Raw genomic sequence first — 72089 nt, 5'->3', positions numbered from 1 at the left:
CGGGACACTTTTATCTTAAATCAAAATCGAATTCCGGATTTTTACGACGAAATCGGAAATTTGTTTAAGGAGTATCCAAAATCAAAAGTTTGCGGTAAATAACTGGCAGATTAATTTTGATTATAGACTCATGGTTTATTGAACCAAACTTCTTAAAATTTTTGGTAGATTTTGAGTTTAATAACCGCTTGGTGAGCATTTTACAAATTTAACCTCCTTAATGGGTACGAAGGAGAATTGTTCCTTAGGTATAAAGGGAGGATATAGGCTACCTATGAATCACGAGCTGTATGACGATCCTAGCATTGTTACACGTATCAAAATATTGGGTTGCCCAAAAAGTAATTGCGGATTTTTTAAAAGAAAGTAAATGCATTTTTAATAAAACTTTAATCAAATATACTTTTTTTGCACTTTTTTTCTAAAGCAAGCTAAAAGTAACAGATGATAACTGACAGAAGAAAGAATGCAACTACAGAGTCACAAGCTGTGAAAAATTTAGTCAACGCCGAGTATATGAAAAATCCGCAATTAGAGGCTCAAGAAATCAAGACCCAAGATCGGTTTATATGACAGCTATATAAGGTTATGAACCGATTTGAACCATAATTGGCACAGTTTTTGGATATCGTAACAAAACAAGTCGTGCAAAATTTCATTCCAATCGGATAAGAATTGCGCACTCTAGAGGCTCAAGAATTCAAGACCCCAGATCGGTTTATATGGCAGCTATATCAGGTTATAAACCGATTTGAACAATACTTGGCACAGTTGTTGGATATAATAACAAAACACATCGTGCAAAATTTCATTCCAATCGGATAAGAATTGCGCACTCTAGAGGCTCAAGAAGTCAAAACCCAAGATCGGTTTATATGGCAGCTATATCAAAACATGGACCGATATGGCCCATTTACAATACCAACTGACCTACACTAAGAAGAAGTATTTGTGCAAAATTTCAAGCGGCTAGATTTAGCGTGCTTTCGACAGACAGACGGACGGACAGACGGGCGGACATGGCTAGATCGATATGAAATTTCACGACGATCAAGAATATATATACTTTATGGGGTCTCAGACGAATATTTCGAGTAGTTACAAACAGAATGACGAAATTAGTATACCCCCCATCTTATGATGGAGGGTATAAAAATGCACAATCGTATTTTTTTTAATTCGATTCAAAAAGAAATTATTCGTTAACTTTTTCATCAAAATGCAATATTGGACTTCGAAATTAGTTACAGTTTACCTCAAGTTTCACTTTCGCTTTTTTTATACCCTCCACCATAAGATGGGGGGTATACTAATTTCGTTATTCTGATTGTAACTACTCGAAATATTCGTCTAAGACCCCATAAAGTATATATATTCTTGATCATCGTGTAATTTTATGTCGATCTAGCCATGTCCATCCGTCTGTCCGTCCGTCTGTCTGTCGAAAGCACGCTAACTTCCGAAGGAGTAAAGCTAGCCGCTTGAAATTTTGCACAAATACTTCTTATTAGTGTAGGTCGGTTGGTATTGTAAATGGGCCATATCGGTTCATATTTTGATATAGCTGCCATATAAACCGATCTTGGGTCTTGACTTCTTGAGCCTCTAGAGTGCGCAATTCTTATCCTATTGGGATGAAATTTTGCACGACGTGTTTTGTTATGACATCCAACAACTGTGACAAGTATGGTTCAAATCGGTATATAACCTGATATAGCTGACATATAAACCGATCTGGGGTCTTGACTTCTTGAGCCTCTAGAGTGCGCAATTCTTATCCGATTGGAATGAAATTTTGCACGACGTGTTTTGTTATTATATCCAACAACTGTGCCAAGTATGGTTTAAATCGGTTCATAACCTGATATAGCTGCCATATACACCGATCTGGGGTTTTGACTTCTTGAGCCTCTAGAGTGCACAATTCTTATCCGATTGGAATGAAATTTTGCACGACGTGTTTTGTTACGATATCCAACAACTGTGCTAAGTATGGTTCAAATCGGTCCATAACCTTATATAGCTGTCATATAAACCGATCTTGGGACTTCACTTCTTGAGCCTCTAGATGTCGCAATTATTATCCGATTTGCCTGAAATTTTGTACGACGGATTCTCTCATGACCATTAACGTATATGTTTATTATGGTCTGAATCGGTATATAGGCCGATACAGCTCCCATATAAATCGATCTCTCTATTTTACTTCTTGAGCCCACAAAGGGCGCAATTCTTATTCGAATTGGCTGACATTTTACACAGGTCTCCAACATATAATTTAATTGTGGTCCAAACCGGACCATATCTTGGTATCGCTCTAATAGCAGAGCAAATCTTTTCTTATATCCTCTTTTTGCCTAAGAAGAGATGCCGGGAAGAGAACTCGACAAATGCGATCCATGGTGGAGGGTATATAAGATTCAGCCCGGCCGAACTTAGCACGCTTTTACTTGTTTAAGATTTGTTCTTACCAAGGCTATGAGATGATAGCAATAACATTGGACAACATTTTATGTTGTGACTTGACCTCACTTGTAGCAGCATGTACAGTATTTTAATCTCCCAACAAATTGTAGCCAAAGTCCATGGCTACATTACGGGTTAACATGATATACATAAGTTGTGATCCAAAAATTGGTATGAAACAATTTCCAAAAAGAAAATTTCGCCACTGTGCATCATTTAGGGTCTGCATGGAAGCCAACATCAAACGAAAAGTTAGCAACGCCCGAAACGAATGTGTAAAAGAATAACTTCATGTACATATTTTTTTGTTTGACTTGTGTCTGTTCCTTACATTCTATTGTAAGCAATTTATTTAACTTCAGCGGTGCGTGTATTACGACACTCTACAAAATTTGCCATCCCCCAAATTATCCGTCACTTGTTGTGTTGTTCATTTGGTCCAAGATCTTTGATATCTCATTTGGTCTGGGCGGATCTAGTTGGTGCGGTCTGGTGGAAAGCTTCCCATTTCTTGGCCGGCGATTGGTGTTGGTTGTAACGAGACGAACTGCTTTCCCATGACACTTTGTATGTTGTCATGGGGGCCGCTTCATGTGATTATAGCAAGATTAAGAATATGGCGTATGGCCGAATTCCCTGCGTTGTGACAAGGGCTGTATAAAATTTCGTCTAGAATGTTTTATTCAACCATAACATGTATTTTTTTTCCTTTTGGCTTTTTGTTATTTATAGCCTTCGTCATACTATTGTTGCTGGGGGAAGAAAGAGGCTGCGAACTGATGGAAGGTGGAAAACCTTATTTAATCAAAGACGCTTCTTGTTTACACTAAATCCTGGGCATTCTGGCCAACAAGAGAGATTAAGTTTTATGTAATTTATGAGGACATGTCAACCAATAAGTCAGCCCGGAGAAGTTTTGATTTTCAGTTTATAAATGTCAGCGATATTTTTCGGCTGATATTAAGTTTCGTTTAAGGGCATCTATCACCATTTGACCTTACTCAATAATGTCAACATTCTGAGTATTAAATTGTTGACCCCAGTTGCAAACATCACAATTTGATTGGATTATGAAAATCAAATAAAGTGTGACAACCGCAAAAAGCAGGACGGTAATTCCATTGACCACATAATTTAATAGTCTTGGTTTTTAAAGTTAGTGCGAGTGGAAAAAAATCATTTAAAAAAGTGTCATTGGCGAAACAGAGTTACTAAAGAGGCTATTTTTTATCGGGGGATAATATTGGGTTGCCTAAAAAGTAATTGCGGATTTTTTAAAAGAAAGAAAATGCATTTTTATTAAAACTTAGAACGAACTTGTATCAAATATATAATTGCCATTTTGTTCGATAACCTTTTGCCATCTTCCTGGCAAATTTAGTATTCCACGCTCATAGAACTTCTGGCCTTTATCTGCAAAAAACTGAACCAAGTGCGATTTTATAGCTTCATCATTGCCGAAAGTTTTACCATTTAAGGAGTTCTGCAAAGATCGAAATAAATGGTAGTCTGATGGTGCAAGGTCAGGGCTATATGGTGGATGCATCGAAAGTTCCCAGCCAAGCTCACTCAGTTTTTGGCGAGTGACCAAAGATGTGTGCGGTCTAGCGTTGTCCTGGTGGAATATGACACTTTTACGATTGACCAATTCTGGTCGCTTCTCCTTGATGGCTGTATTCAATTTGTCCAATTGTTGACAGTAATCATCCGAATTAATCGTTTGGTTCCTTGGAAGCAGCTCAAAATATACCACACCCTTCCAATCCCACCAAACAGACAGCATAGCCTTCTTTTGGTGGATATCAGCCTTTGAAGTGGTTTGAGCTGGTTCACCATGCTTGGACCATGATCGTTTTCGACTAACGTTGTTGTAAACAATCCATTTTTCATCTCCAGTTATGATTCGTTTTAAAAACGGATGGAATTCATTGCGTTTAAGGTGCATATCACAAGCGTTGATTCGGTTTGTTAAATGAATTTCTTTCAATACATGTGGTACCCATACTAAAATTGACGCCAAACAAACATATGTAAACAAAATTTCGCGCACTTTTTTTCTAAAGCAAGCTAAAAGTAACAGCTGATAACTGACAGAAGAAAGAATGCAATTACAGAGTCACAAGCCGTTGAAAAATTTGTCAACCCCGACTATATTACTACTATATTACCGACAATTACATTTTGGGCAACCCAATAATTCCGATTGCTGAAGTCTAGAAAAGAAGTTTATTCACATTGGAAGAAATCAGTGCACATTACTTTAAAGCTCCCATATATTCAGTTGCTTATGGTTAGGTTAGGTAAGGTTAAAGTGGTAGTTTGGTATCTAAACAGACTCACTTAGACTATCTTAGGCCATTGTGATACCACAGTAGCAACAGAACCGGCCTATTGTGGAAAGCGGACCCACGACACCTGCTCTAGTAATCCGACCACGCTATCAACTCGGCTACAGAGGCGACCCTCCGTTCGTCTGTCGAAATCAAGATAGCGGTCGAACGCGTAAAGCAAGCAGCTTTAAATTTTGCACAGGTACTTAATATTGATGTAGGTCGCGGTGGTCTGCAAATGGGTCATATCGGTTCAGATTTAAATATAGCTCCCATATAAAAAAATCTTTTGATTTGGCTAAAATTTTGCATGCGGTGTTCTGTTACAATTTCCAATAACTGTTCTATGTACGGTCCAAATCAGTCTATAACCTGATATAGCTGCCATATAAACCGGTCTCTCGATTATCCTTGTTCGGTTCCTAGAAGTTTTAATTTTTGGTTGTTTGACAGAAGTTTGGTATGTACAATAAAATTATGCCCTTCACCTAGATTTAGTTCGTATACATTTTTAACTGAATCCATGGTGGTGGGTTTCCACCACCTCTTTACTTGTTTTTACTTGTTTTGTTTTGCCATTCATATTGAGCTGAAAATTGCACTGATTTTATTTGATCACAGGCAGGATAATTTCGAAGATGGGCTATATCGGAATATATCTTGATATCTATGACCCATTTAAGCAACATTTATCTTCCGATTTCGCTGAAACTTAAGACAGAGTGTGGTAAGACTCTCAATATCCTTATTCTATGCTGCCTGGATCGGTCTAGATTTCAATATAGCTGCCATATACACCGATTTCCCGATTTAAGGTTTTAAGCCCATGAAAGGTGAATTTTTAAACTGATTTAGCTGAAATTAAGCACAATGAGTAGCGTTAAGTCCCTTGCCTTTCTTACCGAGTATGGCCAAAATCGGTCTTTATTTGGACTTAACTGCTATATAGGCCGATCTTTTAATTTAAATTCTTGAACCCAAAATGGTCGAATTTATTATCCGATTTCGCTGAAATTTGGTACAGTAAGTTGTGTTGGGTCCCTAGACATTCTAGTTCAATATGGCTAAGATCGGTCTAGAGTTGGATGTAGCTGCATTGTATACCGATCTCCCGATTTATGGTTTTAGGCCCATAAATGTTGAATTAATTAACCACATTCGCTGAAACTCAGCACATTGAGTTGTGTTAGGTCCCCCGACATTCGTATCGAGTATGATCTAGATCGGCGCATGTTGAGAATAGCTCCCATATGGGAGCGATTAGGCTGAAATGTATGATCCGAATTGGTATTTAACCCGATAAAGCCCACATATAAACCGATTTGCTGATTTGACTCCTTGAGCCTCTAAAAGGTGCAATTCTTATCCAATTTGGTTGACATTTCACATGACGAACTTTTGTTATGACCTCTAAAATCTGTATCAGGTATGATCCGGATCGAAATATAACCCGATATAGTTCCCACTGAAACTGATCTCTCGATTTAAGATATTGAGCAACAACAGAAAATAATTAGTTTATAAATAAAAAAATCTCCATGAGGATTTTTTAATATGACTTCCCATATCTCTCTTTAGCTTCTGCCTAAAAGAGAATGTTGTAAGGTATATAATATTCGACTCAGCCAAAATTAAAGCGCACTCACATGTTTAATCTTGTTGGTTATCAATATGGCTTCTATTTGTGGATTGTTTTGAGGTAAAACAAGTTAAAGTGTGCTATGTTTGGACGGGCCGAATCTTATATACTCTCCACCATTGATCGCATATGTCGAGTTCTTTTCCTGGTGTCTCTTTTTAGAGAAACAAACTAAAAAAACCATAATTGAGTTGTATGTTGAAGGTCATGGGGGAAGCCGTTGTGCAAAATTTCAGCCAAATGGGATAAAATCTAGACGCTTAAGAAAAATAATCGGGAGGTCGGTTTATATGGGAGCTACATCGCGTTATGAACCGATTTAGATTATACATGACAAAAACGAGGCAAAACGAATCGCCTTACGCAAAATTTCAGCCAAATCGGAAAATAATTGCGCTTTCTATAGGCTCAAGAAATCAAGATCCCAGATCGGTTTATAAGGCAGCTATATCAAGTTATGGACCGATTTGAACCATACTAAGCACAGTTGATGAAAGTCATGACAAGACTCTCATGCAAAATTTCAGCCAAATCGGATAAGAATTGTGCCGTCTACAGGCTCAGGAAGTCAAGATCCAAGATCGGTTTGTATGGCAACTATATGGAAACATGAAACAATATGGCCCACTAACAATCCCAACCGACCTACACTAATGAAAAGTATTTATGCAAAATTTCAAGTTCCTAACTTTACTCCTTCGAGAGGTAGCGTGTTTTCGACAGACAGACGGTCTGAGGGACGGATGGACGGACAGGCGGACGGACATTACCATGTCAACATAAAATGTCATGACGATGAAGAATATATATACTTAATGGGGTCTTAGACGAATATCTAGAAATGCTACAAACGGAATGACGATATAGGAATACCCCATCTTATGGTAGAGGGTATTAAAATAGGCGAATGAATAGTTTAAGGTATTCAGGTAGCAATCTGTTTATATGGAGGAAAGTAAGTAATTATAGACCCATTGAAGCGGTATTTGGCATGAACGTTGGTTAAAGTAAGCGGTGCCCTCTAGTAATCCAAAATGTTAAATTGGGGTATTGGTTTACCTCAAGTCTAAATTTATTTTTATACCCTCCACAATAGGATGGAGGGCATACTAGTTTCATCGTTATGCCTATAACTCAGAGAAATCATTGGATGGAACTCGATTGTAATAACAAAGAGATGATAATGTCAAATCAATTGTTTGAGCTACGAATTGAACATTTTCATAGTCAAAAAACCTTCGTAACTTCAATACAATAAAAAGGATTATAAGATGCTGATTCTAACCAATGTATCACTTCAATCAATCATTTCCATAAAAAAAATGTATTTTGCTTTTGCCTTTTGTATCAACAACCTTAATTTTAAATCATCGTAGTACCAACAAAGAGTTAGCACAACTATCCTGCCGGAAGAAAATTCATTTTAAGTTAGTAATGCATACCGAAATCATATGCTACTTAAGGATTTGCAAACATACGCTCGAATCCGCTGGCCGGCAAAAATTTTTTTGTTACTATACCCACCATAAGATGGGCGGCACACTAATGCAGTCATTCCTTTTGCACCACCTCGAAATATTGATCTGCGACCCCATAAAGAATATATATTCTTGATCGTCTTGACATTCAAAGTCGATCTTGCAATGTCCGTTCGTACGTTTGTGGAAATCACTAAATTTTGCACAGATAATTGTTATTGATGCGGGCAGTTGGGGATTGCAAATACGCCATATAATATAATAATCCAATAACTTGCGAATGTGCACATCCGCTAAATCAGACAGGTTCTCAAAGAAATGAGAACCTAAAGTGGACCTCATTCTAACTGCTAGTGCCGGACTCACACATAGAATATGTTCTATAGTCTCTTCTTCCTCGATGTCCCTACAGCTTCTGCAAAAGTCGTTGCAGATAACCTTCAGTCTGTCAGCATGTTTACCGATTGGACAGTGACCTGTCATGACGGACACAATGACTGAGACGTCCGTTCTAGCCAATGAGAGCATAGCAGTAAACCTCTTCAAGTCTAGATGAGGCCACATAGTTTTGGAATGCTCACAGCCCCCTCTTTGTGACCATCTATCATTCGTTTCCCTTCGGGCCTGGTGCTGACAACTTAGCATACATGTTGCTAGAGGCATACCCACAGATTCCAGTGTCACTGGAAAATGTAAGGTAGTTCCTAGTCTCGCAAGCTCGTCTGCTTTAGAATTCCCTGGGATAGTTCTATGGGCCGGCACCCAGAACAGGTGAATTTTGAATGGTTCAGCCATCTCGTTAAGAGACCTGCGACAGTCGAGGGCGGTTTTTGTGTTCAGAAACACGTTCTCCAGGGATTATATGGCTGTCTGGCTGTCTGAGAAGATATTTATGCCAATCGTCGTAATGACATTATATCTTTGCCATTCCACCAATCCCCAATTGCAAGGATCTCTGCTTGATACACACTGCAATGGTCGGGTACCCTCTTCGATATTATCAGTTCTAGATCTTTAGAGTACACCCCAAAGGTGGGCTGGTTATTTAGTTTGAAACCATCCGTATAGAAGTATATGTAACTTCTGTTACCAGGGATATCGTAGTTTCAATCGGTTCTATCAGGATTAGTGGTACAGTAATTTTTATCAAAAAGCGGCTCAGGTAGGGTGTAATCCACACTGTCTGAAATATCGCATGTTGTATCAAGTACAATACAGTGTCCGTAGCCGCCTCATGACCAAAGAGAAAACTCCCTTAACCTCATGGCAGTGGTCGCTGCCGTTAGGGTAAGGTGTATAGGGCAAGAGTGGCCTTTTTTGCGCTTTCCAAAATGTCAAATTTGAAGTTCAATTTCCTGTCCAGCAAAATATTACTGCCGTGAGGTTTAGGTGTATAGGGCAAGAGTGGCTTTGCTTGCCCTTTCCAAAATGTTGGATTTCAAGTTCAATTTCCTGTCCAGCAAAACACCACTGCCGTGAGGTTAAGGGGTATAGGGCGAGAGTAGCCTTTCTTGCCCTTGCCAAAATGTTGGATTTGAAGTACAATTTCCTGTCCAGCAAAACACCCAGGTATTTTGCGCTTTCTGTAAATGGAACATTCTCTCCACCCAAGGAAACAAGTTCCACTGTAGGCAGCTTGTATCTCCTGCTGAAAAGAAATACTTCTGGCTTGCACGGATTTATAAAGGGTGATTTTTTTGAGGTTAGGATTTTCATGCATTAGTATTTGACAGATCACGTGGGATTTCAGACATGGTGTCAAAGAGAAAGATGCTCAGTATGCTTTGACATTTCATCATGAATAGACTTACTAACGAGCAACGCTTGCAAATCATTGAATTTTATTACCAAAATCAGTGTTCGGTTCGAAATGTGTTCATTCACCGTAACGTTGCGTCCAACAGCATCTTTGAAAAAATACGGTCCAATGATTCCACCAGCGTACAAACCACACCAAACAGTGCATTTTTCGGGATGCATGGGCAGTTCTTGAACGGCTTCTGGTTGCTCTTCACTCCAAATGCGGCAATTTTGCTTATTTACGTAGCCATTCAACCAGAAATGAGCCTCATCGCTGAACAAAATTTGTCAAAATTTGAACACATTTCGAACCGAACACTGATTTTGGTAATAAAATTCAATGATTTGCAAGCGTTGCTCGTTAGTAAGTCTATTCATGATGAAATGTCAAAGCATACTGAGCATCTTTCTCTTTGACACCATGTCTGAAATCTCACGTGGTCTGTCAAATGCATGAAAATCCTAACCTCAAAAAAATCACCCTTTACCAAGATCACTTTCGGTAGTCCACATTGCTGTTGCACGTAGAGCTTCCTGAAGTGTATCTCTTAGAGTGCTGGGAAACTTTCCCCTATCCGCAATTGCCACGTCATCAGCATACGCGACCACTTGTACGCCTTTTTCTTCCAGAGACAATAATATATTGCTAATGGCTATATTCCAAAGTAGAGGAGACAGTACAACTCCTTTCCTCTGCTGACCCATCTTTTTAGATCCACAGATCCCAAGCACGCCGTAAAGCATCTTTTAGTAAGTAAGTCATTAATAAACTTTCTTTCGGTAGAGTTGATGTCTAGAAACTCCAACTCCTTCATGATTGACTTCGGTTTTACATTATAGAAAGCGCCTTCAATGTCAAGAAATGCTACCATTGTATATTCCATGATAGCGAGAGAACCCTCTATGTAACCAACTAGGTCGTGAAGGGCTGTTTCAGTGGTTTTGCCTTTACTGTATGCATGCTGCTGCCGCGACAGGCGATCTCCAGGGATATTTGCCCTTAGATATGTTTCTATCAACCTCTCAAGAGTCTTCAGCATAAAAGATGACAGACTAATAGGATGAAAATCTTTCGCCTTCGAGTGGTAGGGTTTTGCTTCTTTCGGAATGATAATGGCCTTCGTCTCCCTCCATGCTACAGGTATATATGACATTCTGATACAAGCAGAGTATATCTCCTTAAGCCAGGGAACCAGTCTATCAGACACAGCTTGTAATTCAACCGATGATACATCATCAGGGCCTGGGGTCTTAAAAAGTCGAAACTTCTTATCGCCTAAAGAATTTTCGGCTCAGACACAATTCCCTAATGGCCTCCGACGAATGCGTCAGAAGAGGTTGTCACTGATATGACAACCTCTTCTGGGCCACGTTGTCCGTTGGAAATTTCCCGCGAAATGTGTATCAACGAGTATTTCTAGTGTTTCCCAACTAGACATTGTCCATACATTCTCTGACTTCTGGATGTACCCCACCGTAATAGGTCTCGAGGACAGAATCTTCCTTAGCCTAGAGGCCTCAGATGTATCCTCCACGGGACTGCAGAATTCCACCCAGGATTTATTCTGAACCTTTCTAAGCTCGTTTTTATATTTTCTTAGCTCAGCCTCATAGATTTCCCAATCGTGTTGTGCTCTTGTGGCTTTTGCTCTGTTTATGAGTTTTCTGCAGTCCTTCCTTAGACCAACCAGCTCTGGGGTCCACCATGGCGGTCGCTGTTTTGGCTTTGCACTAGGGTATGCTGACACAAGCGAGTCATTCAGGTCCTTCGTGATCCGCTTGACCACTATGTCTATATACTTCGTAGTTTCCACTTCCTATTCTAGTCCAGAAGTGATAGTGGTGCAGAATTTGTGCCGAAATTTATCCTTATCTGCCTTTCTTCTGTTTAGCCGAGGTACCACTACTTCAGTATTTTCTCCAAAGTTAAAACTAGTATAACGATGATCAGAGAAGCTGTGGTCATCCAACACTTCCCAGTCGCATATTCTTCCACTTATTCTTCCGATACAAAGGTAATATCTAGTACCTCCAGTACCAGATTGCAACTTATAATATATTCAATAAGCAGCTCACCCCTTTCGTTGACTTCCGAACTCCCCCGTATCAGGTGATGTGTTAGCATCACTTCTTACAACAAGGCTTTTCTTCCCTACAGAAGCAGCTTCAACCAGCCTCTTAAGGTTTGAAGGCGGCATCTCTGAATTTTGTGCCATATATAGGGAAGCCGGCCAGTAATGAGCCTTGTTTATTTCAAGCCTGGCTACTACTAAATCTTCAGTGCTTAGCGACGGAAGAAGAAAAATATTTAGATTACCCTTTGCAAGAATACAGACTCAGTGTCTCCCATTCCCCGTACCCTTGAGTAGTTTAAATCCCGGAATTCTCAGTCCACGAACCATTTCTCTACACACCCATGGATCCTGGATAAGAACCATGTCAAACCCCCCCCGCCATCAGGAGGACCTTTAGTGGAAGATTTATCTGTAGAAACCCGACCATAGTCAGGATTCAGAACTTCCACCACTATTGTATTAGCCTCGTTTTCTGACTCCACCAGGAGTTCATACTCACTAGATTCGTTAGAACTTGTCATGATGAGCTTCCGTACGCATCTAGGGGCAGGTGAGAAAACTGTGGAACCACTCTTCCTCAGGATACTGGGCACTTGCGGACGATTTCTCCTTAGTTGCTTCACTTACTGCTGGTGTCGAAGTACTTTCTGAGTTCCGTGCTTCCCCGCCCAGTCCAACTTTGTGACCCACCCACGTCGGTCCCGTTTGGATGCCATTCCTCTTGTCTCGATTGTGGCTGGGGGATTTTCAGTCTCCTGCAATCCGCCAGACTTTAGCGATGTGGTCGACAGTTCCCCAGGCAAGTGTTCTGCAACAACTGCTGAGTCGTCTCCTGATTCCCCAACCCCACCGCTTTTATAGACCTACAGTTTCATCTTGTTGAATCCGTAGGATACAACCCCTTGAGACTTGTTGAGGTCTGCGAGACAGATGGAGGTTAGTACGAATACTACATGTCTCCGTTCACCATCAGCCTCATCCAATCTATCAATCTTCTAGTCGGTGGTTGAAAGATTGGGTTTAGTCCTCCCTTAGTCCTCCAAGTATCGCTTCAGGAACTGAGGGAATCCTTGGTATCCAAGCATGCGCCATTGCTCAAGAAAAAGTATCTTCCTTTTTGACTAAATGTAATGCTGCACCTGGCCAGATCTCACCAATCTTTTTTAGCGCACAACGATACATTTCAATTGAGCGTTGATCGCCGAAGGCAATTAGTTTGTATCGGCCTCGATACCAGCCTGCATCGTCACAAACTGTAGAAGACCCAGGAATTTCCGCAAGGACATCGGAACTGATGACAGTCCATTGACTATACTACTCCAATTATTTCTATGTATGCAGCCCTGTTCTTCTCCTATGTCGACAACTGCCATCACCAAACTGGCCCCAGCGATATTAGCAAAGGTTCTTGGACCCATCTTACTGTTGTTCACCCTAGATCTTTTAGTCATGGGATGCCCTCCAAGTAACCGGAGCCTTTTGGCTGACTGCGGTGCAGTTTCCGAATCTAGGCGTGAAGTCTTTGGGGTAGCCTGTGCAGCGAATTCCCGAGCCCAATTTAGGGAATCTCTGTCCCTTTAAGTGAGAGTCTTAGAATCTTTTGCACCAAGCCTCTCAATAAACCTGAGAGCGATGCGTCTTCTATTATTCCAACCTCTTAAAGAGCGTGTTTGTTTGCCGGGAAAGCCCGATGGCCTAGGCAAATTATAGGCATGTGAAGAAGGAATAGGTTCGGCCTTGTCCTTAAGACTGGAACCAGGTGTCTTCGTCAAAAGCCGCTGCTGACCAGTCGTCTGTCTGTGGAGCCTGGAGCAGCCGCTCCACCAGTCGAGGTTTCAGTAGCAGACAACATGCTACGGCCTAATACCACCACCGCAGCTGTTGGGTCTTTGGCGTCCATTCTATGCCTACTCCCGGGCTCTAGAACTGCCGCTCCACTGCAAACAGACGCAGATCACCAACCGCCTAATGGATACCTCTATCGCAGCTATCCTTGAAAGACTTAAATTCTTCTTCCAAAAATAATGACCTATAACAAAACGTCCGCTCAACTCAACTGTTCAAACAAGAGTCCGTAACTTTATATAGCTTCCAAACAAACCATAGGGCGCAATTCTTACCCGCTTTTCCTGAAATTTTGCACGTAGTGTTCTGTTATGTCTCCCAACTGTCTTAGTATAGTCCGAATCGGTTCCTAAACTGATATAGCTCCCATATAAACCTATCTCCCGATTTTACATCTTGAACCCCTAGAAGTCGCAATTTTTGTCCGATTGTGCTGAAGTTTTGCACATAGTGTTCTGATACGACTTCCAAGCAACCTTCCCAGGTATGATCTATAACCTTATATAGGTCCTATATAAACGGATCTTCCGATCTTGAGCTCCAAGACGCATTTGTTGTCCGTTTGCGTGCAATATTTCCATATTTTGGTAAGAATTTGGTGTGTACACATAGAAAAAATTAAAAACATGGTTCAATTAAGAAAATTGTACATTCAATTAAAAAATTCGCTGAAATCGGACCAATAAACGAATTCATTGATTAACAATTTTGTAATTTGGATTTTATGACAAGTTCATAATTCAATTAAAGCAGTTATAAACTCAAGAAACAATTTTTTTTGAAAGTTGTCCCTTCTCTCAAATAACATTTTAAACAATTAAATAAAAGAAAATAATGATTGTTTTTTGTTTTAGCATTAATAAATTTTTTTTATTTGTTTCTTTTTCGAGACGAGCTCAATGATCGAAGATTTTCTTTGCAAATGGAAAATGAAAGCCAGAGATAGCAGCATACACCAATCACTGTGGGACGCGTTTCGTCTTTGGTTTGAAGACTTTTCAAGTATATTAGGTGTGATGGCTGCAAGGGCCGTGCGTTGGTATATTGTATTTGAATCATATTTACTGCGAAGATGCATCTTTGATTCCAATACCACATTAACCACGCTCGACAACCCTTCTATTAGCTGTACTTTTCCCAATGCATGTGTTTTCGTACAATGAAAATTTTTTTACAACTTCCATTGCCCACATGATTCTGTGCATTTGTTGGAAGTAAAGGGTGATTTTTTTGAGGTTAGGATTTTCATGCATTAGTATTTGACAGATCACGTGGGATTTCAGACATGGTGTCAAAGAGAAAGATACTCAGTATGCTTTGACATTTCATCATGAATAACGAGCAACGCTTGCAAATCATTGAATTTTATTACCAAAATCAGTGTTCGGTTCGAAATGTGTTCAAATTTTGACAAATTTTGTTCAGCGATGAGGCTCATTTCTGGTTGAATGGCTACGTAAATAAGCAAAATTGCCGCATTTGGAGTGAAGAGCAACCAGAAGCCGTTCAAGAACTGCCCATGCATCCCGAAAAATGCACTGTTTGGTGTGGTTTGTACGCTGGTGGAATCATTGGACCGTATTTTTTCAAAGATGCTGTTGGACGCAACGTTACGGTGAATGAACACATTTCGAACCGAACACTGATTTTGGTAATAAAATTCAATGATTTGCAAGCGTTGCTCGTTAGTAAGTCTATTCATGATGAAATGTCAAAGCATACTGAGCATCTTTCTCTTTGACAGCATGTCTGAAATCCCACGTGATCTGTCAAATACTAATGCATGAAAATCCTAACCTCAAAAAAATCACCCTTTAGTATTGAAGGCTAAGAACGCTAGACAACGCCAATGGCTCTCGCTTATATTAAAAGTCTTAAAAAATGTTTCTGCGCATTTTTATACCCTCCACCATAAGATGGGGGGTATACTAATTTCGTCATTCTGATTGTAACTACTCGAAATATTCGTCTGAGACCCCATAAAGTATATATATTCTTGATCGTCGTTACATTTTATGTCGATCTAGCCATGTCCGTCCGTCTGTCCGTCCGTCCGTCTGTCTGTCGAAAGCACGCTAACTTCCGAAGGTAGTGTAGGTCCGTTGGTATTGTAAATGGGCCATATCGGTCCATGTTTTGATATAGCTGCCATATAAACCGATCTTGGGTCTTGACTTCTTGAGCCTCTAGAGTGTGCAATTCTTATCCGTAAGAATGAAATTTTGCACGACGTGTTTTGTTCTGATATCCAACAACTGTGCCAAGTATGGTTCAAATCGGTCCATAACCTGATATAGCTGCCATATAAACCGATCTTGGATCTTGACTTCTTGAGCCTCTAGAGTGCGCAATTCTTTTCCGATGGGAATGAAATTTTGCACGACGTGTTTTGTTCTGATATCCAACAACTGTGCTAAGTATGGTTCAAATCGGTCCATAACCTGATATAGCTGCCATATAAACCAATCTTGGGTCTTGACTTCTTGAGCCTCTAGAGTGGGCAATTCTTTTCCGATTGGAATGAAATTTTGCACGACGTGTTTTGTTACGATATCCAACAACTGTGCCAAGTATGGTTTAAATCGGTTCATAACCTTATATAGCTGTCATATAAACCGATCTTGGCTCTTGACTTCTTGAGCCTCTAGAGGGCACAATTCTTATCCAATTTGAATGAATTTTGGCACGTAGTATTTTGTTATGATATCTAACAACTGTGCCAAATATGGTTCAAATCGGTTCATAACCTGATATAGCTGTCATATAAACAGATCTGGGGACTTGACTTCTTGAGCTTCTAGAGGGCTCAATTTCTATCCCATTTGGCTGAAATTTCGCAAGATGTTTTTTATTGTTACTTTCAACAACTATGTCAAATAAAGTACAAGTCGGTTCATAACCTGATATAGCTGCCATATAAACCCATCTGGGATCTTGACTACTTGAGCCTCTAGATGTCGCAATTATTATCCGATTTGCCTGAAATTTTGTACGACGGATTCTCTCATGACCATTAACATATGTGTTTATTATGGTCTGAATTGGTCTATAGGCCGATACAGCTCCCATATAAATCGATTTCTCTCTTTTACTTCTTGAGCCCACAAAGGGCGCAATTCTTATTCGAATTGGCTGACATTTTACACAGGTCTCCAACATATAAATTAGTTGTGGTCCAAACCGGACCATATCTTGATATCGCTCTAATAGCAGAGCAAATCTTTTCTTATATCCTTTTTTTTTGCCTAAGAAGAGATGCCGGGAAAAGAACTCGACAAATGCGATCCATGGTGGAGGGTATATAAGATTCGGCCCGGCCGAACTTAGCACGCTTTTACATGTTAAATTTAATTTGATTGACAATCTTATTACTGTAAAGTAATTTTAATTTCGCCATTTCATCACTAAATAAGTAAATAAGTAAGTTTAGATACCCACCACCTTGGGTATATATGTAAACCCCCTTTCGTCATAATCCGGAGAAAAATTCGTTATTTATACATCCATAGCAGATATATTGTCAATTTGGAACTAATTCAGCACGGACATTGAGTCTGATTATTATAAGCCACTGTTTAATTTTGTTTCAATTTTGGATTTTATGGCAGCTATATCCAAAAATAGACCGATCTAAACCATATAGGACACGGATGTCGAAAAACGAAATCGGATAATAAATGCGCGTTTTATGGAGAGTTCGGACTATATGGCAGCTATATCCAAATCTGGACCGATGTGGACCACATTAAACAAGTAAAAGCGTGCTAGGTTCGGACGGGCCGAATCTTGGGAACCAACCACCATGGATTCTGTTAAAAATTTATACAAAATAAATTTAGTTGAAAGGGATTATTTTATTCTACATACCAAACTTCTGTCAAACCAGCAAAAATTAAATCTTCCACTAACCAAACTACGATGAACGAGAGACTGGTTTACATGGGAGTTTTATCAGGTTATATACTTGGCACAGTTGTTGGAAATCATAACGGAACACCACATGCAAAATTTCAGCCAAATCGGACAAAAACTGCGGCTTCCAGGGGCTCAAGAAGTCAAATCGAGAGATCGGTTTATATTGGAAATATATCAATTTATAAAACATACTTGGCACAAATTATGAAAGTCACAACAATTTTCAAGGGTGGTATTTACACCCAAGTCCGACAAGGCAAGATATGCGATACCAAAGGCCTACAGACCTATAAGCCTTACGTCCATTCTACCCAAAACCATGGAACGTATTGTGGACACCATGATAAAGAGTAGGACATCCGGCGAACTGCTCAAATACAAACTGCATGCCTAAGTCAAGGAAGGTCGGTGGAGGCTGCCCTGCACGAGGTTGTGCATAAAATAGAAGAATTCTTTGATGCCAAGACGTACACTTTTGCGGTTTGCATTGACATCGAGGGGGTTTTTAACAATGTGCGGACCGACACATTGATTCAATCCTTGGACTAGTTCCGGGTGGACCGGGCCTTAGAGACTGGATAAACCATATGCTAAGGATAAATTGCGGGTCCCAAGACATAAATATAAGGTAGAAAATGGCACAGGGAACGCCGCAGGGGGAAATTTTATCGTCATTAATTTGAGTGACCATCATAAATAACCTAACGGATGCCGACTGAGGAGGGATTTGAACCCGTGCGATATGCAGACGATGTTATTATACTTCTTAATGGTAGGGATCCGAACCAGCTATGCAGAAGGGCCGAAAGGGTTGCATTTGGCTTATGATTGGCTAGATTCAGGCGTCTCAATGTTAACCCAGAGAGGACTGAAATATGCCTGTTCACGGCTTCGATATCTGACAAGGTCAGACTTAGGAGTGATCTTGTATAAGAATCTTAATTGGAAGATTCATATTCAGGAGCGGACTGAGAAAGCTCACAGGTGTTCGGGGCCTGAATTCAAGGAAAGTCCACTGGCTCTACAGGAGCGTAATAATACCAATTTTTACTTACGCCTCAGTAGTTTGGTGGACTGCTATGGAGAAAAAGTGCAATATTTGGATCTAACAACAGGTTCAGAGAACATGTTGTCTTGAGATAGACGGAGCGATGAGAACCACGCCCACTAGGGCACTGGAGACTATTTTAGATATCCGACCCATTGACATACAGATTAAGTGTGAGGCAGCCACTGCGGTTATGAGACTTAAGAGATGGGAGAATAGATTGAGAATGGGAGCAGCTCAAACCATCGCGGTATAATCGAGGCGACGAAAGGAAACCTGGAAGGAAGGGAAGAGGTTTCCGAGGTTTTCTGGTATTGCCATCTGAAAGATCATGTTACACGGCTGGATCAAAACTATAGGGCGGAGTGGGCCTAGGGGTCTATATTGAGAACCCAAGGACTAAGATCTGCTTTAGACACCCTGACCATAATACGGTCATGCAGGCGGAGTTCCGAGCGATCACGGAATGCATGAGGTGGTGTGGCGCTAACGCGTGGACGTTGAGTGTGAACATTTTTGTAAATGCAAATTTACCTCATGAACATTCCACTAAGGAACAGGGGCAAACTTCTCACATATCAATGAGTGCAGCCCGATTCTAGTTTTAAGCTCAATGATAAGAGGCCCCCTTTTTTAGCCGAGACTGAACGGCGCTCCGCCCGCTCTGCCCTACGTTGGCCTCCTGTGAACATCTTTACGCACAGTACGATGGCCATAAGCACAGAGTGGACCTGAGAAACCAAGGACTGAGATCGGTTTTAGGCTGCCTGACCATAATACGATACTGCAGGCGGGGATCCGGGTGATCACGGAATGCATGGGGTGGTGTAGTGCTAACGCGAGGACGTCTAGTGTGAACTTCTTTACGGACAGAAAAATGGCTATAAAGGGCAATAGTCACGAACAATGCTGGAATGTAGAAAGGAGATTAACGCCTTTTCGGATAATGCCACAATACGCATTGTTTGGGTCTCGGGCCTTAACGGAGTAAGGGAGAATAAAAGGGCGGACGATTTGGCAGAGACGTTGGAGCATTTTCTATGCCAGGTGGGGGCACAATACCAGACATGAACCAATTTAGGGGAGTGGCACGGAAAAAAATTTAGGATTTTGTATGTAGCACCGAATTCCTTACTTAGATTTTCTTTTTCATGGTTACTTTTTATACCCTCCACCATAAGATGGGGGGTATACTAATTTCGTCATTCTGTTTGAAACTACTCGAAATATTCGTCTGAGACCCCATAAAGTATATATATTCTTGATCGTCGCGACATTTTATGTCGATCTAGCCATGTCCGTCCGTCTGTCCGTCCGTCCGTCTGTCCGTCCGTCCGTCTGTCTGTCGAAACCACGCTAACTTCCGAAGGAGTAAAGCTAGCCGCTTGAAATTTTGCACAAATACTTCTTATTAGTGTAGGTCGGTTGGTATTTTAAATGGGCCATATCGGTCCATGTTTTGATATAGCTGCCATATAAACCGATCTTGGGTCTTGACTTCTTGAGCCTCTAGAGTGCGCAATTCTTATCCGATTGGAATGAAATTTTGCACGACGTGTTTTGCTATGATATCCAACAAATGTGCCAAGTTTAGTTTAAATCGGTCCATAACCTGATATAGCTGCCATATAAACCGATCTTGGGTCTTGACTTCTTGAGCCTCTAAGTGCGCAATTCTTATCCGATCAGAATGAAATTTTGCACGACGTGTTTTGTTATGATATCCAACAACTGTGCTATGTATTGTTCAAATCGGTCCATAACCTGATATAGCTGCCATATAAACCGATCTTTGGTCTTGACTTCTTGAGCCTCTAGAGTGCGCATTTCTTATCCGATTGGGGTGAAATTTTGCACGACTTATTTTGTTATGATATCCAAAAACTGTGCCAAGTATGGTTCAAATCGGTCCATAACCTGATATAGCTGCCATATAAACCAATCTTTGGTCTTGACTTCTTGAGCCACTAGAGGGCGCAATTCTTATCCGATTTGAATGAATTTTGGCACGACGTGTTTTGTTATGATATCCAACAACTGTGCCAAATGGGGTTCAAATCGGTTCATAACCTGATATAGCTGTCATATAAACCGATCTGGGATCTTGACTTCTTGATCCTCTATAGGTCGCAATTATTATCCGATTTGCCTGAAATTTTGTACGACGTATTCTCTCATGACCATCAACATACGCGTTTATTATGGTCTGAATCGGTCTATAGCCCGATACAGCTCCCATATAAATCGATCTCTCTATTTTACTTCTTGAGCCCCCAAAGGGCGCAATTCTTATTCAAGGTCTCCAACATATAATTTAATTGTGGTCCAAACCGGACCATATCTTGATATCGTTCTAATAGACGTCTAGTGTGAACATCTTTACGGATAGAAAAATGGCTATAAAGGGCAATAGTCACGAACAATGCTGGAATGTAGAAAGGAGATTAACGCCTTTTCTGATAATGTCACAATACGCATTGTTTGGGTCTCGGGCCTTAACGGAGTAAGGGAGAATAAAAGGGCGGACGATTTGGCAGAGACGTTGGAGCATTTTCTATGCCAGGTGGGGGCACAATACCAGACATGAACCAATTTAGGGGAGTGGCACGGAAAAAAATTTAGGATTTTGTATGTAGCACCGAATTCCTTACTTAGATTTTCTTTTTCATGGTTACTTTTTATACCCTCCACCATAAGATGGGGGGTATACTAATTTCGTCATTCTGTTTGAAACTACTCGAAATATTCGTCTGAGACCCCATAAAGTATATATATTCTTGATCGTCGCGACATTTTATGTCGATCTAGCCATGTCCGTCCGTCTGTCCGTCCGTCCGTCTGTCTGTCGAAACCACGCTAACTTCCGAAGGAGTAAAGCTAGCCGCTTGAAATTTTGCACAAATACTTCTTATTAGTGTAGGTCGGTTGGTATTTTAAATGGGCCATATCGGTCCATGTTTTGATATAGCTGCCATATAAACCGATCTTGGGTCTTGACTTCTTGAGCCTCTAAAGTGCGCAATTCTTATCCGATTGGAATGAAATTATGCACGACGAGTTTTGCTATGATATCCAACAAATGTGCCAAGTATAGTTTAAATCGGTCCATAACCTGATATAGCTGCCATATAAACCGATCTTGGGTCTTGACTTCTTGAGCCTCTAGCGTGCGCAATTCTTATCCGATCAGAATGAAATTTTGCACGACGTGTTTTGTTATGATATCCAACAACTGTGCTATGTATTGTTCAAATCGGTCCATAACCTGATATAGCTGCCATATAAACCGATCTTTGGTCTTGACTTCTTGAGCCTCTAGAGTGCGCATTTCTTATCCGATTGGGGTGAAATTTTGCACGACTTATTTTGTTATGATATCCAACAACTGTGCCAAGTATGGTTCAAATCGGTCCATAACCTGATATAGCTGCCATATAAACCGATCTTTGGTCTTGACTTCTTGAGCCACTAGAGGGCGCAATTCTTATCCGATTTGAATGAATTTTGGCACGACGTGTTTTGTTATGATATCCAACAACTGTTCCAAATGGGGTTCAAATCGGTTCGTAACCTGATATAGCTGTCATATAAACCGATCTGGGATCTTGACTTCTTGAGCCTCTATAGGTCGCAATTATTACCCGATTTGCCTGAAATTTTGTACGACGTATTCTCTCATGACCATCAACATACGTGTTTATTATGGTCTGAATCGGTCTATAGCCCGATACAGCTCCCATATAAATCGATCTCTCTATTTTACTTCTTGAGCCCCCAAAGGGCGCAATTCTTATTCAAGGTCTCCAACATATAATTTAATTGTGGTCCAAACCGGACCATATCTTGATATCGTTCTAATAGCAGAGCAAATCTTTTCTTATATCCTTTTTTGCCTAAGAAGAGATGCCGGAAAAAGAACTCGACAAATGCGATCCATGGTGGAGGGTATATAAGATTCGGCCCGGCCGAACTTAGCACGCTTTTACTTGTTTTTAGTATTTAGAGCCCACGACAATCTGATTACTGGCTTAGATGTATGTCCATAGTGGCATGGGGAGGATTAATATCCACACTCTCTTTTCAACCTTACATAACCTAAGGGCTTAAGAAGTAAAATCGGGAAATTGGTTTATATAGGAGCTATATCAGGTTATAGACCGACTTGGACCGTACTTAGCGTAGTTGTTGTAAATCTTAATACATTACGTGCTAAATTTCAGCAAAATTGGACAAAATTGCGGCTTGTAAGAGCTGAAGAGTTCAAATCGGGAGATCGGTTTACATGTAAGCTTTATGTAAATCTGAACCAATATCTCCCATTAGCAATCATCAACGAACTACATCAATAAGAAGTATCTGTGCAAAATTTCAAGCGTCTAGCTTTAGGCGTTCGACCCTTACCACGATTTTGACAGACGGACGGGCGGACGGACGGACATGGCTGAATCGACTCAGAATGGAATAACTAGATTAGTATGCCCCCATCCTATAGTGGTGGGTATAAAAAGTTAGGGGTTTAGGCGTTCATTTACTTGTTTGTCTAAAATATTATTATGCGCTTCATTCTATGAAAGCATAGCTTGCAATTTAAACTTCTTAAATAACGTTAGGCTTTTATAAAAATTTTCTGAAATTATACAATATAATATTTGGATAGGAAATTGAGCAAATTTACCACATTGCGGGGCATTAAAATTTCAATTGGTCCCAAAAGGCTCAATTTTTTAATAATTTATTAAACGTTGATTCAATGTTTTCCGTAAACTTAGGAAATTACCTAATTAATCGACGTTTAGTGTGCCCTTAATAATTAAATATCCTAACAAATGCTTGTATTTTAATATAATCACCTGGAGGAAGGTTTTAATTTACATATTTAAACACATAATTTAACTCTGGCCCAGTGCATTTAGGCACCAATTTACTTTAGGCACCAATTTATGACACAAGAACTAATCATTAATTTTTTATTTCCGTTACAGGTAAGTTGAATATGTATTTTAATAAAACAAAATGGAAAGAATGAACTTCAATGGATTTGGTGAGTCAATCGTCTTATATGAAAAATTAGGTAAAATAAAGTTATATAAATAATATAATGTAAATATGCCAGAAATAATTAAAGTAAACTGGGCATTTGGCAGTGAATTTATTCATAAAAGCGAAATTTAAGACCTCTCCATAGGGGCATTGTACTAACTTAGCCATTATATTTGTAACACCTCAAAATAACAGTAAATAAACCGAACCGAACACTGATTTTGGTAATAAAATTCAATGATTTACAAGCGTTGCTCGTTAGTAAGTCTATTCATGATGAAATGTCAAAGCATACTGAGCATCTTTCTCTTTGACACCATGTCTGAAATCCCACGTGATCTGTCAAATACTAATGCATGAAAATCCTAACCTCAAAAAAATCACCCTTTACAAGTTATTGTTCAATTGTGTATAACAAATATTGGTCTTTCTAGTAGCTATATCTAAAAATAAACCGATCTGAACCATATACGACACGGATGTCGAAAAGGCTAATATAAGTCACTATGTCAAATTTCAGTGAAATCGGATTTTAAATGCGCCTTTTATGGGGGCAAGACTTTAAATCGAGATATCGGTCTACATGGTAGCTCCAAATCTCCAAATCTGGACCGATTTTCTTCAAGTTGCAGAAAAATGTCGAAGAGCCTAACACAACGCACTGTCCCAAATTTCGGCGAAATCGGACAATAAATACGCCTTTTATGGGCGCAAAACCTTAAATCGAGAGAACGGTCTATATGGCAGCTATATCCAAATCAGGACCGATCTACGCCAAATTGAAGAAGGATGTTGAAGGGCCTAACATAACCCACTGTCTCAAATTTCAGCAAAATCGGATAATAAATGTGGCTTTTATGGGCCCAAGACCCTAAATCGGAAGATCGGTCTATATTGCAGCTATATCCAAATTTGAATCAATCTGGGCCAAATTGGCGAATGATGTCGAAGGGCCTAACACATCTCACTGTCCCAAATTTCAGAAAAAACGCATAATAATTGTGGCTTTTATGGGCCTAAGATTCTAAATCGCCGGATCGGTCTATATGGGGGCTATATCAAGATATAGTCCGATATAGCCCATCTTCGAACTTAACCTGCTTATGGACAAAAAAAGAACCTGTGGAAAATTTCAGGTCAATATCTCTATTTTTTGGCTCATATCGGTTCAGATTTGGATATAGCTGCCATATAGACCCATCTTCCGATTTAGGGTCTTAGGCCCATAACAGTCACGTTTATCATCCAATTTTGCTGAAATTTGGGACAGTGAGTTGTGTTATGCCCCTTGACATCCTTCGTTAGTTTGGCCCAGATCGGTCTAGATTTGGATATAGCTGCCATATAGACCGATCTCTCGGTTTTAGGTTTTGGGGCCATAAAAGGCGCATTTACTGTCCAATTTTGCCGAAATTTGAGACAGTGAGTTGCGTTAGGCTCTTCGACGTCCTTCTTCAATTTGGCCCAGATCGGTGCAGATTTGAATATAGCTGCCATATAGACCGATCTCTCGATTTAAGGTTTTGGGCCCATAAAAGTCGAATTTATTGTCCGATTTCACCGAGATTTGGGACAGTGCGTTGTGTGAGGCTTTTCGACATTCATGTCGCATGTGGTTCAGATCAGTTTATTTTTAGTTATAGCTTCTTAAAGGAGCAATATTTTGTTATACACAATTGAACAATGACTTGTACCGACTAGTATTGGGTCCAAATCGGAACACATTTCGATAAAGCTGCTATGGGACATAAGGAATGCAATTTATACTGGATTTTAATGGATCCAAAGGGATCCAAGATTCGGCCCGGCCGAACTGATACCACAGGGACAGGAGAAGGTAAATGCCTTCTAGTTCCTATCGTTGAACCATCCAAATCGCTTTAAAAAGCCCAACAACTTTCGAATGTTCGCATCAGCTAAATCTGATAAGCTCTCAAAGATAACCTAAAGTGGAACTCCTTCTGACGGGACCTGTCATGACTCATGACGGACACAATGACTGAGACATCTGTTCTAGCCAGCGACAGCAAAGCGGTAGACCTCTTCAAGTCCAGATTAGGCCACATAATTTTGGAGTGTTAACCCTTCCTTCGTGAGCATTTTAAGTTGACCTACGGGCCTTAAAACAGTTAGCATTTCTGCTGTTTTCTTTTGATAAAAAATTAATATAGCTTAAAATGTAATAAGTACTTCACAGGATTGTATATTGTATCTTACAAATAGCGTACATTGTTTACCAACTTCCTACAACATTTTAACGATTTCAAATGTACAAAAATAAATATTAACTTTAAGTATCTTTTACCAAAATTCATAGACTGATCTCATAGCGATATACGCTTTAATGGTAAAGATGCATAATTTTAACGAACGCCATACTCATTCGAATCTTAAACTCTCATATTGCCTGTTTGGGGTAACGACTCGGAATGTAACAAAACAAAAAGAAAGTCATAAAAACACACCGTATGTCGCATGATTGATGTGTAATAGGTAATGTGTATTTCCACTGGTTGCAAGGATTAAAAGTGACATTTCCAAAACACCAGGGAATATCTAATGTACCGTCGCATAAATTGTTTTCCCCCTTCTCACAATCCTTTTACTGGAAAATGATGAATATTTATGAGCAAGAATTGCCGGCAGCTCCGACACTGTGTCTGCTGCTATTTGAGGCTTATTTTATGCAGCTGCTTGGTAATGTCATCTTGGCTACGCTTAAAGAGCTAAAAGAGATACAGGATTTATTAAAAACGGTTAAATAATCGATGGATGATAATGTCGCCTACGATTCAATTGGCAATTATCCGACATTCGCATGTCGCACTTCAATTTAAAATCACATCACATTTATTGACAAAGACAAACAGACAGATATTTTAAGCAGATGTCATTCTACGGCGGAGCATCCATTCGTAAATTGCTACACTGGCTTTCCTTTTCTGAGAGAAATCATTAAATGTTAAAACGTTTCCTTTCCGGCCAACACAGATGTCAATAATTACACCGGGATGTTATTATCCTCGTTGTCATCATCATCATCAGCGTCATGCCCATGCTTATGCTTTGTTGTGTTTATTCGTTATTCCCATCATACAATCATCATTTGTACTTCTTTATGTTTGGGACTGTGAATACATGGCCCGGCTTGTAATTAAATCCCATATGCCAATGCGGAGAAAAAAAATATGCAAAAACAAAGCGACAACAATGTCTTATATGTCTAGGAGCCAAAACCACCTCTCATTCTCCCCTTATAAAGGGGCGTAAGCTCAGGGCTCCAAGGTATCGTCGTCGCCTCACTTGGGGAGCATACAGTCAACATGTCTTCATTAAATTGAATTGCATCATTGCGGATGACAACTTTTTATCGTTGCCAGTCATCTTTATTCAACGCACCATCAAATCATTTTTGTGATTTAAAGTCAATGGTAGAAGCGATGTAAGACTAGCATTATAGTCGCTACTAAGATCATGCTCCCGGTGGTGCCTGCATTATTGTTAGGGCATGTAATGTACTGTGGTTCATATCATCATACAATTCGGCAAATTGTATCTCGAATCAGATATTTAAGGATCATTGTATTGTTATCTTGGTTTATATATTTTATTAACCACTATCATAGGCTCTGGGTGTATTCATTATGACATTGCTTGTGTAACTCATAGAAATATTGTTTACCGATCCTATAAATATATACATTCTATGATTGGTAGTCCCAACATTTCAAGGAGATAAAGCCATGATCGCTTGGTTCAGATCAGTTTTTGTTAATACGCAGTTTAAGTTCGAAAACAAGCTTTATAGAACTTTTTATATATAGTCGTTTTTGTACTGATCTAAAACCATTTACTAAATTTGCGCCACGTTGTCTTTATCAGTCCTTATATTGACTGATATCTGAAGTTATGGTCTTAAGCGTATTGATCTTCGAAAGTGCATTGTTTATTGAAAAACGATACTGTCAACCAATATATCACTTGTAGTTAAGGTTTTAGTGGCAGTCTGCAATGAGACTCACTTAGATACTATAGTCAATTGTAATAGCACAGGAACATGAGAAGATGCCTTCTAGTTCCTAACGTTGAAAACAACCAATCGCTTTAAAAAGCCTAAAGTGGATTCTTACCAGTGCAGGACAGGCGCAGAGCAACTGTTCTATAGTTTTCGTATCTTTGACATCAACACAGCTTGTGCAGAAGTCGTTACTTGCAACCCTGGGGATAACAGCATGATTTTCAATCAGACTGCGAATAGTGAGATTGCTTTATAGATTTGGTTGGAAAATCACAACCGGCTTTTTTTGGCAAACTTAATCACTTCAAAGTGAGCAAAATGAGCAAATCATTATAATGATACTGGTGGCGTTGACAAACTCCATCCCAGCGGCAGCAAATAGTTGCCCTTCTCTTGAATATGATGAAACTACTGAAAGATGCCGTAACAAGAGAGCACATACCCATGCACACTTAACTTCTTACATCTCACATTATAGAAGGCCTAAAACATCGCGTTTTGTCAGCCAATGAAAATGCCACTACTCACTCTATGACAACTTCTGAGAATATGGTTAAATGAATACATATGTCTCTTTAGTCTCGTTTGTTTACAGCGCTAACCAATCGGTTTAAAATCACTTCCTCATTCGTTTTAGCTATGTCCGTCAGTCGAACAAATGAGGACATCTCTTGAAATTTTGAAATAATTCTCATAGATGTAGGTCATTTTAGATTGGAATACAGCCCCCATATAAACTGATGCCAAGTTTGAATTCTTGAGGTGCTAGCGACCTCAATTTTCTCCCGATTTGGCTGAAATTTGGCACAAGGACTTCTGTTCCGACTTCCAACATCTATGTATTTGTATTTGTATTTGTATTTTTATTATGATAAAACCCATACAAAAGACAGTGTCTTATATAAAGCATGGGTTAGTAAATTGATAAATACAATGAGTCCAACAAGTTTTCATTTAAATAGAACAATAATTGGTACAAAATATTTAACAATTTAAGCAAAGTTACTGATACAATATTTAAGTTAAAAAAAGGTTTAAACAAAACAAAAAAAAAGAAAAATAAACTTTAAAGAAAATTTAACAATTTAATCAAAGTTACTAATAAAACAAATTAAAAAAATAGTTATAAAAAAAACAAAACAAATAATTAATTAAAATGATTATAAATCAAAGATTTGAACTGTCGTTCATTACTTATAATTTGAATACTATTGGGAAGATTATTCCAGAGACGTATAGCATTAACAAAGAACTGTTGTTCAGATACACGATATTGATGACGTATTTGTATTACTTGTTTACCTCTTGTAGAGTTAGCAAAACAGAAGCCAGATATGACGGTTCATTGGTATAAATTATCTTGTGGATCATTTGCAACAAGCGTATCTTAAGGAACGAGTTAAAAGAGACACCATATACTTGTCTGGCAAAGTCAGATACCCGGTCTCTTCTACGCAAACCAAAAATGTATCTAACGACATCGTTAAAGGCCACGTGCAATTTATTCCTATGAGTTACATCACTACCGTAAAAAACCTCGCAAGAGTATCTATGTCAATAATGAATCGAATCGGTCTTTAAACTGGTATACCAATCTACTGAAAAATTCTGATTTCTTCTTTCTTTATTTTTTAAGATCTTTTTATTTTAATCTGCAAAAGAAAAGAAATAAGACAAGTAAAAGTTCTTTGAATGACTTTTTCAAATATATATGAGCGATATCAAGTTATTGACCGATATGAACCGAACTTGTCATAGTTGTTGGAAGTCATAGAAAAGTACCACCACCAAAATTTGTACCACCACCAAATCGAGTAATAATTGCACCCTCCATACTGGGCTCAGTTGTTGGAAGTCGTACCAAAACGACACAAGCTAAATTTCACCTCAAGAAGTCAAATCGGGAGATCGGCTTACATGGCTGCTATATTAGGCTATGAACTGACTTAGACTATACTTGATACATTTGGTAGTAGTCGTACCAAAACGATATGTGCAAAATTTCAGCCAAATCGGATAAGAATTTCGCCTAGAAGCTCAAAAAGTCAAGACCCAAGACCGGGTTTTATGGCAACTATATCATGGACCGATTTTTCCCATTTTCAATCCCAACTGACCTACACTAATAGAAAGTATTTGTGCAAAATTTCAAGCGCCAGGCTTTATTCCTCGAAAGTTAGAGTTCTTTCGACAGATAGACTGACGATCGGGCATGGTCAACTTATAAGATCATGGCGATCAAGAATATGTATATTTTATGGGATCTTAGACGAATATTTCGGAGGCCATCGTAGCGCAGAGTCTAGCATGTCCGTCTATAATGCCGAACACCTGGGTTCAAAAATCCCGGCGTGAACATCAGAAAAACTTTCAGCGGTGGTTATCCCCTTACTTAGTTATCTCGCCTTGTTAAACATCTCCACCAAGTGGTGTCGCTATGCAGTACGCCGTTCCCACTCGCCATACAAAAAGAAGGCCCCTTATCATTGAGCTTAAACTTTAGTCGGACTGCACTCATTGATATGAGAAAGTATCCCCTGTTCTTAGTGGAATGTTCATATGAATGTAGGTGTGCGCATGTGAATGGAGGGGTGTGTATAAGTATACATGGGAAATTAAGTAGACGAATATTTCGAGGCATAACAGACGAAATGACGAAATTAGTATACCCCTATCTCATGGCGCAGGGTATACAAATATAAAAGAATCGAAAGAAAATGTTGAAAATATCTCTATTTGTTTTTAAACCCTCCACCATTAGATAAGGTATACAAATTTCGTCATTTTATTTGTAATACATAGAATTATTGACCAGTGACCCAAAAAAGTGTATATTCTTATTCGTCTTGACATTCTAGGTCGATTTAGCCATGTCCGCTACGCTACCTTTTAAAGGTATAGAGCTAGGCGCTTGAAATTTTGCACGAATAATTCCTATTAGTGTGAGATGGTTGGAATTGGATATGGGCCATATCGGTCCATGTTTTGATATAACTGCAATATAAACCGATCCTGGATCTTGACTTCTTCTCTCTCTTATCTTATCCGATTTGGCTAACATTTTGTACCTGCTATTTTTTTTATAACAACTGTGCCAAGTATGGTTAAAATCGGTTCACAACATGATATAGCTCCCTCTCCCTCTAACAGAACACTATGCGCAAAATTTCAGCCAAATCGGACAATAATTGCGGCTTCCAGGGGCTCAAGAAGTCAAATCGTGAGATCGGTTTATGTGGGAGCTATTTCTAAATCTGAACCAATATCGCCCATTTCCAATTTTTAACGACCTACATTCATGTTTGTGCAAAATTTCAAGCGGCTAGCTTTACGCGTTCGTTCGTTATTGTATACTGGATTGAAACAACAAGCATTTGTTATTGAAAAAACAAGTAAAAAGGCATTAAGTTCGGCCAGACCGAACTTTGGATATCCATCACCTCGGGTATATATGTAAACCCCCATTCGTCACAATCAGGTGAATATTGAATAATTTATGCAACCAAATTCGGCACAGACATTGAGTGTTCCAAAAAATAAAAGTCACTGTTCAATTTTGTAGAACAAAATATTGGTCTTTTTGGCAGCTATAAAAGACACGGATGTTGAAAAGCCTAACATAAGTCACTGCGTCAAATTTTAACGAAATCGGATAATAAATGCACTTTTTATAGGGCGAAGGGTTTAAATCGAGAGTTCTTTCAATATGGCACCCTTAACCAAATCTAAATCGATCTGGACCAAATTAGACAAAGATAGAATAATCACCCTATTTTATTATGACTCCACTACTATATACGTAGTTATATCTTAATATGGACTGGTCTCGATCATATTTTTCAGACAATAAATCTGCTTTTAATGGGATTAAGACCCTTAGCGAATTGGGTAATAAATAAAGCTTTTATGGGCTTGAGACCCCTTATATAAGTCTATATGACAGCTATATCTAAATATAGTCCGATCTGAACCATAATTGGGTCCGATGTTGAGTGGCCAAAAACTACTGACTGTTTCAAATTTCAGCGATATTGGATAAAACATAAAGCTTTATGTTTTATCCCTTTTACCGGGAGATCGGTCTATAGGGCAGATATATCTAAATATAGTCCGATCTGAACCATATTTGGGTCAGATGTTGAGGGGCCTAAATCTATTCAGTTTTTCACATTTTAGTGAAATCGGATGAAAAATAAACATTTATGGGTGTTAGACCCTTTATTGGGAGATCGGCCTATATGGCAGCTATTTCTAAATATAGTCCGCTCTGAACTATATTTCTGTCAGATGTCGGGAGGCTTAAAATAACCCACTATTTCAATTTTCAGCAAAATCGGAAAAAAATAAAGCATTTATGGACATTAAACCCTTTATCGGCATATCGTTCTATATAGCAGCTATATCCAAATATATGATGTGTTGCAAACGGAACGACTAAATGAATATACTTCCCTATCCTACGGTGGTGTGTATAAAAAACAAAAGTTATGCGAAAAAATCAGAAATTTTCTTTTGCTTTTTCCTTTGTTGAATCACCTGTAAAACGGCATGCTCTCCTTACTGCCTCAATAATCCTTCGCTTTCGACCCATTTCACTGTTTTATTAAACAGTTCGACAGTTTCCTTGAATTTTATAGTTCTTTTTGGTTCCTCCACATAATCTAAATCTATAGAAGGGAATAAATTTTACCTTAGGAACATATAAACGATGAAACAAAACTTTAAAGATGGCACCGGTCATCCATGCTGACTTAGAATGTGTATAATGAACTGGACAAATAAAATTTTAAAAACAGCGGGGTTTCTTAGCCTTCCCAACTACAAAAAGTAAAACTTGACTTCTTGAGCGTCAAACGGATACAATTCCTATCCGATTTGGCTGAAATTTTGCACGACCTGTTTTATGGTGACTTCTAATAACTGTGCCAAATATGGTTCAATTCAATCCATAACCTGATATAACTGCCACATAAACCGATCTGGAATCTTGATTTGTTGAGCATCTAGAAGGCGTAATTATTATCCTATTTTGTACAACGGCTTCTCCCATGACCTTCAAAATGCGAATCGGTCTATAGCTTGATACAGCTCCCATCTAAACCGATCTCTCTATTTTACTTCTTGAACCCCTAAAGGGCGCAATTCTTACTCGAATTGTCTGAAATTTTACACAATGACTATTACTATGGTCTCCAACATTCAATTTGATATAGCTCCAACATTATGGCATTTTTTTTCTTTTTTCCTTTGTTTGCCTAAAAAGAGATATCGGAAAAAGAACTCGGCAAATGTGATCTGAGGTGGAGGGTGTATAAAATTCGACTCGGCCGAACTTAGCACGCTTTTACTTGTTTTTCTATTTATTCCTCACACATATTGTAAATTTTTATACCCACCACCGAAGAATGGATGTATTTTCATTTTGTCATTCCGTTTGAAACACATCGAAATACCTATTTCCGACCCTATAAAGTATATATATTCTTGATCAGCGTAAAAATCTAAGACGATCTAGACATGTCCGTCCATCTGTCTGTTGAAATCACGCTACAGTCTTCAAAAATAGAGATATTGAGCTGAAACTTTGCACAGATTCTTTTTTTTGTCCATAAACAGGTTAAGTTCGAAGATGGGCTATATCGGACTATATCTTGATATAGCCCCCATATAGACCGATCCTTCGATTTAGGGTCTTAGGCCCATAAAAGCCACATTTATTGTCCGATTTTGCTCAAATTTGGGACAGTGAGTTGCGATAAGCCCTTCGACATCCTTCTTCAATTTGGCCCAGATCAGTTCAGATTTGGATATAGCTGCCATATAGACCGATACCCTGATTTAAGGTTTGAGGCACATAAAAGCCACATTTATAACCCAATTTTGTTGAAATTTGGGACAGTGAGTAGAGTTAGGCCCTTCGACATCCCTTGTCAATTTGATCCAGATCGGTCCAGATTTGGATATAGCTGCCATATAGACCGATCTCTCGATTAAAGGTTTTGGGCCCATAAAAGGCGCATTTATTGTCCGATGTGGCCGAAATTGGGGACAGTGGGTTAAATTAAGCCCCACGACATACTTCTGCAATATGGCACAGATCGGTTCAGATTTGGATAAAGCTGCCATATAGCCCGATCTCTCGATCTAATGTTTTGGGTTCATAAAAGGCGCGTTTATTGTCCGATGACGCCGAAATTTGGGACGGTGAGTTGTGTTAGGCCCTTCGATATCCTTTTTAAATTTGACGCAGATCCGTCCAGATCTGCCATATAGACCGATATCTCGATTTATAGTCTTTCGCATAGTCGCATTTATAATCCGATTGCACTTAAATATTACACAGTGACTTATGCTAAGCATTTCGACATCCGTTTAGTACATGGTTCAAATCGGTTTAATTTTAGATATAGCTACTTAAAAGATCAATATTTTGTTATACGCAATTGAAAAATGACTTGTACTTATAAGTATTTGGTCTAAATCGGAACATATTTCGATATGGCTGCTATGGGGCATAAGGTATGCATTTTTCACCGGATTTTGGCGAAAGGTGTTTTACATATATACTCGAGGTGGTGGGAATCCAAAGTTCGGCCCGGCCGAACTTAACGCCTTTTTACTTGTTATATATAAGATTTACTTTCGGGAAATTGATACTCCCTGGGGCCATCCCATCCTCAAACAGAATTTTTTTACCGATCATGCCGTTATGGGGCTCATATAAAATGTATTTGAAAGTAGAACCCGAAGCGTATATTTACATTAAGGGTCAAGTGTCTCTCTAAACCGGAAATATTTACCAATACGATAATATAGAACCCAAAGAAATGTATTTGGGAGTGGAGTAAAAATAAACCCAGGAACCGAAAAAGGGCACACTTCTCACACATCAATGAAAGCTTTTCGATTGAAGTTTAAACTCAATGATAAGGGCTTTTTTTATAGCTGAGTCCGAATGCGGCGCCTCAGTGCGACATCTCTTTTGGGAGTATTTTTTACATGACCATGCATGGCAAATGTCGATAGCATTAAGAGGGGATCACCACCGCTTTAAATTTTGTCCGATGTTATCGCCAGGGTACAGTGGCTACAGGCTACAGTGGCACAAATTCGATATGCACATTCAGGGCAATTTAGCCCAACCCTAAATGATATAAGAGAGTTAAAGAAGGCGCTCCTTTATATACTAATCTAGCCATTCCGTTTGTAATACCTCGAAATATTGATCTGCGACCCCATAAAGAATATATATTCTGGATCGTCTCGACATTCTGAGTCGATCTAGCCATGTCCGTTCGTCCATCTGTCAAAATGATGAAAGCGGTCGAACGCGTAAAGCCATCCGCTTAAAATTTTTCACAGATACTTAATATTGATGCAAGTCTTTGGGGATTGCAAACGGTCCATGTCGGTTCAGATTTGGATAAAGCGCCCATATAAACCGATCCCAAGATTTAAATTCTTGAGCCCTAAGAAGCCTCACTTTTCGTCCGATTGGCTGAAATTTTGAGCCAAGGTTTGAGTTATGACTTCCAACGCTCATACTTAGTATGATGCTAATCGGTCTATAAACAGATATAAACCCTCTATAAACCGATCCTCGTGTTTTACTTCTTCAGCCCTTAGAAGCCTTATTTGTCTGAAATTTGGCCCAAAAACCTTTCTCTTGACTTAGAACATCAGTGCCAAGTCATATCGAATTGGTCAATATGGTGATATAGGCCCCTCTATGTACTAATATCCCGATATGACTGCTTGAGTCTAAAACAAGTAAAAGCGTGCTAAGTTCGGCCGGGCCGAATCTTATATACCCTCCACCATGGATCGCATTTGTCGAGTCCTTTTTCCGGCATCTCTTCTTAGGCAAAAAAGGATATAAGATAAGAGTTGCTCTGCTATTAAAACGATATCAAGATATGGTCTGGTATGGACCACAATTAAATTATATGTTGGAGACCGGTGTAAAATTTCAGCCAATTCGTATAAGAATTGCGCCCATTGGGGCTCACGAAGTAAAATAGAGAGAACGATTTATATGGGATCTGTATCGGGCTATAGACCGATTCAGACCATAATAAACACGTTTGTTGAAGGTCATGAGAGGATCAGTCGTACAAAATTTCAGGCATATCGGATAATAATTGCGACCTCTAGGGGTCAAGAAGTCAAGATCCCAGATCGGTTTATATGGCAGCTATATCAGGTTATGAACCGATTTGAACCTTATTTGACACAGTTGTTGAAAGTAAAAATAAAATACGTCATGCAAAATTTCAGCCAAATCGGATAGGAATTGCGCCCTCTAGAAGCTCAAGAAGTCAAATCCCCAGATCTGTTTATATGGCAGCTATATCAGGTTATGGACCGATTTCAACCATACTTGGCACAGTTGTTGGATATCATAACGAAATACTTCGTTATGATATCAAACTTTCATTCTGATCGGGTAAGAATTGCGCACTCTACAGGCTCAAAAAGTCAAGACCCAAGATCGGTTTATATGGCAGCTATATCAAAACATGGACCGATATGGCCCATTTACAATACCAAAATTTCAAGCGGCTAGCTTTACTCCTTTGGAAGTTAGCGTGCTTTCGACAGACAGACGGACGGACGGACATGGCTAGATCGACATAAAATGTCGCGACGATCAAGAATATATATACTTTATGGGGTCTCAGACGAATATTTCGAGTAGTTACAAACAGAATGACGAAATTAGTATACCCCCCATCTTATGGTGGAGGGTATAAAAAATTCAAATTCAAACTCAGTTGATGAAGGTATATTTTTAGTGGAGTCCTGGTGGTGGGTACCCACGATTCATCCCGGCCGAACTTAGCACGATTTTACTTTTTTGTATTGATATATAACAAAGGTCTCAACTGTTGTTACGAACTTTAAAAAGTTTTGTGTCGATTCATTTGAAAGTTGGACATTTTTATATTAATATTCACAGTCGGTATTTGGTTATATCAGCAGATTCATTTCTCTGGGTGTTTTCTCCGATTTTTTCAAGTATATTAAGTGTTACCGGCAAATATAAGCTAAGGGTATGTACATAAAACAGTCTTACTCATTCGAAGGTTAGTGCATTTTCCATTTATGACTCGATTCTCAACAAAAGAGTATGAAAATAGAACCAATGTTCCCGGTTGCCTCTAAAAACTGAACTGAAATGGATCACTGTTTATTAACAATATTAAACTGAGAAAAACAAGCACCACTGTGCTAATGCAGTCAGTCGCACGTGAATTGAAATCAGAATTCATGAATGACTCTTCTAAAGGATGTTTATTTACATTTTTCCTTTTTCCCCCATTTTTCTGCTTCCTTCTTTTCATGCAGGCAAGGCCGTTGTTATTAATGTTACCATTGTAACTGCTTAAGTTGTGGTTGGTGATCTGTACCATGAGCCAATAGAATTTCCCAAGCCTCAAGGAACTCTTATTGTTTGGTAAAAGACATTACTAGCGAAACAAACGAACCAAATGTGATGAAATGTGTTTTTATCCTAACATCATGCGGGTTAGGTTACCAACGAAATAGGGTGACAAAAATTTCAACTTCCCAACTATGACTGCGGATTCAATGTTGAAGCCTAATGCATACAGATCTATTGTTTATTATTATTATTATACCCACCACCGAAGGATGGGGGTATATTCATTTTGTCATTCCGTTTGCAACACATCGAAATATCCATTTCCGACCCTATAAAGTATATATATTCTTGATCAGCGTAAAAATCTAAGACGATCTAGACATGTCCGTCCGTCTGTCTGTTGAAATCACGCTACATTCTTTAAAAATAGAGATATTGAGCTGAAATTTTGCACAGATTCTTTTTTGTCCATAAGCAGGTTAAGTTCGAAGATGGGCTATATCGGACTATATCTTGATATAGCCCCCATATAGACCGATCCGCCGATTTAGGGTCTTAGGCCCATAAAAGCCACATTTATTATCCGATTTCGCTGAAATTTGGGACAAGGATTTGTGTTAAGCCCATCAACTTTCTTCGTTAATTTGGACCAGATCGGTACAGATTTGGATATAGCTGCCATATAGACCGATCCTCCGATTTAGGGTCTTAGGCCCACAAAAGCTAAATTTATTATCCGATTTTGATGAAATTCGGGACAGTGAATTGTGTTAGGACCATTGACATCCTTCGTCAATTTAGCTCAGATCGGTCCAGATTTGGATATAGCTGCCATATAGACCGATCCTCCGATTTAGGGTCTTAAGCCCATAAAAGCCACATATATTATCCGATTTTGCTGAAATTTGGGACAGGGAGTTACGTTAGGCTCTTCGACTTCCCTCGTTAATTTTGCCTAGATCGGTCCAGATTTAGATATAGCTGCCATATAGACCGATCCTCCGATTTCGGGTCTTAGGCCCACAAAAGCCATATTTGTTATCCGATTTTGATGAAATTCACAGTGAATTGTGTTAGGCCCATCGACATCCTTCGTCAATTTGGCTCAGATCGGTCCAGATTTGGATATAGCTGCCATATAGACCGATCCTCCGATTTAGGGTCTTAAGCCCATAAAAGCCACATTTATTATCCAATTTTGCTGAAGTTTGGGACAGTGAGTTATCTTAGCCCCTTCGACATCTGTCTTCAATTTGGTTCAGATCGGTTCAGATTTGGATATAGACCGATTTCCTGATTTAAGGTTTTTGGCCCATAAAATGCTCATTTATTGTCCGATGTCGCTGAAATTCGGGACAGTGAGTTAAATTAAGCCCCTAAACTTACTTTTGCAATATCGCATAGATCGGTCCAGATTTGGATATAGCTGCCATATAGACCGATATCTAGGTTTTAGGTTTTGGGGCCATAAAAGACGCATTTATTGTCTGATGTCGCTAAAATTTGAGACAGTGAGTTTAGTTAGGCACTTCGACGTCCTTCTTCAATTTTGCCCAAATCGGTCTAGATTTGAATATAGCTGCCATATAGACCGATCTCTCGATTTAAGGTTTTGGGCCCATAAAAGGGGCATTTATTGTCCGATTTGGCTCAAATTTGGGACAGTGCTTTAAGTTAGGCTCTTCGACATTTTTATGCAACTTGGCCCAAATCGGTCCAGATTTGGATATAGCTGCCATGTAAACCGATATCTCCATTTAAAGTCTTGGCCACATAAAATTCGCATTTATAATCCGATATCACTGAAATTTGACAAAGTCTTATGTTAGGCTTTTCGACATCCGTGTCGTATATGGTTCAGATCGGTTTATTTTTAGATATATCTACTGTACTTATTAGTATTTGGTCCAAATCGGAACATATTTTAATATAACTGATATGGGACATAAGTTATGAATTTTTCACCGAATTTTGATGAAAGGCGGTTTACATATATACCCGAGGTGGTGGGTATCCAAAGTTCGGCCCGGCCGAACTTAATGCCTTTTTACTTGTTTTTTTTTTTTTTTTCTTTTAGATTTCGGCATGGTTTCTAAGGTGCACTCAAAAAATAAGTTTGCTATTTCCAGCAAACACCGTAGGCAGATGTTTAATTAAAATTGTAATATTTCAAGGAATTCGCTTCTATTTTCGAACGACTTAAAGGTAGTTCAAGCATTTGCTAAAAATGTGTATAGAGTGTTTGTAACTTGTAAATTATGACAAGTAATGTATTTAGTATTTGGTAAAGTATTTCTGTGGGAAGTTTGCCTTCTGCTCATTGATGGAATGCTTGTGTGCAAATTTGCATTTGCAAAGTATTTATTACATTCAAACCCCATAATTAATAATTTTCTATCTGAAAACAACAGAACATTTTTATTTCTTTTTAAGAAAATTACAGCTTTCCCCTTTGCATCACATTTACTGTAGTACTAACAAGCATTCTTGAGTTTTTTCCTAACAAATTTCTTACTCCCAATTTAAGAGGGAAAAAGAAGCCTTAAGTTCATATGAAGCCTTAATTCAGTTTCGAATCTATATGAGTTGAATTTGTTGAATATTTGAAAATGTTAAAATCTCAAGATGTCAAATTATAGTCCATGTTTTAGTCACTTGAAAGCAAAGATCACGGGATTCCAAAAGAAATGTATATTTTTTATACCCACCACCATAGGATGAGGGCATACTAATCTAGTCATTCCGTTTGTATCACCTCGAAATATTGACCTAGGACCCCATAAAGTATATAAATTCCTGATTGTCTTGACATTTTGAGGCGAACTAGCCATGTCCGTCCGTCTGTCGAAATCACGATAGCGGTCGAAAGCGTAAAGCTAGCCGCTTCAAATTTTGCACAGTATTAAATATGGATATAGCTCCCATATAAACCGATCTCCCGATTTAACTTCTTGGGCACCTGGAAGCTGCAATTTTTATCCGATTTTGCATACAGTGTTCTGCTATGACTTCCAACAACTGCAACTGCGCCAAGAACGGTCCAAATCGGTCTATAACCTGATATAGGTTCCATATAAACCGATCGCCCGATTTGAATAATTGAGCCCTACATGCCGCGGTTTTTATCCGATTTGGCTGCAATTTTATGTTATGATTCTGATGTTATGATTAAAATCTGTCTATAACCAAATATACCTCCCATATGTGAGCAGAATCCATGGAAGTGGATTTCCACGATTCGGCCTGGCCGAACTTAGCACTCTTTTACTTGTTTTTTTTTTTTTTTTTGATTCTTTTTATACCCCCCAACAAAAGTAGGGGGTACATTCAATTTGTCACTTCATGTGCATAATTTCCATATATCAATTTTCTATACTATTTAACGTATTTATTCTTATCCTAGTAAAGATTGAAGACGATCTAGCCAAGTCCGTCTGTTGAAACCCCGCTACAGTTTTTAAAAACAAAGATATTGACCTTCAACATTTCTATAAACATTTTTTACCACAGACAGGTTATGTTCGTTTTATTCCCACCACCATAGTCAATACTAATCAAGCCATTCCGTTTGCAACACCTCGAAATATTGATCTAAGACCACATACAGTGTATATATACTTGATCGTCTCGACATTCTGAGTCGATCTAGCCATGTCCGTCCCTCTGTCGAAATCACGATAGCGGTCGAACGGTAAAGATAGCCGCTTGAAATTTTGCACAGACACTTAATATTGACTTAGGTCATTGACGATTGCAAATGGGTCAAATCGGTTCAGATTTAGATATAACTCCCATATAAACCAATCTCCAGATTTGACTTCTTAAGTTATTAAAGCCGCAATTTTTGTCCGATTTGGCTGAAATTTTGCATACAGTGTTGTGTTATGACTTTCAGTAACTGTCCCAAGTACGTTCCAAATCAGTCTATTACCTGATAAAGCTCCCATGTAAGCCGGTCTCTCGATCATCCTTGTTCAGTTCCTAGAAGCTTTAATTTTTATTTAATTGATAGATTTTTGGTATGTGGAATAAAATTTCGCCCTTCAACTACCTTTATTTTGTATAAATTTTTAGCAAAATTCATGGTGGTGGGTTCCCACGATTTGGCCCGTCCGAACTTATCACGCTATTATTTTTTTATACCCACCACCACAGGATAGGGGGCATATTCCTATAGTCATTCCGTTTCAAGACATCGAAATATCAATTTCCGACCATACAATGTATATATATTTCGGATCGTCGTAAAATTCTAGGACGATTTAACGATGTCCATGTTTCTGTCCGCCCGTCCGCCCGTCTGTTGCAATCACTATACAGCCTTCAAAAATTGAGATATTTAGAAGAAGATTGGCACATTTACGTCTTGATGCACTCTGCTTAAGTTCTTGATCGGGCCAAATCGGACCATATTTGGATGTAGCTTCTCAATAGATCGATCTGCCGATAAAAGGTCTAATGCCCCTAATGCTTTATTGTTTATCCGATTTCGCTGAAATTTTAAGCAGTGAGTTATTCGAAGCCTCCCATTATTGAATCAAAATATCGTTCATATCGGACTAAATGCGCCTTTTATTGGGCCAAGACTTTAAATCGAGATAGGCAGCTATATCCAAATCTGGACTGATTTTGCCAAAATTGGGACAGTGAGTTGTGTTAGGCCCCTCGACATATTTCTTCAATTTGGCTTAGATCGATCCAGATTTGGATATAGCTGCCATATAAACCGATCTCACGATTTATGGTTTTGGGCTCATAAAAGGCGCATTTATTGTCTGATTTCGCGGAAATTTGGGACAGCGAGTTATGTTAGGCTCTCCAACATTTTTCTGAAAATGTGCCCATCAGTCCAGATTTGGATATAGCTGCCATATAGACCGATATATCGATTTAAAGTCTTGAACCAATAAATGGCGCATTTTTAATCCGATTTCACTGAAATTTTACGCAATGACTTATGTTAAGATTTTCGACATCCGTGTCGTTTATGGTTCAGATCGGTTTATTTTTAGATAAAGTTGCTTAAAAGAGCAATATTTTGTTATACACGATTGAGCAACAACTTGTACTCATAAGTATTTGGTCCAAATCGGAACATTTTTCAATATATCGGCTATGGTGATTAAGGTATGCATTTTTCACCGGACTTTGACGAAAGGTAGTTTACATGTATACCCGAGGTGGTGTATATCCAAAGTTTTTATTGGTTTTTTATACCCTCCACCATAAGATGGGGGGTATACTAATTTCGTTTTTCTGTATATATATTCTTGATCGTCGTGAAATTTTATGTCGATCTAGTTATGTCCGTCCGTCTGTCCGTCCGTCAGTCCGTCTGTCTATCGAAAGCACGCTAACTTCCGAAGGAGTAAAGCTAGCCGCTTGAAATTTTGCACAAATACTTCCTATTAGTGTAGGTCGGTTGGTATTGTAAATGGGCCATATCGGTCCATGTTTTGATATAGCTGCCATATAAACCGATCTTGGGTCATGACTTTTTGAGCCTCTAGAGTGCGCAATTCTTATCCGATTGGGATGAAATTTTGCACGACGTGTTTTGTAATGACATCCAACAACTGTGCTATGTATGGTTCAAATAGGTTTATAACCTGATATAGCTGCCATATAAACCGATCTTGGGTCTTGACTTCTTGAGCCTCTAGAGTGCGCAATTCTTATTCGATTGGAATGAAATTTTGCACGACGTGTTTTGTTATTATATCCAACAACTGTGCCTAGTATGGTTCAAATCGGTCCATGTTTTGATATAGCTGCCATATACACCGATCTGGGGTTTTGACTTCTAGAGCTTCTAGAGGGCGCAATTCTTATCCGATTTGAATGAATTTTTGCACGTAGTATTTTGTTATGATATCCATCAAATGTGTTAAGTATGGTTCAAATCGGTTCATAACCCGATATATTGGGTTGCCCAAAAAGTAATTGCGGATTTTTTAAAAGAAAGTAAATCAAATATACTTTTTTTACACTTTTTTTCTAAAGCAAGCTAAAAGAAACAGCTGATAACTGACAGAAGAAAGAATGCAGTTACAGAGTCACAAGCTGTGAATAAATTTGTCAACGCCGACTATATGAAAAATCCGCAATTACTTTTTGGGCAACCCAATAGCTGTCATATAAAAAAGTCTTGGGACTTGACTTCTTGAGCTTCTAGAGGGCGAAATTCCTATCCGATTTGGCTGAAATTTCGCATGACGTATTTTATTCTTACTTTCAACAACTGTGTCAAATAAGGTTCATAACCCGGTATAGCTGCCATATAAACCGATCTGGGATCTAGACTTCTTGAGCCTCTAGAGGTCTCAATTATTATCCGATTTGCCTGAAATTGTGTACAACAGATCCTCTGATGACCATGAACATACGTGTTTATTATTGTCTGAATCGGTCAATAGCCCGATACAGCTCCCATATAAATTAATCGCTCTATTTTACTTTTTGAGCCCCCAAAGGGCGCAATTTTTATTCAAATTGGCCTCCAACATATAATTTAATTGTGGTCCAAACCGGACCATATCTTGATATCGCTCTCATAGCAGAGCAAATCTTTTTTTATATCCTTTTTTTGCCTAAGAAGAGATGCCGTTAAAAGAACTCGACAAATGCGATCTATGGTGGAGTGTATATAAGATTCAGCCCGGCCGAACTTAGCACGCTTTTACTTGTTTATTTTGTGCCTGTCTGCGTTAATGATCAATATTGAATGAGATTCGTTTTGTACCACCTTTTTAGTTTTGTGCGAACTTCAATAAAAAAACTTTGCCAAAAAAATCGTTACGGAGGGATTAGTTTATATGAGAATTTGAACTTCTACATTAAAAATAATTTTTTACAGAGAAATATTTATTTTACTAATTTTTTAGAGCACACAACAAGCTGATTACTGGCTTAGGTGGCATGGGGCAGAATAATATCTACATCCTCTTTTCAACTTACCTAACCTAAAGAGAAAAATTCTTTATAGAGAAGTTCGTTATAGAGAGATTAAAACAGGTGAAATGACTCAAAAAGAGATGTATTATCAATTTTTATTCGAAATAGAGAACAAGTCGCTATAGGGAAGTTCGTTATAGAGGAGTACGGCTGTATTTTCTTTTTAAAGTTTATTGAACATGGGTGTGTATGAAAATTTCGTAATTTATGCCTGGAGTGACGGTCATCATTCGCCAAAAATGGTTTTATTGTTTTTCATAGTATTCTCCAGGTTTATTCAATTTTGCATGCGCTCAAAAGTGAAGTGGAAAAATGTCAAAGCCTTCCAATTTAAGCTCAATAATAACGGGCCTCATTTTTATTGCCGAGTCCGAATGGCGTGCCGCATTGCGACACCTCCAGGCGTTTAGCATCATAAGCGGACATGCCAAACTCTGCGCTTCGATAGGCTTCACTCGAAGTTTTTGCACAATTACAAATGGACCATATCAGTTCCAATTTGGATAAAACTCCCATATGAAGTAGTGCTTCAAATTAACTTCTTAAGCTTCTAAAGTGTTTTGTTCCGACTTCCAACAATCGTGCTAAGTATGGTCGAAATCGGTTTATAAACAGATTTAGCTCTCCTGGAAGCCGTTTGGCTGAAACTTTGCACGTAGTGTTTTATTACAACTTCCAACAACCATGCAAAATACAGTCCAAATCGGTCAAAAGCCTGATATAGTTAAAATTTAAACCGATATCCCGATTAACCTTCTACGGCTTCTAAAAGATTACAATGTTCCCTGTTCTGCGAAAATCTAGGTATGTAGAGTAAAATTATGCCCATTAACTAAGTAGAGTAATATTATGGACATTTTTTTGTAAAAATTTCAAGCAGAATCCATGGTGGTTGGTTTGCCAAGACGATCTGTCTGTTAAAATCACGCTACAGTGTTTAAAAATAGAGATATTGAGCTGAAGCTTTACACAGATTCTTTTTTTTTGTCCATATGCAGGTTAAGTTCGAAGATGCGCTGCATCGGAATATATCTTGATATAGCCCCCACAGCCACATTTTTTATGCGATGTTGCTGAAATTTGGAATAGTGAGGTGTGTTAGGCTCCTAGACATCCTTCTTCAATTTGGTCTAGATCGGTTCAGATTTTGATATAGCTACCCTTTAGTCTTGGCCCTATAAAAGACACATTTATTATCCAATTTCGCTGAAATTTGACACAGTGACTTATGTTAGGCTTTTCGAAATTCGTGTCCTATCTAGTTCAGATCAGTCTATATTTGAATATGGCTGCCAAAAAACCAATATTTTGTTCTACAAATTTTAATAGTGACTTGTATTTATTAGACCACTCAAGTTCCGTGCCGAATTTGGTCGATATAGCTGCCTTTTTCACCGGATTATGTCGAAAGATGATTTACATATATACCCGAGGTGTTGGGTATCCAAGGTTAGGTCCGGCTGAACTTAATGCCCTTTTACATGTTGTTGTTTAACATTCCTTAGCGCTAATTGACAATAGCCTCTTTTTGAGCGATTGTCAAATTTTGAGGAATCCAATGAGAACAAACCGTTTTTACGGCAAGGTGTTCATATAATATCGAATGTTTGATGGTGGGAAAAATGTTTCTATCGAACGGTTGTTTAGATGACAATCTTGCATTATAATTTCACGTACGACATCGATGTTTATAAGGTAACGGCCATTTTTGGACGACCTTCACGGAATTCGTCATTGGCTGAGCGTAGATCACGATTGAATACATAGAACCAGTTTTTCGCAGTGCTATACGATGGTGCTCCATCGCCATACAAAGATTTAAGTTCAATGCACTCTTGTCATGATAATCTACATAGAAAGTTGTGCAGAAGTATTATTTTTTTTTTAAGTCACTGTATACAATACAAATGATGGTCGTACGTGGAAACATTCTGAGTGAAATTATGCCATAAAATTTTAAACATTTCAGTGTAAAAGTCAGATTGCACCTGACAACACTGAGCGTTGCCTACACCAGATATATGCACAGCAGCCCTCACCAACAGAAACAACTATAAAATATTTTATTATAAAAAAAAGTCAAATATGAGTAGAAATTTTAAATTATGGCTCTAAGATATATATTTAGAATCATTCCGCTGACGAACGTTTCCTCTTGTAGTTTAAATTCGCCAATCGTCATTTTGTCATTCAAATCCCTAAGCGGGATTTCATAGTCCTGTGCGGCACAAGTAAACAATAACCTCGGTTTGTTAGCAGTCGGAGCATGAGCCCATATGAGAATGAATTGTGTCTAGACTCAATGAATTTTATAAGTCTTACTATCTGACCCGGGCTCGCTCCACTGCGCCTTCTTTTACTTTATATGCAACAAAAGTTTCCTAGGAATATTAATTTTCGACAATTACAGAGCTTGTAGTGAAAAACAATATAAGTGCCTTTATCTGAACCCCATATGATCTTTATTGGTCTACGAATTTAAGTTTGGATGTAAGGTGTACTTCATTCTTAAAATACTTTATTTCAGGCCGATATTCTCATGATATCTGATTCAGCGGCGTTTTCGGGTGTGAGGTGGTCCCCCAGACACTTGGCCCTGAGAAACTATCAGCTTCGTGCTCTTCTTTCAAATACCATTTATTTAAACCCCATATTGCCATTGGTTTAGGGGAGTTTACACGATGGGGCGTCCCCCAAACTCATGACCCCAAAATATGTTATCAAATTCGTTTTCTAATCTCAAATACCTTTCATGGTCGCAAAATTTTTACCCTTTGGGGGGTGTTTTGGGGAAAGGGTAATGCCCTAAATACATTGTCCTACATTTGCAAATCAAATTCGTATTCTACTCCCAAATAACTTTATTTGAACCCCATATTGCGATGGTCAGTAAAAAATTGCTCTTTGAGTGGTATTTTGGGAAAGGGGTTGACCCCCAGAATACTGGTCCCACTACCTTTCATTTAAGCTCCACATTGACATGGTCGGTAAATAGGCCCGATTTAGGGGTGTTTTAGGGATTGGGATGGTCCCCTATCACTAAGCCCGGAAAATATATCAGCAACGTGCTTTATCCTCATGTATCTATTTATCATTTATTTGAACACCATACTACCATGGCCTCAAAATTGGATATCAAATTCGTTTTCTAATCTCATTCAAACTCCTTATTGCAAAAGTCAGCAAATATGTCCGGTTTGGGGTATTGGCCCTAAAAACTATAAATTTGTAGTTCCACTTTCTTTAATACCCAAATTGACTTGGTGAGCAAATATGTCCTATTTGGGGGTGGTTATGGTGGTGGGACGTCCTCTAGAGAGTTGGTCCCTATATTCATATCACATACATGGTCTACTTCCAAATACCATTAATTTGAGCCCCATATTTCCATAGTCGGCAAACATGACCGGCTTGGGGGGTGTTCGGCCACTCAGTGAGTTGGCCTTGAAAATATATATTGGATTCGTGTTCCACTCTAAAAACCCTTTTATTTGAGCCTCATATTGCAATATTCAGCAAATTCGTCCTATTTGGGTGGTCTTGTGGGGTTGGGGAGGCCCCATAGACACTTTTCTCGAATATTGAAATCAGATTCGTGCTTTACTCCCAAAGACCTTTCATTTGAGCCCCATGTTGCTGTGGTCGTAAATTTTTTCCCTTTGGGGGATGTTTTTGGGGAGAGGCGGCCTTCCACACACTTGGTCCCATATTTGGATATCAGATTCGATTCTTCATTCAAATACCTTTTATTTAAGCCCCATATTCCCATTGTCAGGAAATAAGTCCTGCTTGGGGGGTGTTTTGGGGAAGGGGTGGACCCCAGAAACGTAGTCCCACACTTGGAAATTAGATTCGTTTTCTATTCGCAAATAGCTTTCATTTGAGTCCCATATTGCCATGGTCCGTAAATATGTCCGATTTAGGGGTGTTTTGGTTGTTGGGGTGGTCCCCCTAATACTTGGTCCGACAATTGGATATCAGATACGTTTTCTTATCCTAAATACCTTTCATTTGAGTCCCATATTGTAGTGACTGGTCTAAATATTTGTTTGGTAGGTATTAGGGTGGGGCGCCCCCCCGAGTTACCCCATCCGAAATTTGGATACTAAATTTTTATTTTTAGGGTACTATATGAGAGCACACAAAATTTAGCCTAAATCGCACCACCAATCTCTGGAATCTGGCGTTTCCTAAAATTAATTGAAGTGTGCAAATACGATTTCTTTACATTTGCACGAAACATTTTTATACACACTACCATAGGATGGGGATACACTAATCAAGTCGTTCCGTTTGTAACACCTCGAAATATGCACCTCGTAAAATATATATATTCTTGATCGTCTTTACGTTCTGAGTCGATCTAGTCATGTCCGTCCATTTGTCGAAATCACGATAGCGGTCGAATGCGTAAAGCTCAAGCCCCAATTCTTGTCCGCTTTGGCTGAAATTTTGCAGATAGTGTTCTGTTATGATTTCAGACGACTGTGCAAAGTACGGTCGGTTTATAACCTGATATAGCTCCCATATAAACCCATCTCCCAATTTGGCTACTTGAGTCCTTAGAAGCCGCAATTTTTTCCGATTTGACTGAAATTTTGCATGGGGTGTACTGTTACGACATCATCAACTGTGTAAACCGGTCTCTCGATCATCCTTATTCTGTTCCTAGACGCTTTAATTGTTGGTGGTTTGACAGCAGTTTGGTATGTAGAATACAATGATGCCCTTCAACTAAATTTTTATACCCTCCACCATTGGGGGTACACTAATTTCGTCATACTGTATGTAACTCCTGGAAACATTCGTCTAAGACCCCATAAAGTATATATATTCTTGATCGTCATGACATTTTTGTCGATTTAGCCATGTCCGTCCGTCTGTCCGTCCGTCTATCAATCCGTCCGTCCATCCTGCTGTCTGTCGAAAGCACGCTAACTTTCAAAGAAGTAAAGCTAGGCGCTTGAAATTTGCACAAATATTTCTTATTACTGTAGGTCGGTTCGGGTTGTAAATGGACTATATCGGTCCATTTTGATATAGCTGCCATATAAACCGATCTTGGATCTTGACTTCTTAAGCCACTAGAGGGCACATGCTTATCCGATGTGGCTGAAATTTAGCATGAGGTATTTTATTGTGACTTCCAATAGCTGTGCTGAGTATGGTTAAAAGCGGTTCATAACCTGATATAGCTGCCATATAAACTTATCTGGGTTCTTGACTTCTTGAGCGTCTAGAGATCTTGACTTCTTGAGCCTCCAGAAAGCGTAATTATTATCCGATTTGGCTGCAATTTTGTACAACGGCTTCTCCCAGGACCTTCAACATACGTGTCAAATATGGTCCATATAAACCGATCTCTCTATTTTATTTCTTGAGCCCCTAAAGGGTGCAATTCTTACTCGAATTAGCTGAAATTTTACAAAATGACTTCTACTATGGTCTCCAACATTCAATTCAATCATGGTCCGAATCGCATCATATCTTGACATAACTCCTATATTAAATCAATTATTTTCTTTTATACTTTGTTTGCATAAAAAAAGAGATATCGGGAGAAGAAATCGACAAAGCGATCTATGGTGGAGGGTATATAAGATTCCTCCCGGCCGAATTCAGCACGTTTTTACTTCTTTTTGTATAAGTTTTTAGCAGAATCCTTGGTGGTGGGTTCCCAAGGTTCGGCCCGGCTGAACTTAGCACGCTTTTACTTGTTATTATTGGGCCATTTTCGTTCAAAGCAATCTGATATTGACTAACTTTTCTCATCGACTCTTCCGAAACTTTAACGATTACACAACTAAATGGAAATTTGTCTGTTGAAGTGATTGCCTTCATTTGTTGTTGAATGACCTAAGGGAAATTCAATCGTTTCGCCACAAATAATTCATCCATTACTAATTAGTTTCCACACATATTTGTGGCAATATTTATTTTAATAGTAATGATTGACTGTGGGTCAAAAGAAAATGTTGTTCTCACTTTACACTTCAATAATTTTCAAAATAACCAACGAATTTATAAATATATTTGTAAATTATAATTTCTGTTTAAGTTTGAAACATTAAAATATGTACTTTTTGCGCAGGTTTGTTGTCATATCAACATATGGGTTACCAATCAACAATTGATTGGTAACCAATACTAACACAACAAGTAAAAACAAGTAAGGACGAACTGAAGTTAGGCTAAGGCGAATTTTTGATACAGTACACCACATTGGTTATGAAGGCTCTGCGCTACGGAGGCCTCCATGCCTCTATGGAGGCCGCCGTAGCGCAGATGTTAGCATGTCCACCTATGACGCTTAATGCCAGGGTTCGAATCCTGGCGAAAACATCAGAAAACAACATTTGTGAGGTACTTTTCCATGTAAAAACTTCTCTTCAATGAGTGTCGCATGTTCGGCACGCCGTTCGGGCTCGGCTAAAAGGCCCCTTATCATTGAGCTTAAACTTGAATCAGACTGCACTCATTGAATATGAGAAGTTTGCCCTTGTTCCTTAGCGGAATGTTCATGGGCAAAATTTGCAATTTGCATGCCGCTATGGACTTAAACTATGCCAGTAATCGCCTTGTTGTGCGCTCTAATGGTATGAAGGCTAAGTCGTCTATATTAAAATTTTCTTATTAGAGAAACTTCCATACCAAATTTTGCGAGGATCGGTAAACAAATCACCAGACTATTGCAGTATTAGTTTAAATCTGTCGAATATATTGCGAATTTTGCAAATGAACATTCCATTAAGAAACAGGGGCAAACTTCTCACATATCAATGAGTGCAGTCCGATTCAAGTTTTAGCTCAATTATAAGGGGCCTCCCTTTCATAGCCGAGTCCGAAAGGCGTGCCGCTATGCGACCTCTCTTTGGAGATAAGTTTTACATGGCAAATGTTGGCAGCATTAGGAGGGGAAACCACCGCTGAAAATTTTTACTGATTGGCTCCCAGGATTCGAACTCAGGCGCTCACCAGGCGGTGGCCTCCTGTCGAGTATATATGGGGGCTCATCTTAATTTGATCCGATATTGAAGACATTGTGCAAAATTTTGGAAAATCTGTCACAGACAAAGGCTTTAAAAGATAACATCGGTTGATACATATATGTATATTGGGGTGATGACTTTTTGTCTCAAAAATAATTTTCTTTATCATGAATGAATGAACTTTTGCCTATTTATGCTTAACATGAAGTTTATTTTACTTAAGTATTGGAAAAGGTCGCGCACAAACCACTTAGAAGTTATACTTTTGTGAAAAAAACTAACATTTTTATACCCTCCACCATAAGATGGGGGGTATACTAATTTCGTCATTCTGTTTGTAACTACTCGAAATATTCGTCTAAAACCCCATAAAGTATATATATTCTTGATCGTCGTGACATTTTATGTCGATCTAGCCATGTCCGTCCGTCTGTCCGTCCGTCCGTCCGTCTGTCCGTCCGTCCGTCCGTCTGTCCGTCCGTCCGTCCGTCTGTCCGTCCGTCCGTCCGTCTGTCTGTCGAAAGCACGCTAACTTCCGAAGGAGTAAAGCTAGCCGCTTGAAATTTTGCACAAATACTTCTTATTAGTGTAGGTCGCTTGGTATTGTAAATGGGCCATATCGGTCCATGTTTTAATATATATAGCTGTTGATCTTGGGTCTTGACTTCTTGAGCCTCTAGAGGGTGCAATTCTTATCCGATTTGAATGAGTTTTGGCACGACGTGTTTTGTTATGATATCCAACAACTGTGCCAAGTATGGTTCAAATCGGTCCATAACTTTATATAGCTGTCATATAAACCGATCTTGGGTCTTTACTTCTTGAGCCTCTAGAGTGCGCAATTCTTATACGATTTGAATGAAATTTCGCACGACGTGTTTTGTCATGATATACAACATCTGTGCCAAGAATGGTTCAAATCGGTCCATAACTTTATATAGCCGTCATATAAACCGATCTTGGGTCTTGACTTCTTGAGCCTCTAGAGGGCGCAATTCTTATCCGATTTGAATGAATTTTGGCACGACGTGTTTTGTTATGATATCCAACAACTGTGCCAAGTATGGTTCAAATCGGTCCATAACTTTATATAGCTGTCAAATAAACCGATCTTGGGTCTTGACTTCTTGAGCCCCTAGAGTGCGCAATTCTTATCCGATTTGAATGAATTTTGGCACGACGTGTTTTGTTATGATATCCAACAACTGTGCCAAGTATGGTTCAAATCGGTCCATAACTTTATATAGCTGTCATATAAACCGATCTTGGGTCTTGAATTCTTGAGCCTCTAGAGTGCGCAATTCTTATACGATTTGAATGAAATTTCGCACGACGTTTTTCGTCATGATATCCAACATCTGTGCCAAGAATGGTTCAAATCGGTCCATAACTTTATATAGCCGTCAAATAAACCGATCTTGGGTCTTGACTTCTTGAGCCTCTAGAGTGCGCAATTCTTATCCGATTTAAATGAATTTTGGACCGGCGTGTTTTGTTATGATATCCAACAACTGTGCCAAGAATGGTTCAAATCAATTCATAACCTGATATAGCTGCCATATAACCGATCTTGGGTCTTGAATTCTTGAGCCTCTAGAGTGCGCAATTCTTATCCGATTGGAATGAAATTTCGCACGACGTATTTTGCCATGATATCCAACATCTGTGCCAAGAATGGTTCAAATCGGTTCATAACCTGATATAGCTGCCATATAAACCGATCTTGGGTCTTGACTTCTTGAGCCTTTAGAGGGCGCAATTCTTATCCGATTTGAATGAATTTTGGCCCGACGTGTTTTGTTATGATATCCAACAACTGTGCCAAGTATGGTTGAAATCGGTTCATAACCTGATATAGCTGCCATATAAACCGATCTGGGATCTTGACCTATAGAGGTCGCAATTATTATACGATTTGCCTGAAATATTGTACGACGGATTCTCTCATGACCGTCAACATACGTGTTTATTATGGTCTGAATCGGTATATAGCCCAATACAGATCCCATATAAATCGATCTCTCTATTATACTTCTTGAGCCCCCAAAGGGCGCAATTCTTATTCGAATTGACTGAAATTTTACACAGGTCTCCAACATATAATTTAATTGTGGTTCAAACCGGACCATATCTTGATATCGCTCTAATAGCAGAGCAAATCTTTTCTTATATCCTTTTTTGCTTAAGAAGAGATGCCGTGAAAAGAACTCGACAAATGCGATCCATGGTGGAGGGTATATAAGATTCGGCCCAGCCGAACTTAGCACGCTTTTACTTGTTTTTTTTCTTTTCAAATCTAAAACTGAAAAAAGTGTCATGGGTTGTAAACTTTGCGAGAGCCACATAACCAACGAATAAAATGAGACATTGATTATCGATGCACATCTTTTGTTTTAATGTACAATGAAGTGAATGTTTCTCGATTTGAATCAAATGTTCAGGGGTGGTCACATTCAATTTTTATACCCAACAACATAGGATAAAGGGTATATTCATTTAGTCTTTCCGTTTGCAATACATCAAAATATTGTGCACAAAATTGGGGGGTTTTCCTATGTGTACGTAGCGGGGGTGAATAGAATGAGCGGATTAGCTGCGGTGTGTCGATCTTTGGCCTTGTGACGTCACTATTGGAATTCCCTCTGTGAAACAAGTGGACTGTATGTGAGCGGGTTTACTACTTATTATTCCTCGTACACAGAGGAATAATAAGTAAAGTGAAAGGTTGAGGTAGCCCAAAATTTAAAAGTGTGAAATAAAAAGATGGTTAGATTTCGGTTTATGACGAGTATATGGTGTTAGAGTTTATTGTGGAAAAAGAGGAGAAATAGCTTGTGTTGCTCACCTTGACTGCGGTTGTAGAGTAAGTGAAGTGAGTGGGCATAAAAAGTTAACAGCTAACCTTTTGTACTAAACTCTTAAAAACAATTAATTCACAATAACTTAGATTCTATTACATTTCAATAGCAAACTTAGAACTAAATGGCAATTCAAATCTTATGTTATAGATAATTCACAATAATACTCTATAATTCAGGGTAATAAATTCAAAAATATTTAAAGCTTAAGTTAAGGACAAATGCAAATTTGTCCATGGCGCCGGCCTTGCGTTTACGCAAAGTTTGATGGTGTAGTGCACAATACGGTCGCTAAGGACTTTATAGCTTCCGAGAGGATTAAGACATTTGGTTGAGGGGTTGAAGATTGCTTCTTTGTAAGTTGCTGTTGTTGCCTCTTACCAGGCTTTTGGTGGTTTCTTTTTGTCTTCTGAGGCTTCTTGCGTTGATGCGTGCGTTGCTGGGTGTGTTGCTGTTTGGTACGGCGTGTGAGTTGCTGATGTCGAGATGATTTGTGAATGGCGGTAGAGTGGGACTTTGCTGACCTTTTCGGTGGCTTGGTGGAAGCGATGGATCTTGCAGGCTGTTGCTTTTGGAGGCGAGACTGGATGGATCTGGTCGAAGTGTTGGATTTCGTTTGTTGCACGGTGAATTTTCGTGGGTGCAACATAGTGTGGTGCTGAAATCCACACTTTCGACATGTTCCAGAAGATTCACATTCTTCCATGGTGTGGCTTCGCGCTAAGCAATTGCGACAATAGTTGTGTTGTCGAACGGCCGCTCGTCTTTCCTCTACGGTCATCTTGACAAATTTTGGGCAATATCTAAGAGCGTGCCTTTTCTTACATAGATGGCATTTGTACATATCTTGACCAGGCATGTTTTATCTGAAAATGGTGAGAGGTTAGCGAATTGCATTTGAAAGGTTGAAGTGGCTAATTAAAATGAGATGAGAAAAGATTCTGTATTAGTTAGAGTAAAAGTTGGGTTTGATCATCCAGATACCAATACATCTCAGCGATATACTACTGGGGTTGGTCCAGAAAGGGAAGGAGACATAATTTCACAATCGGTCGAGTAATGATACCGGAGGCAATCCTCACCTCCGCAACTCTTGTATTGCTATCGGACCCAGCGTGAGTCTTAACTACTCTCCCCAATCGCCAGTCGCTAGGGGGCAGCAAATCGTCAATTACGACTACAAGATCACCGATCTTTACATTAGGAGAAGTGTTCTTCCACTTATATCGTTTTTGAAGAGCCTTGAGGTAATCTTCCTTCCATTGTGTAGCGAACTGGTGATGTATCGCCTTCAGCCTTAGCCATCTATTTATCAGGGATATGTCTTGCGCATTCGGCTCCAGAAATGACATGATTGGCGAACCCTTCAAAAAGTGCCCGGGAGTCAAAGCTGTGAGGTCGTTCGGGTCCTCAGAGACGGCGGAAATTGGACGTGAGTTCAAGACTCCTTCGATCCGCGCAAGAACGGTAGCAAACTGTTCGAAGGTGAACAAGTGAGCTCCAGCCACTCGTTTAAAATGGTGTTTGAAGCTCTTAACGGCTGCCTCCCAAAGTCCACCCATATGTGGAGCATGGGGCGGTATAAATTGCCATTCAAACCCCTGTGTCGAGTATTTCTCAGATATATCGCTTGCTACTACTTGGATAAAACTCCTGAATTCCCGTAGAAGCTTGCGACTGGCACCAACGAAATTCCTACCATTATCCGAAACTACCTTCCGAGGTAGGCCTCGTCTCCCAAGAAAACGAGCAAAAGCGGCCTCAAATGCCGCCGTGGAAAGTTCCGAGCATGGTTCCAGATGTACGGCTTTCGTGGCGAAGCATACAAAGATGCTGACATAACCCTTTAAGAGAGGGGAACGGCGTAGTGGCGAACTCTTAATGTCAAAAGGCCCTGCAAAGTCTATGCCCGTGACGTGAAATGCCGGAGTTATCGTACATCTATCTTGAGGGAGCGGTGCCATTATCTGGGCGCAAGATCTTTTCTTGAAAATTATGCATGTCTTGCATTTATGGATGATGCTTTTCACCCTTGGTTTTAGACGAGAAATGTAAAATTCTGTCTGGACCATACGACACATTAAAATACATTCTCCATGGGCCAGGAACGTGTGCAAGTGGAGCAAATACAACTGACAGAGACGAGAGTTACCAGGAAGTATAACTGGGAATTTCTCGTTATACGGTAGGGAAGAGGCGGCCAGCCGACCATTCACCCGTAGGACTTTGTTACGGTCCAGAAATGGGTTCAAGCATTGCAGTGAACTTTTGCAAGACAATTCCTCGGATCTACTTACAGTCTTGTACTCCTCTGGGTACCATCTAATTTGAGCCAGCATTATGAGACGATTTTTCGTGAAAGTCACTTCATCTTGGGTGAGGATGGGGGAGGAATTCCTCGCGGTACCCCTATATCTACTCAGGCAGTTATGGTAAAAACGAAATACAAAAGAGATCACTCTCAAGGCACGGGTATAGGAAGAAAACCTTATCAAGATGTCAGAGTCCTCGATAGTTCCATGCATGACCTGAATATTCTGCCGCCTCCCTATTTCCGGAGAGACCAACGGATTTCGGTTGGGCCATTCTGATGGTGGGTTCGTTAGCCAAGTCGGGCCATTAAACCACAACGAATTGCCGATGAGATCCTGTGGCCTGCAGCCTCTCGTTCCGAGGTCAGCTGGATTGTCGTGAGTAGGGACATGTCGCCATGTCCCCCCGGGTAAGAGATCGTGTATCTTCGACGTTCGATTTGCCACGTATGTCTCCCAGGTCCATGGTGGCTTTGTCAACCAACCAAGTACTATTGAAGAGTCCGTCCAAAGAGTTATGCCACTGATATTCAAATCAAAAGTACATAGTACGAAGTTGACGAGCTTAGCGAGCAGAAATGCCCCATTGAGCTCCAATCGAGGCAGGCAGACGGGTTTTAGTGGTGCTACCTTGCTTTTCGCAACGAGCAAGTTAGAGAAGACAACATATTTCAGAGTCTGGCACCGGATATAAACGCATGCACACATTGCCGCTTGAGACGCGTCAGAGAATCCGTGTATTTCAACTATATCGGAGGGATGGTACTGCAGCCATCTAGGAATAGAAATTGACCCGATGTGCTTCAAATCGGATACCAGAGCGTTCCACTTCAGCAAAGTCTCTGGGCTGAGTTCATCATCCCAATCAAGACCTTCGAGCCAAAGTTGTTGCATCAATATCTTCGATCTAATTACTACAGGAGCAACCCAACCTGCAGGATCAAATAATTGAGCAACGGCTGAAAGTACCTTGCGTTTACTAATGGGTTGGTCCGTCGGAATGGCGCCGAGAGTGTAACTGAAGGAATCAGTTAGCGCATTCCATTTGATGCCAAGTGTCTTGGTAGTGCTCGACTCGTTAAAGCGCAAGAACTCGGAGTCATATAGACTCTCTTGTGGGAGATGAGCAAGCAATTTGGGGTTGTTTGCAGTCATTTTGACAAGAGGAAACCCTGCATGCTTAAGGACTGAGCTTAAGTTCTCTTGTGCTCGAATAGTGTCCTCTATAGAGAAGCCTCCGGACAAAATGTCGTCGACATATGTCTCTTTTCTCAATGTTTCTGCAACATCGGGAAATTCACTTTCAGAATCCGAGGCGAGTTGTAGGAGCGTGCGAATTGCTAAAAACGGCGCACAGTTCAGGCCAAAGGTAACCGTTTTTAACTCAAAATCTTTTACCGGTCCCTTGGGATCTGGCCGGAAAAGTATACGCTGATAAGCTCTGTCGATTGGGTGTAGCCATATCTGCCTATACATCTTTTGAATGTCCCCGCAGAAAACATATCTATACTTTCGCCAATTGAGAAGTACTGATGTCAAATCAGTCTGGAGCGTAGGCCCAGTATGGAGCACATCATTTAAAGACTGGCCCGATTTGCTCTTACGAGACGCGTTAAAGACGATTCTGACTTTAGTGGACTTATGCTCTGGACGGACGACTGCATGGTGGGGGAGATAGAACGAATTGTATTTTCCACCGGAGTTTATTTCTTGGGATGAGGTCTCTTCAGCATGACCGAGAGAGATGTACTCATTCAAAACTGAATTATATTCGGTATTTAGCTCGGGATCATCGGAGAGCTTTGACTCCATTCGATTATATTGAGCCAGAGCGAGAAAACGAGATGAGCCAAGAGATAGGGAGTCGGAGAATTCTGCTTTGAAAGGCAGTCTCACGACGTATCTACCATCCGGGGATCTGGAGGTAGTTTTCGAGTAGAACTCCTCGCAAAACTGATCTTCCTCACACAGAGGGGAAGCCATGGGTATCTCTTCTTGCTCCCAGAATTTTCTCAGAAGTTCGCTTATTTTTACATCCTCGGATTCAACCACGTTCGTGGAAAATGAGAAAATTCTGTCAGTTTGCATTGGACCGCTCAATACCCAGCCAAAAACTGTATTGTATGCTGAGGTATCGCCACATATATTCTTCCTGATTCCATCAATATTTATGAATCGTTCAGGATCATTGCCTAAAATTAGGTCAATTTGAGCGGATTTATTAAAGTTTGGATCGGCTAAGTCAAGCTCCTCCAAGTCTGAGGGATTTGAAATCTCGAATGAGACTGAAGGGAGCCATTTTGTCACTTTAGGCAAAACTATTGCCGAGACAGTAAAGCGGACATCGTACTTCTCGGCAGCAATGACGAGTTGGCATTCCTTTTCCGACGTTTGAGTTTGTTCGCCAATTCCAAAAATCTCAAAGTGCGCTTTAGTAGTGGGAAGTTGCAAGCGCTTCTGCATTCTTTGAGTAATGAATGTTCGTTGAGAACCAGGATCAATGAGGGCTCTTAGAGTAAACAGCTCCCCATGATGTTCAATGCGAACCAGAGCTGTTCGTAGCAAAATCATTTCATTGTTGGCCGAGAAATTGGCCTGAACATGAGAGGGGCGTCTTGCCCCTGAAGTTGAGGGCGCTTCAATATGAGATGAAGCCTTTGGGCTTGGATCAGATGATTGGATCGGAACTTTGTTGTCGTTATGACTGGTATGAGGTACTTGATCCTCAGATTTTCCCTCAGGTTTACCTTTAAGGTGAAGAAGGGTATGATGTGGCTTGTGACAAACGATGCAAGTGTTTGTACTTTTGCAATTTGTCTTGAGATGAGACGAGGATAAGCAATTAATGCATAATTTGTGTTTAAACGCAAAATCTATGCGTTGCTGTGCAGTATATTTGCGAAACTGGCCACAACTTCTTATCGAGTGATCGGAACTGCATAGGGGGCAAGAAGAACTGAGCTTTTCTTGCGAGTGATAAGTTTGGATCTTACCACTGTTTTGAGATGGGAGCGAACTTCTAGTTTTTGTGGCCTTCATGCTTGAGAGACGTTCTACGATCTCGTATCGGCTAATGAGAAACTCGTCTAACTGGTTCCAAGTGGGAAGTTCACGGTGAGATGTGAGTGATTGTTCCCAGAGAGCCAGTGTCTCATCTGGCAACTTGGTTGATACCAAGTATAACAAGATTGGATCCCAGCTTTCCACATTGACGTCAAGAGTTCTTAGAGTGCAGAGACAATCGTTAACTGTGGATTGAATCCTGTGAATTGCTTCACTATTCTCCACAGAGGCCGTTGGGATGTTGAAGAGGATTTTCAACTGATTATCTACTAAGACTCGCTTATTTTCATACCGAGCCTTGGGGGCACTCCAAGCGAGCTCAAAATTCTCATCACAGAGAGTGTATCTTTTGACTATGGTGCCGGCTGCCCCCTTAGTCTTATTTCGCAGATGATATAACTTTTGAGCTCGAGTCAATTTCGGATGGTTTGCGTAAACCGCCGTGAACATGTCACGGAATGACGGCCATTCCTCGTAGCCTCCTTTAAATACCTCAGTATCACAGGGAGGGACCTTGATGTAGCCACTACCAATCTCTTGAGAAGGATGGTTAGCCGAGGGTTGGGGAATATAAGCCGGAATAAGGCTGTGCCTCGCGTTTTGGCGAGCATTTCCCCCCGAGATTCTCAGAATGTCGAGAATCTGCGATCTAGCTGTGTAATAAGCTTCGGAGCTGGCGTTGAAATTTATCCTCGCGTTCGCCCTAAAGTCCTTGGTATTGGTGTTACTTGGAGCTAGCATGAGACCTTCATAGGTAGCTTGAAGCCGTTGCCACCTATTCTCCAAGTCCTCCAACTTCACCTCCAATACCGAATCCGTTTGATCTTGAATATCACTCTGTTCAAACTGAGTGCAAAAGTTGATCAAATGGTCACAGTCAAAGAGAAACTTGTCCTGACTAGGTGAATTTCTCACTGAGGAAGACGAGCTTGTAAGATTATTAGATCCCGAAGGTAGGGATGCTAAATCTGAGGCTGCGTTTTCCAAGCTCATCTTAAATCGGTCCCGTACAATAGAGCGAGAGAAGAAAACTGGATCGAAAGGGAGAGAAGCGCAGAGTTGGCTATGTTCTCAGTAAGTCTAAAAATTATTTGGTGTTGTTTCGGTTGAACTCTCTTTGTAGAGAAACAGAGAGAGAGAGAAACGATTTGGATTTGAGGTTCGAGTAAATGCAAGCGTAAGCTACAATAAACAACCAAATCGTTGCTTCAGCGTCTGAGAGAATCAACAAAATTCTGAATTAGTAAGGTAGCGGGGTATGCAATCAATGCCGAAATATAGCCTTCTAATTCAGAACTACGCGGTCGTCTAAAAGGAGCTGCCCTCTTAGACTTAATAATAAACTCGAGATTTTAGGAAAATCCAAATAATCCTTTAGATCGTAAGCGGGAGATTTAAACGTACGAGATGAGCATAACCATAGCGGTAAAAAGCGATATACTGTCGAAAGGCATTCGAATTCAAAAGAGCTTGACTAACAAACCCAAATTGCGGTTTCGGCAATGTAATTCGTGTGAATTCTCTCACAAGAACACAAGCCCTTAAAAAAAAGTTCAACGTATTCAACAAATCCAACCTGCAAAACTAGTTCACACCAGAAATGTTGTAAGAATTCAATGTGTCTGGGGTGTAGCAGAGATAAGTGAAATAGGGTGTCGCGTTTCGGCAATATGCACTGAAAGGCACAATCCCGCAACTAATCAAAAATCCCCAAATCCGGCAACACTATATATGTGATTGAGTCTTTTATCTAGTCAATGACCCCAAGGCAGTAGAACATAGACAAAACGAAGAGGAAAAGTGTTTACGAATTATATGCTTGACCTGTACGCATGTACATGCGTAAGTTTTCTTATCTTGTCTTGAACTTCCTCCTATCCATTCGCAATAAGAATAGCGAATGATCAAACACAATAAACTGGGTGCAATATTAATGAGTGTGAGAGAACAGCGTAGTATTAAAAAATGAATTATAGCAATGTTCAAATAATAATTTTACTGAGATTTGCGACGTTGCAATATGGAGCAAGTGCAATTACTTTTAATTACATGCAATAGCAATGGAACGTTAATGTGATATTAGGTAGGTTTAGTTTTAGCAGTTTCTGACATGAAAACAAGTGCAATATATTCTACACAACCCAGTGGCTTTAAACGACTGAATGAATACGACGACAGTGTTTTGAAAATTTCGTCTTTTTCGTTACGTAAATACAAATTGGGACTTGTACAATTTATAAGCAACAATGGGAAACAAGCACGTAAACAGTCTTGTCCCTTAAATACCAGTTGTGTGTAAACGAATGGAAATAAAACCACAATCCCAGAAATATTTAAAAATCAATTCATCTGGCACCACTGAATGCTTGGTGGATGATTCTTCATCTAGTCAATGACCCAATGTAATAAGCAAAACAACGAGGAAGTGCATCTACGTATATACATATGTGTATGCTATGCCTGCTATGTACGTATGTACATATGTGTATTTTGTCCTGATTCGTCTTTGTGCCTATTCTTTTCAATAGTTAGCGGACGATAATCAAACACCTTATACAGCCTGAACTGTGAACAAAACGATGTAAATGTGCCACCAATAAGCTAATGTGACTGCCGTGCCGTGATTTAAACAGGTGCAATACTTCCAACCAACTGTAATAATGTATGGTGTGTTACGCAAATTTAGTCTCTGTGGCAGAGTCCTTCCGATAATTCGAAGTTTAAAAATGGACTTAAATCAATAAACAGTACGATCAAATGGCTTTAAGTATTTAAAAATTTCTTTTTTCATACTATGACAACCTGGGACTCGTGCAATTAAAAACGTCAGGGGCAAGTGCAATTTAAATGTAATAGTGTTACGACTTGTGGCAAGTGCAATGTTCATCAATCGATGCAATAAACCAAATATTTATTATATAAATTCATTAGATTTTCCAGTGCATATACATATCTATGTTAGTTTGAAGATTAGTGCAGTATTTTCTCCCTTTACCCTATCTTACTGTACCATGCGTTCTGTCATACGTAACCAAATCAATGAAAACCAGAGTTGGTTGATGGCCTCCCTTGTCTGTACGTATGTGCGTATGTACGTATGTACGTAAGTGTGTTTTTGTTTTGTTTTCGTTATTCTTATTCCGGACAACCAAGGCTTGGTTTATTCTTCTTTTCTTTGTCTATGCTTAATAGATGGACAAATTTTCAAATATATAAATATAAAATGTGCAACAAGAAATTTATCAAAAAAAAAGCCGGGAGCAGTGCAATAACAAGGCCACAAGGCTACTGTGCCTTAGTTAATATAATTGCAATATAATTGGAATTCGGTAATTATGATTGTCTATTGCTACAAAGGCGCTGCTATAATAATAAGCACAGTGGTGATTCTACTATTTAAGTAAGTCTGTGATTGGTAATATAATACGAAGCCGTTGTAACATTTCATAAAAAACCCAACAGGTGGGAAGTTGGCACTAATCTTCAAATTGTTGTTGGGATATGTGCAATTATTCTTCTTTCTGGACTGCAGGTCCAACCAACGCAATAACCGGTGTGTTCGTGTTAAAAAATTTGTGCAATATGTTTAGAACGTAGTACAATTTTTTCAATTTAGTGCAATAATGCGATATTTTAATATCGTACGATATTATCAATCCGTGCAATAAGCTCGATATTTAATTAATTAGAATTATGGGCAGTAATTTTTAGCTGAAATAAGTGCAATACATCTGTGTCTGTGTGTGCAATATTCTTTACGGTCTTTAAGGCTTTTAATGTGCAATAAATAATTTCTCTGTACACAGTGCAATATTATACAAATTATATAAGGAAATTAGGGAAAAGTGCAATATTTTTCATGACATTGTGCAATAATGTTCACTTGTAATGAACATAATAATTGTTTCAACTTTTATCCTTTCTGATTGATTTTAAATGATGTGGAAATAGAACTGTGGAAAAGTGTATTATCTCAAAATGTTATCTTCTTCCCTTTTTTTCTTGTCTTTTAATCGGTATGTGCTCTGTCTTGATTTCGCCTTCGTTATATTTTTGAAGTGACAGGTCTCCGTAGGTATGTTTGTGTTTCCCTCCTTTTGTTCGATGTTTGATGGATTGGCTAGTGATCTTTACAGATAATTTACATGGACAACGAAAGGGAGTGCAAAAATAAACGAATAGTGGAGAAAACAAAATGAGTGCAATAATAACAGGTTGAGGCAATGACTTGTAACAGTGCTGTGAATTTGAAAAGGCCCAGTTCTAGTGCAATACTTCTCTTTCTCCCAAAATCACAAAGGTGCCAAGAATAAACCACCTTATAAATAATAGGGAACTGTGCAATTGCAACCAAACAACGCTGTGATATGAGGGAAGTGCAATATCGAAAACGTTCGTGCAATAATTTTAACCTTGTTTGTTTCGTTCTTGAATGCTAGTTTAATTTTAATTGAAAAGTACTTGATTTTACCTTTCGATAGGGCGATTACAATCGATTTCCAAAACTTTAAAAAATTTTTTTCGGTTTCGTTTTCTATCTTCTTCTACTTTTCTGTCGGGCTTACACAGACTTCTTTCGTCTTTTTTTCAATTATTCACAAATCTTTAATTTCGCTTTTTAATCATTTCACAATTTCTTTATTCAGACTGCAATAAATTAAACTTTTCTCCTTTAAATTATTTACAATTTTCTGTTTTTCAAATACTTCAAATACAGACTGTATTCTATTGCATATAGGCTGCACAACTTCTATTTCGCACCACATAAAATTATGAACTAACTCTTCTGCTTCTTCTAAGTGCTGTTTGTCTGTCCGCGCTCTTCTTTCCTTTCGTTCAAATTTGGCATATGACACTTGTTGACTATTCTCTCCGAATCTCTTGTTTCTTCTCTCTCTCTCTTGCTCAAAAGAATGAGAGAATCCAATCTGTGAGTTATGTATTGCACGGTGAAAAAAGGTTACTGAACTTTAACGTTGCACATAGGCGATCTATGTATCACAAGCTCTTTCTATTTGTTGCAAAGATATGTATGTATAACAATTGCGGGACTCCGACCCGTTACATGAAACTTTGTCAAATTTTGCGTTTTGTGTCTTTAGATGAGCTGAATTTGAATTTTTGCCAATAGAAAAAGGGTTGGAAACGTACTCAAATGAAAAGATTTCACACGAAACCACTAGAGAGAATTTTTTTTTCTCTATGTCAAACGAAGCTGGACAGACAAATGAACACTTTGCACTTTGCACACCTTTATATGAATATTGTGATTAAAAGAAGGCATTTACATACATACATACACTTGCGACACTAATAGAGATGATCAGTCTTTTCTTCAATTACCACGATTTTGAATATACATGCAGGGATTGCACCTCTTCTTCTTTGTTTCGCATAAACACTTCGAATCTTTCACAATTTTAACCTCTTTTGATCTTTATGTATGTCACCTTGATTTTTATGTATGTATGTTTGCCTTTTTTATATTTAAGAACAAAACCAAAAAAAGGTTCACTTACCGACAACTATGTTGGGCAATGTAAGGAGATGGGGTTACCTCAGTCAATGGTCTTCTCAGTGAACGGCGTACGAAGGACCATGCACAAAATTGGGGGGTTTTCCTATGTGTACGTAGCGGGGGTGAATAGAATGAGCGGATTAGCTGCGGTGTGTCGATCTTTGGCCTTGTGACGTCACTATTGGAATTCCCTCTGTGAAACAAGTGGACTGTATGTGAGCGGGTTTACTACTTATTATTCCTCGTACACAGAGGAATAATAAGTAAAGTGAAAGGTTGAGGTAGCCCAAAATTTAAAAGTGTGAAATAAAAAGATGGTTAGATTTCGGTTTATGACGAGTATATGGTGTTAGAGTTTATTGTGGAAAAAGAGGAGAAATAGCTTGTGTTGCTCACCTTGACTGCGGTTGTAGAGTAAGTGAAGTGAGTGGGCATAAAAAGTTAACAGCTAACCTTTTGTACTAAACTCTTAAAAACAATTAATTCACAATAACTTAGATTCTATTACATTTCAATAGCAAACTTAGAACTAAATGGCAATTCAAATCTTATGTTATAGATAATTCACAATAATACTCTATAATTCAGGGTAATAAATTCAAAAATATTTAAAGCTTAAGTTAAGGACAAATGCAAATTTGTCCATATTGATTTCCGACTCTACAAAGTATATATATTTCTGATCGTCGTAAAATTCTAAGACGATATAACGATGTCCGTGTGTCTTTCCGTCCGCCTGTTGTAATCACTTTAGAGTCTTCCAAAATTGAGATATTGAGCTGAAATTTGGCACAGATATATCTGCACGCAAGCTAAGTTCTTGAATGTACCAAAACGGTACATATTTAGATATAGCTGTCATTTAGACCGATATGCCGATTAAGAGTCTGAGCCCAAAAAGCTTTATTTATTACCCGATTTCGTTGAAATTTGAAATAGGGAGTAGTTTTAGGCCTCCCGATATCCGACCCGAATATGATTCAGATCGGACTATATTCAGATATATGGACCGACCCGCTGGTTAAGGGTCTAATGCCCATAAACGCTGCATTTATTATCCGTCATATTGACCGATATGCCGATTAAAGGTCTGGCGCCCACAAAAGCGTTAATTATTACCCGATTTCACTGAAATGTGAATCAGTTAGTTGCTTTAAGCCTCCCGCCATCTGATCATATATTGTAAAGATCGGACGATATTTAGATATAGCTGTCATATAGACCGATATTCCGATTAAGGGTCTGAAGCCCAAAAAGCTTTATTTATTAGCCGATTTTGTTGAAATTTGAAATAGTGCGTTAATTTAAGACTCCCGACATCCGTCCCAAATATGAATCAGATCAGACTATACAGATATAGCTGTCATATAGACCGATTTTCCAATTTTCGGTCTAGTCCCATGAAAAGCGGATTCCTTGCCTGATTTCGCTGAAACTGTTACTTGTATATGAGTTCTCGGGACCTGAATAAAATATGCTCGAGACCAGCCGCTATTTAGATATAACTATGGATATTGTAGTGGAGTTATAATAAAATAGTAGGGTGGGTATCCAATGTTCGGCGCGGCCAAACTTTACACGTTTTTACTTGTTTTTTTTTTTTAATTATGGAAAATTTACATTTGATTGAATTAAAGAAAATAAAATGTTCACTAGTAATCTCTTAAGACATGATCAGGAAAATGTTTATATAAAAAATATTGGCGAAAAAGTTGCTGAGTTATATTAAAGAAGAGTAAATATTAATTCCAATTTATGCTTGGACATCTAATTCGGGATACTTATATTTTTCATGTAGTAAGTAAAAAGGGGTGTGATGTAACAAAAATTAGTTCTTCGTATTGTTATTAAAGTTCTTAAGGCTCCGTAAAATCTAAAAACTATTTGGGTAACTTTTTAATGTAAGTACTGATCTTCACGTTGGGGGAAGGCTTGCAACTAATTTTTTTTTTTAACGAACCTGGGAGAATTTGAACTTGTTCTCCTACCCAAGACTTCTGAAGGTTTTTTAATTGGTTTGAATACGGTGATCTGAGGGTTAGATGAATAGATCTATGTTTTTATATAAAACCATAGTTTAACGCACTTGCAGACATTTTTTGAAGCATTATTGTCCATAATAACGAATGAAGTTGGCATCTTGTGAACCACAAATGCTTTCATTGCTTTCTCCATAGAGATATGGAAAGGGTGATCAAAACTTTGAGTATTCTTACATTTAGGAACGACAAAATATTATGAAAGAACACCCTAAAACAATAATGTTACCTCCATTAGTATTTATAGCCTTTAAAATATACTGAGGGTCAAGTTTTTGGTTTGGAGGACGTAGTATGGATATTTTGCCATGCAAGTCAAAAAAGAAAACAAAACTTGACCCTCAGTACGTTCAGAAGGCCATAAATGAGACAACATAATTGGTATAGGGTGCTTTTTCTAGGTGTGCTGTGGCTGCTTAAAATAAGAATAGGCAATGAATGGATCACCATTTCCACAGAGATATAATGGGAAATGCAATTAAAGAAGCTTAAAGCTATCGTCCCAATGGGCAGCAACAGTGTGCCATAAGCTTTAATCTGACGGCATTAAAATCCAAACCCCATGTCAGCCTGTAATACACAGGCTATCTAAAAGAATGCTACTCGGGTAAAGGATTACTTGGTAAGCACAGAGAAGAAACTCTTTGAGAGCAGTATAGCAGAAGGACTCTAGAATATGTTAGATGATTTCTCCTTTGGGCAGGATTTGAAGAGAAAATATGACCAATTGATAGCAGCCTTCAGCAATGGTAAAACTGAGATTAAGGAAACAGGGCGCTGGAGAGATAACATGAAGTTCCTCTTCAACCTAACCCGTGTCTTTCGTCACATCACTGAGAGGAGTATGATTCCTTTTGTAAAGTTTTAGCAGATCAGAAATATCTGCATACACGCTGAAACTATCGTACTATTCTAACTCTACCTGAGTTCATTCTGATGTCTAAAACCCGGAACAGGTTGGGTGGTAAAAACAAATGCACTTTGTTATAATATCCTATACCTCAGGCTTGGCTATCCAACAACAGAGTGATATGTATACAAGTTCAGTTTTAGGTTAGGTTCAGTTGAAAAGACGGTGCATATATTAATCCGCACCGTGCCACTTGGACAGGACAATTGGACAATTAAGTCAATAATCTGCTTGCTGTGCGCTATTAATACTAAAAGTAACCTCGAAAAACTAAAAGCATGCAAAATTCGGTTGGGCCGAATCTTATATACTCTCCACCATGGATCGCATATGAATATTTCTTTGTCCGATGTCCCTTTAAATGCAAACAAAGAATAATAAATATTAATTAGTTTTTATGGAATCGGTCGATTTTTATGGGACCTAAATCAGATTAAAAATTGATTCAAACCATATTTATCACGTATGTTGAAGGTCATAGGAGAAGTTACTGTGCAAAGTTTTAGCCAAATCGGATACAAATTGCGCCCTCTAGGACTTAAAGAAATCAAGATCCGAGATCGGTTTATATGGGAGCTTTATGGTTATGAACCGTTTAAGACCATACGCACAATTATTGGAAGTCAGAACCAAATATCTTATAACAAGTAAGAGCGTGCTAAGTTCGGCCGGGCCGAATCTTATATACCCTCCACCATTGATCGCATTTGTCGAGTTCTATGCGCGGTATCTCTTTTTAGACAAATAATAATAATTGAATAAGAACTGTTATCCTATTGGAGCTATATCAAGTTATAGTCCGATTTGGACCATAATTGAATGCTGATTGACATTGTAGAAGTCATTGTGTAATATTTCAGTTCATTCGGATAAAAATTGCGCCTTGTAAGGGCTTAAGAAGCAAAATCGGGAGATAGGTTTATATGGGAGCTGTATCAAGCTATTGATCGATTCAGACAATACTAGACACGTATATTGAAGGTCATGAGAGAAGGCCTTGTACAAAATTTCAGCCAAATCGGATGAGAATTGCGCCCTCTAGAGGTTCGAGAAGTCAAGATCCCAGATCGGTTTATATGGCAGCTATATCAGGTTCTATATCGATTTAGGCCATACTTAGCACAGTTATTGGAAGTCATAACAAAACACCTCATGCAAAATTTAAGCCAAATCGGATGAGAATTGCGCCATCACTTGGCTCAAGAAGTCAAGATCCAAGATCGGTTTATATGACAGCTATACCAGATTATGAACCGATTTGAACCATACTTGACAAAATTGTTGGATATCACAACAAAATACGTCGTGCAAAATTTCATTCCAATCGGATAAGATTTGCGCCTTCTAGAGGTTCAAGAAATCAAGACCCAAGATCGGTTTATATGGCAGCTATATCAGGTTATGGACCGATTTATACCATACTTTGCACAATTGTTGGATATCATACCAAAACACGTCGTGCAAAATTTCATTCAAATCGAATAAGAATTGCGCACTCTAGAGGCTCAAGAAGTCAAGACCCAAGATCGGTTTATATGGCAGCTATATCAGGTTATGGACCGATTTGAACCATACTTGGCACAGTTGTTGGATATCACAACAAAACACTTCGTGCAAAATTTCATCCCAATCGGATAAGAATTGCGCACTCTAGAGGCTCAAGAAGTCAAGACCCAAGATCGGTTTATATGGCAGCTATATCAGGTTATGGACCGATTTGAACCATATTTGGCACAGTTGTTGGATATCATAACAAAATACGTCGTGCAAAATTTCATTCAAATCGGATAAGAATTGCGCCCTCTAGAGGCTCAAGAAGTCAAGACCCAAGATCAGTTTATATGGCAGCTATATCAAAACATGGACCGATATGGCCCATTTACAATACCAACCGACCTACACTAATAAGAAGTATTTGTGCAAAATTTCAAGCGGCTAGCTCTACTCCTTCAGAAGTTAGCGTGCTTTCGACAGACAGACGGACAGACGGACGGACAGACGGACGGACATGGCTAGATCGACATAAAATTTCGCGACGATCAAGAATATATATACTTTATGGGGTCTCAGACGAATATTTCGAGTAGTTACAAACAGAATGACGAAATTAGTATACCCCCCATCCTATGGTGGAGGGTATAAAAATTTCAGGCAAATCGGATAAGAATTGCTCCCTCCAGAGGCTCAAGAAGTCAAAATCAGTTTATTTGGCAGCTATATGAGGCTATGAACCGTTTAAAACCATACTTGGAACAATTATTGAAAGTCATTACAAAATATTTTATACATAACTAGCTGAACCGGGCCCGCTCCGCAGCGCCATATTTTCCTTTGAATATTTATTTTCGACAGTTAAAGAGCTTTTAGTAAAATACCATTCTAAGAAAATAGTATATCGCTTGACAAACAGTTTAAAAATTTAAATGCCTTTATCTAAATCCCACATGATCTTAATTGGTCTACGAATTCGCTTGTAGGGCTTAACGTTATTTAAGCTTGGTTGTTAGTTGTACTGGGGTATTATCTGGTACCCCAGACGCTTGGCACTGAAAAAAATATCAGCATTGTGCTCCTCTCTCAAATACCATTTATTTAAACCCCGTATTGTCATTGGTTTAAGAGGAGTTTATAGGATGAGGCGTCCCCCAAAAACTTGGCCCCAAAATTGGTTATAAAATTCGTTTTCTAATCTCAAATACCTTTCATTTGAGCCACATATTGGTCGGAAAATATTTAACATTTGGGAGATGGTTTGGGGAAGGACAAATACATGGTCCCTCATTTGAATATCAGATTCGTATTCAACTCCCAAATACCTTTCTTTGAGCCCCATATTACGACGGTCAGTAAAAAATTGCTGTTTGTGGGGTGTTCTAGAGAAGGGGTAGACGCCCAGAAAATTGGTCCCAAAAGTGGGTGTCAATTTCATACTCTACTCCCAAATACCTTTAATTTGAGCCGCAAATTGACATAGTCGGTAAATATGCCTGATTTAGGGGTGTTTTGGTGACTGCGGTGGTCCACACTTAGGTCTGAAAATAAATCTGCATCGTGTTCTACTCTCTAATATCAATTATTTGAACCCCACATTGCCACTGGCCTCAAAATTAGATATCAAATTGGTTTTCTAATCTCAAATACCTTTCATTGAAACCTCTTATTGCAAAAGTCAGCAAATATCTTTCATTTTAGCCTAGTATTTCGGCAAACATGGCCGGTTTGGGGGATGGGGCGGCCACTCAGTGAATTGGCCCTGAAAATATATATCAGACTCGTGTTATACTCTAAAATACCTTTTAGTTGAGCCCCATATTGTAATCGTCAGCAAAAGCTTCCTCTTATGGGTAGTGTTATGGGGGTGGGGTGGGCGCATAGACACTTTTTTCCGCGCTCTTTCAGATGTCAAGAAATGTAGTACCACGGGATCATTATGCACCATCTGTGAAAATTTCATGAAAATCGGTTCAGCCGTTTTTAAGTCTACAAGGAACACAGATACAAACATACAAACAATCAAACCGACAAACAAACGAAAATTGATTTTTATATATAAGACTAGCTGAGTCAGGCCCGCTCTGCTGCGCCCGATTATGCTATGTTGGAGAGAAGTACTCTAAATTTGAACATTTCTGCATAATTGTAATTGAAAATGCATTCCAATTTTCCTATGGATTTTTCTACACTCAAGTACCTCTTATTTAAACCCCACATTGCAATCAGTAAAAGTCGTTCTTGGGGTGTAGTGGACCTTGGCCCCAAAGGGTAAGTCAATTTCGTGATCTATTCCCAAAGACCTTTAATTTAAGATCCATATTGCCATGGTCAGTAAATATGTCCAATTTGATATGTCTTATGTGGGTGGGTGACCCACGAAACACTTAGTTCCACAATTGGATATCAAATTCGTTTTCTACTCTCAAATACCTTTAATTTGAGTCCCATGTTGTAGTGATTGGTCTATAAATCCGTTAGCCGGGTTTTGGGAGTTGGCGGCCCTCCTAGGCACCCCACCTCAGATTTTGATAGAATTTTTTTTTTGTTTTTAGGTCGCTGTAAGTGTGCAAACATAATTTAGTTTAAATCGCCCTAACCATCTCCAAGATCTGGCGTTTTGAAAATTAGGGTAAGGGGGAAGGTCACCACATCGTCACATAATAAAAAATGATGTACCCTATTTTCACCACGGGTTCATAATGCACCATCTGTGAAAATTTCAAGAAAATCGGTTCAGCCGTTTTTTAGCCTAAATGGAATACACAAACAAAGAAATCGACAAATAAACAAAAATTGATTTTTATATACATAGAAGATAGCTGAAACCGACCCGCATCGCTGTGCCTTTATTTTCACCATGCGGAAAATATGTCTCTTATTCTTGCTCTAAAATTTTGACAACATTTTAACTAA

General features: G+C 39.1%; 2 protein-coding genes and 1 long non-coding RNA gene across 3 annotated transcripts; 1 reads left to right on the top strand and 2 right to left on the bottom strand.

Moving 5' to 3' along the window:
* Positions 1-54661: 54661 nt before the first annotated feature.
* On the bottom strand, positions 54662-55804 carry LOC131997167 (uncharacterized). Its single transcript, XM_059367654.1, has 2 exons — positions 54923-55804; positions 54662-54706 (listed from the first exon to the last, which is right to left on the bottom strand). The coding sequence occupies exons 1-2, from the start codon at positions 55802-55804 to the stop codon at positions 54662-54664; spliced, it is 927 nt and encodes a 308-aa protein (XP_059223637.1).
* A 913-nt stretch (positions 55805-56717) lies between these two features.
* On the bottom strand, positions 56718-60208 carry LOC131997165 (uncharacterized). The gene is made up of 2 exons (XM_059367650.1): positions 56849-60208; positions 56718-56786 (listed from the first exon to the last, which is right to left on the bottom strand). The coding sequence occupies exons 1-2, from the start codon at positions 60206-60208 to the stop codon at positions 56718-56720; spliced, it is 3429 nt and encodes a 1142-aa protein (XP_059223633.1).
* A 1748-nt stretch (positions 60209-61956) lies between these two features.
* Positions 61957-63016, top strand: LOC131998074 (uncharacterized). The gene is made up of 2 exons (XR_009398534.1): positions 61957-62615; positions 62678-63016. It is a non-coding gene; the product is annotated as an uncharacterized LOC131998074 (long non-coding RNA).
* The last annotated feature ends 9073 nt before the right edge of the window (positions 63017-72089 follow it).

The sequence above is a fragment of the Stomoxys calcitrans genome, chromosome 1, assembly GCF_963082655.1.
Source record: "Stomoxys calcitrans chromosome 1, idStoCalc2.1, whole genome shotgun sequence".
Taxonomy (NCBI): Eukaryota; Metazoa; Arthropoda; class Insecta; order Diptera; family Muscidae; genus Stomoxys; species Stomoxys calcitrans.
This window is presented reverse-complemented; position numbering and strand designations above follow the sequence as displayed.

What these genes read in the sequence shown, in the direction of transcription:
- LOC131997167 (XM_059367654.1), bottom strand. Translation starts at nt 55,804, where the DNA reads ATGGCACCGCTCCCTCAAGATAGATGTACGATAACTCCGGCATTTCAC. An exon ending in GCAATACAAGAGTTGCGGAG is followed by an intron (nt 54,707 to 54,922) that starts GTGAGGATTGCC and finishes CACCATTTTCAG; the next exon opens with ATAAAACATGCCTGGTCAAG.
- LOC131997165 (XM_059367650.1), bottom strand. Translation starts at nt 60,208, where the DNA reads ATGAGCTTGGAAAACGCAGCCTCAGATTTAGCATCCCTACCTTCGGGA. An exon ending in AAGCGGCAATGTGTGCATGC is followed by an intron (nt 56,787 to 56,848) that starts GTTTATATCCGG and finishes CGTTGCGAAAAG; the next exon opens with CAAGGTAGCACCACTAAAAC.